At 36.2% G+C, this 72,089-nt stretch overlaps 1 pseudogene; it reads left to right on the top strand.

The window, feature by feature from the left end:
• Window positions 1-31,982: 31,982 nt before the first annotated feature.
• On the top strand, window positions 31,983-65,825 carry LOC143410763 (A disintegrin and metalloproteinase with thrombospondin motifs 5-like; annotated as a pseudogene).
• Window positions 65,826-72,089: the final 6,264 nt, after the last annotated feature.

Genomic DNA, 72,089 nt, shown 5'->3' with positions numbered 1-72,089 from the left:
TAGTATTCATCTCAACATGCCATGCTTCATGACTGTATTTCCAAGGAGGCATGTAACGCTATCAACTAAAAGTCCAGGCACACTATGCATCCTCAAAAATTCCACAGGATGCCTGAAATGGTCCCTCATTTATGCATATTTGCTTCTCAGATTTTCTGCCAAGTGAGCCATGAGAGAACAAGGAACAAAATGGTAACTTTGTGTGATAATTAAAGAATTTCTACCGGTAATTTTTACTAATGAGGCAGGAATTTTTAAAAGGTGCCATAATATTTGATGAGTAGAAGAATGTATTAAAGGCATGGTTTGGTCTCAAAAAGTAGGTGGTGCTAAGGGTGACTTAAGGGGCTAAAATTTTTTGTGTATTTTTGTTCCTTAGATATTGCTTTAAGCTGTACTCTGTTAGGGCATAGAAAATGTTTTCAAGAAATACACACAACCATGTATGTGTGGTTCAGAATTAATAAATAATTGGTGCAGATGTGCCTCAGAAATTAAGATATTTTGTAGCCAGTAAAAAAAATGGTGGCTACACAACCAATTCCAACAGTAAGATTTCTTTAAAAAGTAACAGAAACGAGAGAACAGTTACTCATAGTTTTGTTTCTAGAAAATTTATTCCTAACTGAGTCAGAGAGCCAGAGAGCTACCAGATTCTTAGCTAAGGAAGAATGCCATAGTTTGAATGTGACCCCCAAATTCACATGCTGACAGCAGTTGAAGATAAGAGTATGGGTGAGGTAATTTCCATTAATATGAAGTCATGAAGGTGAATCCTGCATGATGGGATTAGAGACTTTACAATAGAGGAAGAAAGACCTGAGCTTGCCCACTTCCTCTCTCTCCACGTTATGCCCTCTGTCACACAACAAGAAGTCCCTTACCAGATGCAATCTATCATCCTTGGACTTTCTAGCCTCCAGAACAGTAAGAAATAATTATTTTACATCATTTACCCAGCCTGTGATATCATGTTAGAGCAACATTAGACAAACTAAGACAAAGGGTGAAAAGAACACACTGAACTACCATAAACATTGTTTAAGTTGCTGGGACTGGCCTGGAACTTGAGATACCATAAACATTGTTAAATGATGAGTTATTACTTTATGCTGAATATTCTCCTGAAAACAACAAATGGAATGCTCACAGGGGCTCAGCATAGATTGTATTGCATGAGGCTTTAGCTATGCTAAGGACTTATATTAAGAGGAAATGTCATGATTTTATGGGGTAAAAAATAGAATCATTATAACACTTCTTAAAATTTTATGTAACTTCCAGATTATTCCTTCATGAGCAACTTAATAGTCTAATTTCGCTTTTTCTTTTTTTTCCTTTTTCAAATACAAAATTTTTTTAAGGAAAGAAACACATTACTCAAACCAAACAACATCATTCATATCTTTGATTTAGATATCGAAACTTAAGAAAATTGGAATTTATTGAAGTTAAATGAGTATTACTCAGAAATCTTGCATTATATTTTCTGGTAATTTATATTTTGGAATCAATCCCATCTATATGCAATTGATTTTTTAAATTTTTCTTTCTTATGTCAAAACATTTTTGTTTAGACACATGTTACCTTTGTATCAAAGTCAGTGTGATGGCTAGATCATTGTAAGACAAGGACTATACTTTTAAAATAAATTTAAATGTTTCATTATCTAAACATAATTTTTCTAGAAAAAATATGTTTCACATTCTTGTAGGGATAGTAGACAAAAAGAGAAATAGGTCCTCACATGCTGGAATTTACAGCCCAGAAGAGGAAACAAATCAAATACATAAGACACTTTCTAGGATCAATGAAAATTTGGGCATCATGCAATAAAATCAATTGCTATTGTTGAATTCCTGTGGTACAATTCATTACAACAAGAAGGGTATATCAAAATAAAACTCAAGAATCTCACAGCAATCAAGGATTCATCCATGACACCTCAACTTCTGCCACATCATCTGTGATCTTGGAGCTTACCAGTGCAACATGCCCACCCTATTTAGCATGTTAGAGTTAGAGATGTTAGAGTCGGAGACACCAGTGCTTCATTATGACTGCATCTTCTGTGTCCCTGGAGCTGAAATCAACATGTCTATTTTTATGGTCAGAATCTCCTTGAGTTGAGAAATAGTAATATGCTCAATTCCAAGAGTGTTCCAAGTTTTGGTGGTTCACTGCTTATATAATTATTAGGAGATTTTCTTTAGGGAAAAGAGTACTCTCTTATGGATACAAACTTAAGGAGAAGAACTTGGAAGATGCTAATGCAAAGGAATCCCCAAAAGTCCACCTTCACAGTATGTTTCTGTTAACAACAATTGTAGTATATGAAAACCTAAAAAGCAAGTAAGAACAGTCATCTCCCACACAGAGGTACTCTATATATACAACCACACGTAAAAATCTCTCACCTTTGAATAAATTCATAATAATCCTATAACACATTAGCAGAATGTACATTAAAAACACATTATAACTATGTACTGTTGATTCCAAGAATATAAGAATTATTTGATTTTTTAAATGTATAACTTTGAGTTAGTATATTAAAATATTAAAGGAGAAATATGTACAATCAATTCAATAATTGTGAAAAATATTCCTATTTTAAAAATATCTTTTTTAGAAATATAGGACCTATTTGAAAGTTATGCCTTCAGCAAGACCTCATGATAGCAACTATAATTTAAAAATAAAATTTGGAAGCCCTTTCTTACAAGTCAGAAATTGAACATTTTACTAGAATCATTGGGTGTGACAATAAAACAGCTGAAGGAAATAAAAAGGTTTCTGTATCAGGCAATATTGGGAGATAATTTACCAGATAGAAAACCGATGACAGCAAGGCATGGTGGTTCATGCCTATAATCCAATGTCTCAGGAGGCTGAGGCAGGGAGAGTTCAAAGCCAGACTTATCAAAAGTGAAGTGCGAAGCAACTCAACAAGACCCTGTCTTTAAATAAAATCAAAATAGGGCTGGAGATGAGTCTCAGTGGTCAAATGTTCCTGAGTTCAATTCCTTGTAATGTCTCACACACACACAGACAGAAAAATCCATGACAAGTATTTTGAAAAACAATCTATCATAACTTATATGGATACTCAGAAAGATACTTACATGAAACCTAAATATATAAAAGCAGTAATAGCATTTTATATGGTGGTAAAAAAAAATTTTAAATACAACAGAGAAAGAAATCATAAGAGTAATTGAAACTATAAAAAATAATTTTAGATGACTTAAATACATGAGAAAACATAGTGGCAAGCAGGAAGTATAAAAACAGAAAAGATAAAAACAGGAATGATAAAAAGTGTACTTTTTGGCTCAAATGAATATTGAATTCTGTGAAACAAAATAAAAGTCTTTTTTTTAAGAATAAATCTTTTTTTTCACACTGTTTCCCAAAGGAATAAGCCCAGGTCACATAAAATAGACTCATAGAGGTTAAGAATATCATTAGAAAGATAAAGACACAATGTGTGTTGAATGATCCTCAATGGAGGTGCTGGCCTGGCAAGTCTTAGGAACCTTCCTTGCCTTATCTTTTTAAAAATTGTTTTATTTGTTTTAATTAGTTATACATGACAAATGCATTTATGTACTTTGATATATCTTGCATAGATGAGATATAATTTCTCATTTTTCGAAGTGTACATGTTGTAGAATCACATTGGTCATGCAATCACATATATACATAAAGTAATAATGTCTGTTTGATTCTACTATCCTTCTTATCCTCACATCTCCTCCCCTACCCTCTCCTCCTTTCATTTCTTCTACCTAATCTAAGGTAACTCTATTCTTTAGTGCCCCTGCCACATGGTGAATTAGCATCCATATATTAGAGAAAACATTCGGCCTTTGGTTTAATAGAAAATGAGCAGACCATTGTAATGTTAGCAGTTCTTTGTGGCTCTTTAACTATTTATTGTAATTTCTTTCATTGAATGTTCATTTGGAAAGAATTGCAAAAGTTTCTAAGAAGCATGATAAATCAATTATAGTGCTTAAAACATATGGACAAATAGCCTCATGGAGAGATTCTGCAGCCCCAGATGTAACTCATAATGTAATGACAATGGCAGCTTTTCAGATTCATGGAGGAAACATTGGATAATTCAATACCTTATGTTCAGAGAACTTTCTATTAACTTAGGGGAAAAAATTCTGTATATCTACTTAATAATGCATATATAAATGGACAGATCAAAATATTAAATTTAAGAAAATATAAAAAGAAAATAGTAAATGTTTATGTTAACATGTGTAAAGCTTTTTTCTGACATTACTAAAAGATGCTAAAGTAAAGTTATAAAATTCATAAAACATTTGTATTTTCTTATGTTCAAAAACGATGTAAACAAACACACATGGCAAAGGACATTCAAACATAAAATTTTAAATGTCATAGTAAATCGATAAAACAGTAAAACAGAAATATAGCAACAATAAAAAAGAAATATAGCCTGTGAGAAAAATTCTATTCACATGCACAATATTAAAATGTATGCTGCATTGTATGTGACTTCTTACTCATATATAAAACCACTGTTTTCAATTCCAATTATTAATATTAAAAATAAAACTCATAAGCTCATGGGTAATTGAGAAACTTCAAATCATTTTTTTTATTATCAGTTGTTCAAAACAATACATAGTTCTTGACATATCATATTTCATACATTGTATTCAAGTGGGTTATGAACTCTTATTTTTACCCCATATACAGATTGCAGAATCACATCGGTTACACAACCACGTTTTTACATATTACCATACTGTTGTATTCTGTTGCCTTTCCTATGCTCTACTTCAACTCATTACAAGATAATTATTTTTAACCATTTGATAAACATAAACCAGAAATATACTAGTAGGCTATACAGGATATTAAGATACAGAAAATTTCATGCTCAATTGAGAGAATGTACATTTTCTACATGTTTGAAGAAATCCTTGAGGGTCTCTTTCCAAATATAAAACACGTATATCCCAAAGATTACATTTCTAAGTAGCCATCCTAGCTAAAACACACACACAAAATGATTTATGGTATTCATTGCAACTTTCTTGTTCATAACAAAAGAAATAAATGAAGGCTACAAATTTTCTACCAATGGCGTAAAATAGAGGATACTACTTCATCTTGTGAAATACTTTGCAGCAGTTTGAAAATATACTGAGTATACATGAATTGTGATGGACAAACCTTTAAGATATGTTAGAACAAAACCTATGATATAATCCAGTGTAAATAAAGTGTGTTAGTGTTTGTGTGTGAGCCTCCAAAGGTCCAGAAGAAGTCAGGGTAAATTATTGGCAGCAGTAACTTCTGAGTTGACAAGTGGACACTTGCAACTGTAGGATTGTGAAGTGGGACTGTGTGTGTCCCCCATGATTCTCACTTCCCTTGTTGACAGTGCCAGTCCTCCGGTGAATATGAGCTGGACTTTTAACTTGTTTTTAACAAATGAAACGTGTCAAAGGTGATGGGGTGTCACTCCTGTGTGTATGCTGCATTGTATGTGACTTCTTAGTAGTTGGATCACTCTAGAGACTATCTCCCTGCAGCCCTACCCAGCTCCCACCTTTCTCCCACTATTCCTCCCTCACTCTCACCCCTCCCCTCATTCTGGTTTTGAAGAAGCAAGATGCCATTAATCCTGCAACCTAGCAGAATTCATGAGGAAACTCAGACACATGTCCTTCTCCAGTAGTCCAGGCTCCCGTGAGACCACTGCCCCAGCCAAAGCCAGGGTTGCAGCCTGAAGACACTGAGAGAACCAGCAGAGCAGGGGAGACTCCTGACCCACAGAAACCATGATATAGTAAATAAGTGTCATTTTAAATGTGTGGAGATTTGTTGCGTAGCTCATAGGCAACCAATACCTTTCACCTTGCACTCATATTTATTGTGTCTTCCACAGAAAAATGTAAACCTATGTTGAAATGGAACTAACAACAAAACTGCTATTGTCATAGAATCAGACTACCTCCATTCTTGAGAGGCCCTGTGAGTCCCACTTATGTAAGAGAAGAGCACTGAAAGCCACACAGCCTCAGAGAATTCTGTTACAACTAAAAAATAGGTTCTTCTCTTCATAAGGAAACCTACCACATTTAGGAAATCACAAATGTATACACAAAGAAGAAAGAATGAACAAAAGGCAGGAAGGACGGAAGGGAGGGAAGGAGGGAGGGAGGGAGGGAAGGAGGGAGGGAGGGAGGGAGGGAAGGACTATGCTCTACTTCAAATCATAACAAGATAATTATTTTTAACCATTTGATAAACAAGTTTTATCAAGGAAGGACATTCTTCAACTCAAAAGGAAAACTTACTCTGGAAGGGAAAAAAACACCACTTTTTTCTCTTAGCAGAATTACAACTAATCAATTTAGAAGAAAATGCAGAATTTATAAGTTATCCCTTGACAATCAAAGGAATAATAAATGATTCATCCAGGAAGACTGAACAGATCCTAAAATGTGTGTGAAATCTTGACGAGTAATGACATAGTTACATCGTCCTAAAGTACCTCCAACTTTCTAATTATAAAAGAGAAAAAGTGTAAAAGTGCAACTTCATAGTGAAGAAAGTTGTTCATCATCACCTTAAACAGAAAATCAAAAACAACATCACCAGTTATGTGTCAAACTGAAACAGAGCTCCTTCTGATAAAATGGAATAAAAATAACAAAGAATCCTTTCTGTGAAATCTCTACCAGAAATGCACAATATGGGTTTAATCATTAAAAAAAAATTAGACCAACCTAAATTGGGGGGATGGGAGAAAGTAGTCATCAAAAAATAACAACAAAAATACACCCTGAAATCTTTACACGTGCCAAATTCATGCAAGACAGGAAAATACTGAGAAATTCTTCCAAACCAAAGAAGACAAAACAACTAAATGTAATGTAAGACATTGGAATGATTCCTTTTGGTATTAAGGACAGTCTTGGGAATAACGGGAAATCTAAATGAGATGTGAGGATTAGATGGTAGTCATGTATTAGTGTTAACTTCCTGATTTGGATGATTATATTGTGGGTACACAGGGCAATGTCTCTGTTGAAATTCATCAGTGATGAGACGTCAAACAATGACTTATTGAAAAACTGTCAAGGCTTAAAAGAAAAAAAAAAAAAACAACTTATTCTATCCTTACAATACTTTGGTGATTTGAAAGTATTTTAAATTAAAAATAAAAAATGGTCATTATTATTTTTAACCAAAATAAGATATTTCCAAAGCAATCATTATTGTGAATATTTTCATCAAGATTTACCAGTTATGAATTCTTTCAATCTAAGTCAAAAGATCACTATTATTGAAGTGCTTTAGTTCTAAAATCTGACTTCTGCCCAATATTTTTTGCCTCTAGTAGAAGATTGTCACCATCCAATATGGAGACTAATTGTTTTTTCATTCAAAAAAACAATTCTCATATGTGGTGAATGTCTATACATGATAGAATTTGAGACTAAGGCAATGGCCTCTTTCCCATGATATAACAGTATGTTTGAGGTAAAAATATCTAGTTTACTTGAGTCTTCCAAATAGGTAATTAATGTTTTCATTTCCCTTCTGTTTCATCAGGGCAATCAAAAAACTCATATATAAAACCACTGTTTTCAATTCCAAACACACACTGAAGTACACACACAAAGACCCACGTCATATGTGTCCATGACCCCAGTGATTGGACAAGACTACTCATTTCTAAATAACAGTAGCCTTTACTGGAACCCATTAGACCATTAATGTGCTTGTGCCTGAGCTAGAGCTAGACACAGAGCAGACTCCCAGATCTGTGTGGTTTTTACCAGCCGGTGCCATCTGTTTGCCATTGAAAGAATGCTGAGACCTACTTCCCACCACTTTTAAGAGCTCCATCAGAGGGACATCCAAGTGCTCTCCTAAGATGCAAATGTTACAAATCATTCTTCTTTAACAAGATATCTTATTCTTTAAGTTTTCAGTTTTAAACACTGCAAATCAAGGGTAGAAACAGACCCCAAAGAGGAAATATTTTGAAGAAGCAGAAGTAGGAAGTTTTCATTACTGTTCTCATTCACCCATTTGATGCATTTATTTCTCCTACTTCACCAAGTTCTATCTAGGCATTCATCAATAATTATTAAGATCTTACCTAATAATCCTCATCTTAACCTCAAGTACATGTGCATTTTAGTGACAGATTCTAAATGAACTAAAATCCCTTAAGACTTACAGACATAAATAACCTTTGGAGAAATGTCAAGCATCATTATCATTGGTGAAAGAATATTTGGAGCAAAACTCTTTCCAAAAACCACATTTTGCAAACAATTTCCCTGCTGGACTCCACCTCGCCTCTCTGAGAGGTCCAGGGTAGTGGAGGAGGAGACTTATTCCCGCAGCAAAGAATAACAGCAGTTCTGTTACTTACTACAAGTATGATCAAGGATAGATGATGAAACTTTCTGATCATCAGCTTAGTGAAATATATCAGGAAAACACAAATATTTATTTTTCTAAGATTATTGTTGTAATTGAATATTATGTTGCATATAAAGTGTCTGGCACATAGTAGGTGTGTAATAAATGGCAATTATTAGTCATAGAGCTTGCCCCATCCTCATAGGAAAATATGGTCTGTATTTTTACAATTTTGTTCTTTAAATAAATTTGTGACTACAGTTTAATAGTCCACATTTTCTGAAAATGAAGTATTTGTGTGAAGTAGATTTAACCAGAAATTTGTTGCTGTAGCTTTTATTAGTGTAGAAATGTTCTCAGTAATAAACACATTATCATAGCTAAGTGTTTTCAATTTCTGCTCTGTTGTAGCATTGTGGATAGAATTGAAAAAAAAATATTTGCTACTTGTGCTCTAGTGTAAGTGATACAGGAATTCTACATGGTTCTGAAATCCAGTGTTTTACATAAGCTGAGAAGGAAGGTATGCAGTCATTAAATTCAATATCATAAAACTATTCCTCTCTTGAAAAAAATAAACAAGTTTAATACTTTATGCCTCATGTTATAACTAGAAAATTAAAATCAACAAAATAATAGAGTAAATAATTTTTCTATGTCCTAAAAATTGCCCTTGAAGTAGCATCATCATATAACAATCAATGATTTACTGATTTGTGAAGGGATAAATTCATAATAATGTTTCATAAACTGTACTTCCATAAAGTATGAATGTCTGACTATAAATGTTAGAATATCTTCTGATGTAGCTATTTATTGTTATTCTTTGAAACTGTGAAGAGGGTAACATTTGTTATGTTATATCAAGATTTTGTTTTGTTTTCCTAATGAGTCCTATTCTAAAGATCCCAAACTTGTTGAAATCAGTGTCATTTCTGTGAAGAGATTTTTCATGGTTTGTCAGTAAAAATAGAAATAATCATTTGAAATTCTGTCCATGAGTGAGATACTGTCCTAAGGACTACATTTAATCCTCAAAACAACCTTTAAGGTATGTATGTATTATTCTCATTTCTGAAAAGAGAAAATTGATCCTTTGAAAGGCAGAAGAACTCCACTTTTTCCACACCACCTAGTTGGCAAAGGTAGAATCAGTACTGAAACCCAGTTACTGGGACTCCAAAGCCTTTGTTCTCCATCTCTCAGAAAATCCATGAACTCATGTCCTGTGGATCCCATTCATATTCCAGATATATAGCTTTCAACATTGCTGTCACCTGCTCCGAAGAGCCAACAGAGGAGTTGCCAGCCTCAGTTATGGTACAAAGTGCCAAAACTACTTGAACTGCAAAATAGCTCACTCCAAAATCCTATCATGGCCCAGGATTAGAAAACCACCAGAAAGTAAGGAGGCAAAGTAAAAACTAATAAATAACTGAAAACACAGTTTGAGTGTTCCTGGAGCACACTCCTGTATCAGGCTCACCAGTCAGCATTACAAAAAGAAAAGCACTGATCAGGACATTATTTGACATGTGCTATGTGCCCCTCCTGCCTGTGGCATATAACTGTCACTTCTTTACGACTGCTTTCCTGGGATTTGAGTTAGTGGAGTTGTCATGCACCAAAGAAGAAATCCTTACAGAACAGCTATCAACAGACCTGAACAGATAACTTGGAAAGTTTGCCAAACAGGTCTTATTCTGGATCCCACCCCTCCCAAAGAAAGAACAGAGTGAAAAACATGTGGTTCAGATGGGGTTTCTCTCTGACCTGAGGTTTGAGATATTATAATTTGTTGAAACAGTGAATTCCAAGACTACATTCTTAGAAAGAAGTCCATTATCATCCAGTATTAGGATTCTGGGATCTGGGATTTCTACAGTGAAAGAGTGAATAGTTTCCTTGACCACAAAGTTGGCAAGGAGAAATCAGTCAGAAGCCTCCCCCTGCCTTGGGGAGCAGATTGCCACTGTGAGCCCAAATCTAGACCTGACCTGGAGGCACAGTCTGGCAGGCTTTTGCTCCCTGTGCCCGGAAGCAGTTTGAGTCTGGGACTCTCCCCAGGGCCATCTGGGGCTGCCCGGGATGCTACAGCTGGCAGAAGATGCTACTGGCATCCCTGAAGTTTGATCATTTCCAAGGCCAGTAACTACAATGGGTCTCCCACACCTGGAGGCTGATGAGTAATGAGTACTATTAAGGCTTATTTCAAATGTAAAAAAAAACCTTGAAATAATGTACTAAATTGTTCAGAAGGTTGTTTTCTTAGTAAAATGCTACAGGATTTTCTTTAGCCATCCGGAGTTCCTGCCTTCATCCCAGTGCCGGTAAAAACAAAGGTGAAAGAATTTACAATGTTGCTGAGAACCTGAGGAAACTTCAGCTGAGAACCCGACGAGAGACTTCGGAGCTGTTGCTGTTTCTGCTACTACAACTTAAGCTAGCTGCCTGCAAAACTTTCCTGGACTGTGAGTTAAGCTAGCTGCCTGCAGAACTTACCTGGACTGTGATTTACCTGAACTGTGAGTTAATCTATTGAGACACTGCTTTATCTGGACTGAGACAACAAACTGTAATCTACGAGAAATTGTAACTTGATATCTTTGCTAACGGTATCATTGCTGGTATAATTTTTCCAAGGGCTTCTTGCATGAAGCCATCAATTAGCTTGGAATTGTAACATTTTGTATCCTCCCTTTCTGTTTCTAGCAGGTTATTTATGGTGTTTCTGTAAAAAACACTATGGTCGTTATTTAAATTAAACAAAAGGGGGAAATGTTAAGGTCTATAAACAAGTCAGATTGGCACCTGTTATTTTGCCAGAGAAATGTTAGAGTCTGTAAACAAGTCTAGATGGCGCCTGGCCAAATGCCAGAGGGAGTGGTTTGTAAAGTAACAAAAGCAAGCCATGAAGTGTGGAGATTCCTTATTGGTTGACTGCTGTATCTATTTTATGCTAATTAGATAAGCCATGTAAAATCTATAAATACCACTCCTGTCCTACAATAAATGGCTCTCACTCCTGCTGCATCAACGTACACAAGTTATTCGTCACCCCCGGTTATTTTGCTGCAGCCGGACTGCGGCAAATGGGGATGCTATTTTTTCACCTAAGCCTTTTAGCATTTTTTCAGATCTAGAAAACAAACAAACAAACAAAAAAAGAATAAAATTGTCAAATTAAATGCTGTAAGAGAATACATGCAAATTATAATTGCTTTATTATTAAGGTGTTATTCTGGATAGGTACAATGTTTTTCTCAACTTTTTTCAATGTTATGCAATCCATACGATTTACCAAGAACTCTTCATAAGGAGTACTTTCTTTTATATTTTATTCAACTTTAAAAACAGTTTAAGTGCCCTTTAAAAAAGTAACACATTGGTGAGGAAAGGGGAAAGTACTGGAATTTTTTGTTTGTGTATATTAAACCTTAGTGCTATAGCCAGGGTAAGGGATTACTCTTAGCTGGTCCCATTATTGGACTCAACACAAGATGAGGGGCGACAGAAGTATTTATCAGCAATGAAGGAGCTGCCATTTTTATCAGGAAATTGACAACACCAAAGAAAGAAAGTACCCAGGAGTGTTGTCAGCACTGGAAAGTGGGTAAACGGGGGTGATGATAGGTCCAGTTTCTTATCTGTAGAATCAATGACTAGACCTTAGTCCATGACAATTCACCAAAGTGATTAGAATCTCTGAGCTGTTTAGGTCAACAGCAGGAGGACTTCAGAAGGTGGTGCACTGATAACTCTGAATGATAACCCATCAGAATGTATCAACAAGATATGTCCTTAACAAGGACAGCTTTGGAATTCATGAAAATGGCTAGGTTTCTGAATCTCTAATTTAAATTTCACATTATCTGTACCCCAGAAACAAAGATGAAGATGATTTTTCTTTCAAAGCCTTTGCCTTTGCCTTCTGTAATTTTCCTAAATCATTCTAATACTAATAATGTTGAATTCTAATAATGTTGAATTTCAAGCTAATCACTCAGGCCATAGATTAAATGATTAAAGTGGATTTCAGTTTTCAAATAAAATGTAATAAAGAATAGTTTCCTATTGACAGTCTGATGCTCATATTTTGCCTTTGATCAGAACATCTATAAAAATTAAATATTTGTCATTCTTATAAACAAATGCTACATAGCATAAAGACTTTAAGTATATATTATTAACATATTTGAACAATAAAATAATTAGACACGATGAGCTTCCAGAGAAAAAAGAATATTGATTAATAAAAATAAAATAGGAGGGGTTGGGGCTGTGGCTCATTGTTCGCGCGCTTGCCTAGCATGCATGGTGAGGAACTGGGTTCGATTCTCAGCACCACATATAAATAAAATAAATGTCCATCAACAACTAAAAAATTTAAAGAAAAAAATTTTTAAAAATTAAAAAAAGATAAAATAGGATTTTGAATGGGAAAATGTTTATATTAGTTCCCACTCTGATATACATGAACTTTTTGGTTTTATTCAAGTCACATGTCACTTTATAACCTAAATGTACTTATAAGCAAAATACAGTTTGTTCTGTCTCTCTCAAAATCTCTTAAGGAATAAAATATACACAACTTCCCAAAAAGGTTGCTATAGTGATTGCTCAAAATGTTTGGTTAGGCTGGGGTTTAGAGCACTTGCCTGGCACATGTGAGCACTGTGTTCGATCCTCAGAACCAAAGAAAGAAAGAAAGAAAGAAAGAAAGAAAGAAAGAAAGAAAGAAAGAAAGAAAGAAAGAAAGAAAGGAGGGAGGGAGGGAGGGAGGGAGGGAGGGAGGGAAGGAAGAAAGGAAGGAGGGAGGGAGGGAAGAAGGAAGAAAGGTAGGTATTGTGTCCATCTACAACTAAAAAAAATTCTCTAAAAAATGCTTAATTATTAGTACAAAATGAATCACGTGAGCACAAAGGTATAAAGCAGAGCTTTATATAATGTAGCTGACATTGGTATTATTCCCCCACCCCCCCATCCTGATTATTGACAGGGAATGGTTGAGACAAAGAACCAAGGACAACCCAAGCAGGGATAACTGACTGGGCTATCAAGAGGTCCTTGAAGTCAGGGACCCAGGACATAGGGTCTTCAATATTAGTGCAGGTCAGAGAACAGACAGTGCCAATGGTGCAGTTCTGCGTGGCCTTCTGCCAGGGCTCTGAGTAAGTGGAAGAGCGCTGAGCTGGTGACTCATTAGTAGTCAAGTTGCTGTAAGTGGGGAACCACCTGTAGTTAAGACAAGTGCCCCACTGAATTTAGGAGAACATGAGAAAACTCAGGAAAGACTGATCTCTTTGACGTGAGGTGCAAAGTCTTCAGTTCAGGCTCACATAGCTTTCTAGGAATTCCTTCTGGCCATGCCTGTGTCTGGCGAAAGCTTCTCTTCCAAGCCTACATTTTTGGAGGAAACAGGGATGGAGGAACTGGAGGTCCCTATAGCTACCTGTACTTAGGTGCTGCCTTCTTAATAACACTGAGGAATATGGATTACCCTTTAATGAAAAGTAAGAGAAAAGAAAAGAAGGGAGGAAAGAAGGGATGGAAGGAGGGGAAGGGAAGAAGAAAGAAAAATTATTTCCCTTTAGTTCTGTGTATAACCCATTGACAGGAAATGCCCTGGTACTTAGAGTTCTGTCTCAGATATACTTAAGTTTTACTTAAATTCAGTTTTCTAAACCCAAACACTATCACCATTCACAGTATCCATGTTTCTTTCCCCCCATCTTCTCCAGAGCACTTTCCTTATCATGGAAATTAAATCCTGAGTAGACATTGTCATTACTACTTGATAGTTTTCTGTCTCTTCTGACTTCACTGTTTTATCTTTATTAGCTCACTAGTTCCCTCTGATCCTCCAACTGGACCTGAATCAGGCTTCATTTTCTCCTATTTTGTTTTTCTAAACTTAAAATATTCACACACAAACACAAAGATTCTGGCTCCTGCCACTCCCTTTTCTTTCTTCTCATTTCTAAATGTCCAACAACCTTAGTCCTCCTATTTTCTCTGTGTTGTCTCATGGTTTACTGAGGTTGTAGGGCTTCAAAAAAGAATAAGAGATACTACAAGATTTTTGTCACATCCTAACACAGTTACATCCATTTTCTTTCAGAGCTAGGTATATGTTAGTTCAGGACCTCCTAGCTCTGAGGGGCTAGGTTGAGAAATAAACTGAGATCTGCTTTAGTTCCTCCTACATGTGATCTGATGTTTATCTTTAGCAGCCTTTTAAAATTCTATCCTTATTCTGTATGCTAGGCATTTTCATGATAATGTGCCTTGATATGGTTCTGTTGTAATTTTGCACCTTTAGGGTTCAATAAGCCTCTTGTATTTGGTGTTCCATTTCAGTCTTTAGATCTGGGAAATTTTCTGATATTATTTCATTGAAAAGATTGTGCCTTCCTTTGGTTTGTATCTCCATGCTTTCATCTATCCTGATAAATCTTAAATTTGGTCTTTTCATGTTATCCCATATTTCTTAGAAGTTCTGTTCATGGTTTCTTAAAATCTTTTTTTTCTTTTTTTTAAATTTTTATTATTAGTAGTTCAAATCATTACATAGCTCTTGACATATCATATTTCATACATTTGATTCAAGTGGGTTATGAACTCCCATTTTTACCCAGTATACAGATTGCAGAATCACATCGGTCACACATCCACATTTTAACATACTGCCATACTAGTGTCTGTTGTACTCTGTTGCATTTAAAATCTTTTTTCCATGGTCAACTCTATTTTCAAGATTATATATTTTGTCTTCATGGCCTGAGGTTGTCTTCCAAGTGATCTAGTCTATTGCTGGTACTTTCTACTGAATTTTTAATTTGATTTATTGTTTCCTTCATTTCAAGAATTTCTGTTTTTTCAAAGTTTCTTTATTGAAGTGATATTTTGCTACTGGTATTTGCTCTCTTATATCATCGTTTACTTTGCAGATCAGTTTAACTATGTACATTCTAAACTCCTTCTCTGATATCTCTTACACTATGGTGTCAATGGATTCTGTTATTGGAATGTGTTGGTTTGCTTGGGGCAATTTGTTTCCTTGTTTTTTCATGTTGACTTTTGTGTCTACCCATCTAAGAGTATGGATCTGAGGTGGTAGAATTTCTACTCTGTAAACTTATACTGCCCCTGAAGGTTTCCCGTACCTTACTGTTTAGGGAGAGACAAATAAGAACAATGACCATTGCAAACAATTTACAGCATTAAACCAAATAGTTCCTACTATTATATCTTCAATGTTAATTATCACAATAAATAGAAATGATATGATCAATTATTCTCTATAATAAAAACAGCAAGTTTGCAAATGGGTTTGCATTTTAAAATGATGGACAGGAGAGAATAGAAGTGATATAGGATGTGATGGTTATTAGGGAGGAGGAGAGAAGAAGAGAAGTACAAGTTTAAAGGAAGAGTGAAACAGAGAACAAGAGAAACAGGTAGGAGAAAACAGGTAGAGATTGGCTATTAGCAGAAGAAAAGAGAGAATCAAGGGAAACAGGTAGGAGAAAAAATATATATAAAGCAAAAAAAATACACAAAAATAAAAATACAAAACAAAACTAAAATATATTAATCAAACACAAAAATAACTAGTTGACAAAAAACTAATCCATGTATAATAACTGGCTTCAAAAATATTAGAGATGAGAAGGAAAAAAAACAGAAAACTGTATAAATGTCCATGGACCATTAAGGTCACAATTAAATAGTGAAAAAGAATTAAAAGAAGGAGAGAGACAAAGAGAGACAGAGAGAGAGAAAGAAAGAAAAGAAAAAAAGAATCTTGGTGAAAACTTAAAGAATTTTTTCTGTTGGATTTCAAAATATTATCTGCTTCTCTTCTCACTGGTTTTAGGTGGGTTCTTCTGGAGTGTGATGCTCCACACTCTGGATTGCTGGAGTGAGAGAGATAATCCCACAGGCGGAGTTTCTGGAAGCAGGGCTTATGCTTAGGTGGGCGTCAGGCTCTTTGCTGAATGCTAATTGATCTGGAGATTTTAGATCAGCACATCTTCAGTAATCAGTATTTGCTGGTCCATGCTGGAAGACTTTACCCCAGGGCTCTCCCTTGGGTTCCACTGGAGTGGTGGGGGACCCAATTCTTTGTCCCCTATGTCACCTGCAGACCCCACGTTTCCTGGTCTTGGGTTAAGTCTTCAATTTATTCCACCCCCATGCTTCCAAGTTCCCATTTCTCTAGCCAGTCCTGAAAGCAGTCAGGTTGGAGGGGGAGGGGTAGACCTGGGCGAATTTCTGAGACCGCTTGTCCCCTGTGTAAACCTCTTGCCAGGTTTGAATTTCTTCTGGGCACTTAAGCACACTCTATGTCATTCTGTCATGCAGTGTGTGTTTACCTGGCCTGTACTTTGGGCCAAACCCAGGTTTGCCAGGGATGGGTTTTCTCAGTTGCCAGTCCCCACACCACAACTGCAAAATTGTTCCTTCCTTTGTCCTCCACATGCCTCAGGAGAGATGGTGGTTTCTTTCCCCATGGACGGATATCGAGGAGCAAGTCTTTCAGGTTTGTTGGGCAATGTCCTTGGTCTCTAAATGCTCTGTACCCAGACATGCCTCAGGCCTCCCCAAAATTCAGTTTCCTTTAATTTGCTTATCCCTCTGCTATGCTCACGGAGGGACCCCTCTGGCTGGAGCTTCTGGCCTGACTGTGGTAGAGGCTGTGCTGCAAGAATTTTTTTCTTATTTTATTATGTCCAACCTCCTTTGTCCCTGGTCTGTTTTGAATGTCTAGTTTTATGTCTCAGTGAAGTCTTTCCTTTTTTTTGTTCACCCATCTTTCAGAGCCACTGTCTGCTTTTTTTGATTTCACTCCATGGAGCACCCAGGAATGTAACCTGCCGCAGTCCTGCTGCAGCAAAATAACCTGGGGGTGACGAGCAATTTGTGAAGACTGATACAGCGGGAGTGAGAGCCATTTATTGTAGGACAGGAGGGGTATATATACATTCCACACAGCTTACCTTAATTAACATAAACTAGATTCTGCTGCAGCCCGGCTGCAGCAAAATAACCGGGGGATGACGAATGACTTGTGTACGTTGATACAGCAGGAATGGAAGCTGTTTATTGTAGGATCTGAGCGGTATTTATACATTTTACACAGCTTATCTAATTAGCATAAAATAGATACAGCAGTCAACCAATAAGGAATCTCCACACTTAATGACTCACTTTTGTTACTTTACAAACCACTCCCTCTGGCATTTTGCCAGGTGCCGTGCAGACTTGTTTACAGACTCTAACATTTCTCTGGCAAAATAACAGGTGCCAATCTCACTTGTTTACAGACCTTAACAAGATACAGCAGTCAACCAATAAGGAATCTCCACACTTAATGGCTCCCTGGTGTTACTTCACAAACCACTCCCTCTGGCAAAATGCCAGGCGCCATTTTGACTTGTTTACAGACCTTAACAGAAATCTCTATTCTGCTATCTTGGATCTCTCCTCATTTTATTTTTTTAGTTAAAAGAAGGAAAAACATATGTGATGCACCCTTTTTGTCATGTGACAAAATTAAATATACTTATCTTTTTTTTTTTTTTGCATTTATAAGGTCTTGATTTAACATCTGAGCAGCCATCTTAAATCTCAACTGTCATTCTTATGAAGTAAGTTTCACTTTCCAGTACTTCCTATTACCGGAACTCCCGCACCCCCATTAGTGACCTACCCCATTGTACCATAACCCTGCGCCAATTCCAGAGGGACAGGACCCCTTTGGTCTGGAAAGCCCATGGAGCCATCAACCTAAGCCAATCCCATGCTAATCCCACCCACCCAGCTCTGACACAAGCACCCCGGAGCCTCTCCCACAGCACCACAGCTATGACTCCAAACCCCTATCTCATAAAAGCTGAACCCCCAAACATCTCTCCTCTATATAGAGAGATGGGCTTTATTTGTCAGCTTTGACAAATAAATTTTCATGTGGATCTCTGCCTGGTTTCAGTCCTTCATTTCATGCTCGCCTGTCTCTTGCTTTCTCGCTTTCCTTTCAGCATTCATTCTGTTTTTCCTGTGTGCTTATCTTCCTTCTTCATAATTAATATTTTAAACAGTTCCTACATAAGGTCCTCTTGACTGACGATAAAATTCTTAATCTTGGAAACAAATATTTTAACCTTTATTTTGCACTTACTTGTGGAAGATAATAAGGTTGGGTATAAAATTTTATACTTAAACAATTATTTTCCCTTAATCATTTAAGAACTAAAATTCGCTATTTTTGTTATGCATTTTTGTTGATTCAGGTTCACTAAAGATTTATCAGTCTGGGTTTCCCCCCATTCTGGTGGCTATTAACAGTGACAGTAGTCTCTCTTGTTAGGAAGAGTAAGTGCAATGAGCCTAAATAAAAATTATTTGTATTAATTCTCTTTTGTACTCAGAGCAAACTTATCTAATGAATTTTGAAAAATAGGCAGATATTTTCTCTTCATATACCACTTCCCTATCATTCTCTACATTCCCTTATGCTCTTGAGTTCTTCCTAATTAACATGTGCATCTCTTACTGTTCTTTTACTTTTTCTTTCACTTATGTACTGCACATGAATTCTTTTGAAACTTCTTTAAAATCATTAGCTGTCTTCTACTATATGTAGTTTATTAAATCCATTACAATAGGTTTACATAAGAATATTTTTGATTTTCAAAATTTATAATCAATTCCTTTCCATAGTTCTCTTTTTTCATCTTACCTTAATGCAACTTTATAATATTCTATGCTTTAGTAGAACTTATTTCTACATTTATCTCTTCAATTTTCTTAGAAACTTTGTTTAAAGTTTGTGTCAACCTCCCCTGAAGTGAAATTCATATTTTTGTTAGATGTATAGATGCTCCTCAGCTTACAGTGGAGTAACATCCTGATAAACTAATCATAGGTTGAAAATATCACAAATCAAAGATGCTTTTGACACCCTTACGCTACACAGCATCCTAGGTTAGCAACACAGTGTGCCATGTTCGGTTGCTTTCCTTCCTGATCATATCACTGACACTGCCCTACATCAGAGTGTCAGTTGTACCACATTATCACTAGCCTGGGAAATGATCAAAATCAAGTTCTAGTTTCTGGTCTTGTTTTTATTGAATGTGTATTGAGTTTATACCATCATTCAGAAAATTGAAAGTTAGACCATTGTGAATCAGGGAAATTTATGTATTTTAGCATCTGATTTCTTTCTTTCTTTCTTTCTTTCCTCCCTCCCTTCCTCCCTCCCTCCCTTTCTTCCTTCTGAACTTAGAGTCTCTTCATCACTGAACCACATTCCCAACCTTTTTTTTTTGAACTGTCATATTTTATTTTATTTTGAGACAGGGTCTCAAGAAGTTTCTTAGCCTTGCAAAGTTCCTGATGCTGGCATCAAACTTGCAATCCTCCTGCCTCAGCCCACTGAATCACTGGGATTAAAGGCGTGTTCAATCATGCCTAGCATCTGATTTCCATGTAACATCTTTCCCGTATCTCAGTGAGGTTGTTTTTGTTTGATTGCCTTTCCGTTCATTTTCCTCTGTGCTAATCAATCTCTGCTTAACCATCATTAATTGTCAAGATTGCATCATCTGAGGGCTCCTGCTGAAAGAAACACTGGGGACCACAGACATGTTTACCAATCCATTATGTTCCTGGGTTCATCTTTTGGCTTCTGAGATTGGTCTTATCACAAACCTAGTTCAGAGCTTACTACAGTCCATTGGTACAGACAGCAGTTACTTGTCACTTTCTTAAACTCACTGACAAGACCTAGGGATGGTGTCTTGAAGTTTAGGGTCTTGAGTAATAAGGCTAACTGCAAGGCGCTATTTATTTATATCACTTTATTTTTGCCCTATTATCCTTTAGGGACAAAAACTTTAGTTGTCACTTGTCTGCTTATTATAGAATTCAAAATGACTGACTTTATGACTTAGAGTTTCTGATTCAAAGAGGTATTCTTTAAAGAATGCTTATTTCTCTTCATTTTCTATTTTAGCTTACCCATCATTATTCCATGTGTAATTATTAATTTACAAATGTATGTGCTTATCAATGCAACTTTAAATACAAGAGTAAACTTCTCGTGCCTTCCTGACCATAAGTGTTCATGCCTTGTTTTCTTGTAAAATATGAATTTTTCAAAACAAAAGAATAATTAAAAGAATGTCAAGTTATACATCACCACTCTGTCTCTAATAGCTTTCACAACAACAACAACACATATAAGAGCCATAAACACTGAACCCAGCATTATGCAGAAGACTCTTGGTATGAGCTGGTAATGCTGACGCATTTTGGAGTAATAGTCACAACTCTTTCTGAACCAACTGAGAAATAAGCGTCAGAGGCAGATAAGGATCAAAACATACATAGGGAAACCTAATTGGAACCTGGTTGGAACTTGATTCACTTTTTTCTAATTTGTTTAGTCCAAGAGAGCTTATAGGATAAACAAGACATCTAGCAAGCCTGTGGAATGAACTTCTAAGCACAGAGAATTATACTACACCCTCTGCAAAAGGTCACATATTCTCAAAATTGTGCTTGTCAGCTTTCTGTTTGCCATAGCAGATCCCTGGTACAACCAATTTGTAAAGAGAAAAAAAATATTTTTATTCAGTTCATGGTCACTTGGCCCTGTTGCTTTTCAGTCTGTAACAAGGAGCAACCTTCATGGCAGGGAGCATGTGGCAGAGCAAGGCTGCTCAATTCACAACTAGGACAGAAAGAAAGAGGAAAGGATTGGGATCCTACTATTCCCTTCAAAGACACACCTCCAAAGGCTTCCCATTAGATCTTACCCCTTTTATGGTTTAGATATGAGGTGTCCCTCAAAAACTCATGTGTGAGACAATGTAAGAATGTTCAGAAGCAAAATGAATAGATTATTATGAGAATTGTAACCTCATCAGTGGATTAATTTACTAATATGGATTAACTGAATGGTGACTGTAGGCATATAGGATACGACTGTAGGAAGTAAATTATTGGGGACTTGCCTTTGTGGGTTATATTTTTTCCCTGGTGAGTGGAGCTCTATGTTTCCTGGCTGTCATGAACTGAGTAGCTTTTCTCCTCCACATCCTTCAGCCATGATGTTCTGCGTCACTTTGTGCTCAGAATTATAAAGTCAGTCATCTATAGACTGAATCTCTAAAATTGTGAGCCAAAATAATTTTTTTCTCCTTTAAATTGTTTTTGTGTCTTTGGGTCACAGCAATGTTGACTTAAAAGATCCCTTAAAGGTTTTGGTACCTCCCAATGGTGCCAACCTAATGATGAAATCTTTACCACATGACCTTTCGGGGATACTTATGCAAACCTTAGCAAAAGCCACCACATTATTTATACCCAACTGGTAAATGCAAACCAATGTTTGTCTCTCTTTTTCTCAGGAGAAAAGTCAATGAGAGAGGGAAACCAACCTGCAGTATACTCTTATTTATGAATATATCTGTGAATTATCTGAAGAGTTTGTGAAAATGCAGATCCAGCCCAACCAGGTGTGGCCTGAGGTTTCGAATTTGTCACATGCTCCCAAGTCAGGCAGATGCTGGTTTTGAGTAGCAGCTTCCTAGAGTGGGGCTTTCAATGTCCATTCAGGGGATGCCCTAGGTCACAAATATTTTTTCATAATACAAAGCCATTCAGTGGAGTGTTTTGGTGGGTACATGGCATGTGTTGGTTAATCCACTAAAGATAAAAGATGTGAGAATCCTAGTATCTTTTATAAAGAAATTCACACACACACACACACACACACACACACATACACACACACACACACACACACACACACACACATATATATATATATATATATATATATATATATATATATTTTTATTTTTTATTTTTTTACAAAAATAAGCCTGACATGGTGGTGTATACCTGTAGTTCCAGTAACTTGGGAGACTGAGGCAGGAGGATCACAAGTTCAAAGCCAGCCTCAGCAACTTATAGAGGGCCTAAGCAACTTAGCAAGACCCTGTCTTGAAAAAAAAAAAAAAGGCTGGGGGTATGGCTCAGTATTTGAACTCTTCTGGGTGTAATCCCTGGTACATTTTTTGAAAAAAAAAAAAAAAAGAAATAAAAACAAAAAAGAAAGAAAGGAATTCACAAGAATCTAAAACTATCACCCTCATTTCACTAGTTTCTTATTTTGAAGAACATAATTATGTTTATAAAAATGTTATCCATATTAGCATGTAATGGATTTATTTTCATTACAAAATAAGATAAATATATTTTTTCCAGTTCTTATTTGTATTATGGTAAATATCAGTAGATATAATTCATATGGCCAAAGTTTTGGGGATGCCCAATCATTTTTAAAAAGCTTTCCAAGTATTTGAGATTCACTGCTTTCTGATGTATGGAAGTTTATTTTTCCTTGGTCAAGACAAACATGAAGAAAGAGAAAGTATGTTCTCCTACTTTAAAGCTATGTTAAGAAAACATTGAGAGCCCACATATTTTAATAAAACACCTTAGCACAAAGTACCTGTGGACATTTTTGTAGGAAAAAATAGAAGAGTTGGCTATGGCATCTGCTCTTTTTAATGGAATGTCAATAAACATCCAGGGAGTTCTTCTTCAAGTGCCTTAATGTTGGGAAATGACAGAACAAGAAAACAAGTGAGTCTTAATCCCAAAATATGCTACCCTGCCACAAAAGTAGATGAGTCAGTTTATCCTTGGCTTCCTTAAAGCCTCATGTTTTCTCACCCATCTCATGGAGAATATTTGGGACTGTATTTTCATCCAGGATAGGCTAGTATTTTCTTTGTTGAACATGCTATTTCTGTTCTATGAGTTTCTTCTACTTGGGAAAATACATGTGAGGCAATGCATCAAAGAATTCATTTGTTAACTTTACATGTGGTAAAAATATCAAATGCTTCTGGAAGCTTCCAGCCAACATTATACCACATGTGCTTAGTTCAACTGCTTCCACCATGCCTTCACCACCTGAACTTGATAAAATTATACTGTTGACTATCACATTAAGCTTATTCTAATGGAAACACTCAGACATGGGTTTTGTTTTTTGGTTTGTTTTCTATGCCTAGCAATGCATTTCACCATTTTCAACTTTTTCCAAATGTTTACTAGTGTGTAAAGTTTGCATTGGATGGGCCAGTTGAGGTGCTGTTTTCCTCCTTTTCTTATGCCTCTGGTATGGTGAGTCATTACTAAATTCCCTGTTTAAATGGATCTATTTTGTTTTCTATCTTAAAGCAGATTATATAATATTGACCAACTTAAAGCCAAGGAAGCAGGTGCTTGTCAAAGGTCTATATAGACCAGTTCTAGTGCTGGAGGCATGTGCAATGAGGGACATAGTCCTTATTATCTGTGTAATGACAAGTGCAAGAGGAACACAAAGGTAAGCACACAAATGGCTTTAATACTCTCAGGGACCATAGACACAGGAAGACATGAATAAGAAAGATGTTTTTTTGGTTTTTTGTTTTTTTAATAGTTCACCCAGAGAACAGAGGTAATGTCTATTAGAATAGACAGTCTTCTAAACTGTTTTGAACTATACACTTTTTAACATCAGGCTTTTCTCTAAACTTGGCACCTGAAATGTCTCAAATGTATTTATTCTTCACAGCCTTAATGATTCTCCTTCAAAATCTTCTATCACAACAAAGTCAGAGATAAACTCCTTGAAGCAAAATTTAAACAGACATGAAAGAGTTAAAACAAAATCCTCAACTACTGTAATGGGTATTTAAGAATAATAATGAATTTATTGTTCATTTTCTTTGTACACAATATTTCACACAGATACACACACACACACACACACACACACATACACACATCTTCATAAGAATCAGTGAAGTCTGTACAACTGTTGTCACTCTTTTGCACATGAGTAAATAAGTAGACAAAGTGTCTAATAGTTTCCCTGGTATCATAGACAGTGATAGGCTGGGATTTTGGCATTGCTGTTTTTGAGGATGTGCTAAAGTGCACAGAAAGTTAGTCCACAGTAAATGTTCTCATAGTTTGATAGAATAATTTTTTTAATCATGCTCAGTCTAGTAGCTTGCTCTAACTACTAAGAGCCACAGTGATCAGTACTCTTCCATACTGTAGGGTCAGGCACAGATGAAGCAGGTGAGCCAAGTATCTCTTAAGAGTTCTCGTTGGAGGAGGATTTGCTTAAGTTCCAGGATTTCACAGGCATTGCAATATTTCATAAGATAAATCAGACAGAATAATGGAAATATGGAAATACAATTAAATATCAGTTTTGATTAATCATAAAAGTGACAATTCTGCAATTAGTATATCAGCCTAAATAAGAGATGTTGACAATTCTGATACAGACCAACATGGATCTGCATAGGTGAGTGACAGAAGAGAATAGAAACTTCAATAATAGAGTAAGTTAATTACTTGGCATTGTAATTTTTAGGAATAATGTCAGATAAATTTGCTAACATCAGACCAATAAACATAGACTATCTTAGCTCAATATATTTTATTGAGTATTCTTTGGTGAATTCTTTGAATCAAAAGTATTTAAATTGTCTACCATATGCAAGGTACTAGACTAAGGGAAACATAACATGGCAAGCAAAAATGGGGTGTTAATCCAGATTATTTCTGGTTTAGGTGACAGCACCCCTAATTATAGTGGCATAAACAAAAGGAAATATTTTGTTGATATGGCTGGATTCAATGATTCTAATGACTTACTGTTCAATATTTTATCCTACTTTTTCTCTGTCTTCACCCACTCTCACTTTTGGTTGGCTTCTTTCTGAGTCTCTTTCTCTTTGGTGACATCTCTAGGATAAAAGCGTAATCAGCAGAGACTAAAGTAGATGCTTTTTGCTCTTCCTTCTTGACTCCCAGCTGCTCTATATTCCCCAGCTTCCTGCCCACAGTCTTATATCTGGGTGGGGCCATATGGCTTTTTCTGCCATATGGACTATATTTCATATGCTGCTTCCAAGTATGCTGCTTCCAAGAAAAAGCAAATAAGGAAGGATGTGCCTTTACTTCCTTTCTCTTTTCTTTCTTATGTTAGTATTATTAGGGGCAACAGGTTAAGAATGGAACAGGATTGCAGGATAGAATAAGGTTGGTTCCCAAATAACTGCACAGAGCAGCACTGTACCAGCCATCAACCCATAATGGACTATGCCACGAGCAAAGAATGCACTCTGTGTGAAGCCATTGAGAATTTAAGAGTGTTTGTTACAGCATTCAGCTTTCCTTTTAAATGTGTAGTCCTTAGATTCCCTGATGACAAGGTGGGAGGGTGCATTTAGCTAATGGTTTGAGCAAGTGTTCCAAGTAAGACTGCAATGGGCAGAGTTCTTTGCAGAACCAGCTGCTCTGGCCAGGTGTAAGGAGCACTCTTGGTTGCCAAGTTTGATGTCCAGTGTCCAGATCTATGGGGAAAAAAATAGCTTTGTTCAAACACACGGACTGAATTTCCCTGAACAAATATATTTTTATATTAGAAAAACAATGGTAAAGAAAGGTGATAAGTAAATATCAGTAAACACCCACATACATAATTTTTAAAAAATAATTTATCTGTGTTTTGCTTACTTAACATGTCAATTCATGCCTCTCATTTACCAGATACTGAGCTGAGAACTGGAGATAGAGTGGAAAGAAGACCTTCAGGGTTCCTGTTTTGATAGAGCATGCATTCTGATGAAGAAGACAGACACAGAGAGGGAGAGGGGGATCCAGGGAGAAATGGAAAGAATATGGAAAGAAGGATGGGGAGGCCAAAACCGATTCTGAGATATTGAGTTATTTTTATGCAAAAAAGTTTGTTGTCCGGTAGGACAATTCTATCAACAATCTAAAGCTAAAACTAGATTTAGGGGAAAAATATCATAGTCTCCAGATATAATTTTGCATTTTTCAGAGGGTGAACTGACTGGGCTGGAAGCTTTTAACAGAGACTCTAATGAGTTAGCTTGTCCTTTAATCATATTTTTTAGGTTATTTATGGATTCCCTGAATATTTTACACATTTAGTAGTGAAGTACAAATGAGAGGCTTTCTTTATATCATACTGGAAGTTTTCTTCTGTCAATACCTCCATCACACTTAGGTTCAACATACAACATTTTTCTTATTTAATTTTCTAAAAGAAAGTCATTGAGTAAACTAATGGATAAAATAATTACCTATTTAACTAATGCTTGCTGTCAGACAAGTGTGAGTCTGAGCTGCAGAAAAAAAAACAGGTTAGAAATTGTATAGTTAATTGTAAATATGTCTTTAGCAATTTACAGTTAATTCCATAAAGTCACAAGTCAGAAGAATTCTTTAAGTTTCAACAGTCACTGAAATGATTGAACTCAAACTGACATGGGCCATTAAGGGTCTGGTGACCTTCGTGGTCAAATCTGGTAGGGACTGTCTTTAGAGGATAGTTTTGAACATGGGCCACAGTCTCACACAACACAGCACCACAGTCATATCCTTTCCTACTCACCTCCATCTAGAAAGAATGTGATGACCCCGTTTGGCACCAACAGAGACAGGAAAGGATTTTTTGATGAACTGATGCAGGGTTCTATGATGAGAAGGAAAGGAACAAAAGCTGGCTCTGGGAAGAGCTACACAGGATTCCATGAGCAAAGATGAGTTTTCTGAACTGTAAATCAATAAAGCCTGTTTCTGCTTCTCATTTGATGCCTCAAGCTCATATGTTCCAATTTTCAAAGGGCAGCAATGACAGTTTGGGGTCTCTGTGGGGCTTCAGCTGGAGTGAAAGGGATGCTACCAACAGGTACAGGTCCTGCCAACTGGGTGGTGGTTGGGGGCAGGATGGGTGGTGGACCCCTATAAGGGAGTCCCTTCCTAGGACTCAGATCAAACTTTCCTTCAGTCAGTAAATCAGGGCATCACTTTCTGTTACCAAAATGATAAACAGTTGGGAAGCCAGGATGTGGAAGAAATGGCATCTCTTAGGTAAAAAGAACGTGAATCAAAACTGCAATGTCTTTGCCTGAATTGTAACCTAGATAACTGCTTTTCCACCTGCCAGTACCCTACTAGGAAAGGTGTGTTAGAGAGGTATGTGATATCCATTGACAGTTATGAGTAAATGAGGCTCTACCTGCCATCTAAGCACCTTGCAGAACCCTCCACATTGTGGGGAGGGGGGAAACACATTGATCAGGTAGCTGGTATCTCCATTTCCTTATATTCAGCTTTGTTTCACACATTAGCTCCATATCAGAATAAAGCAAGTGCATTAAAATAGAAATATTGAGTAATTTCAACGAAGACTGTGATATTTCCGAAGCTTGAACAAAGTGATATTAAGACACAAACTTAGCCTAAAAAAGGTGTGATTGTAGGACTCAGGAACAACAAATATTACTACAATTATAATCACAACTACAACTACTACTCATTAAGTTATTTGAAATCTGTGCTTGAAATTTGCCATCATGAAGGAAAAATAAAAAAACCTCAAATGTTTCAAATTACTCTTGTGTGGGAATTCCCGATTTTCCATGTGTTTCCAGTAAGATTTGATTTCAAGATAATTTCTGGAAAATATAGAAAAAAAAGAATTTGGGTAACTCATAAAAGCAAGTTATATGTGCATAATTGTGTGAGAAAAGCTAAAACAACATTTCACAGCTGGTCAGCATAAAAAATGACTTGTCGGTTTTACTTTACAGATAACACCTGTATGTTTTAAATAATACATATGCACCTTATTCATTTGAAGACTTTTTATAGTATAAAGTTTCTGTGTATAGGAAATATAATGATCTAGCTTTTATAAGAATTTATTTTTATGATATTAAATAAAACTGATGCCAAAGCATATATTATCCATCACGATAGATAGATAGTCAAAATTTGTCCTATTCAGATAGCAGAGAAAATGATTTTGAATTTTATCAGGCATGCAGGAAACTTCTTTGTGTTGGGGGGAACCTTGACACTGCAGATCTCCAGAAAGTTTTTTTTGCAAGGGAGAGGGAAAAATTGGTCTAATCCCTTTTTCTGGTGTCTAAGCTTTGATCAAAACTTCATATTCATACATCAATGCAGCCTAGAGGGAACCCTAAGTTAGGGTGGGTGCTTGGGCATGACTATACATGCTAATATGTGTTGTGTGTGCTAATGTGTGTGAGATTTTGTGTGTGCACTGGTGCATTAAGATGAATGTTCTGCCACTGTGGAGTAAAGGAAGGTTTGGGAAAAGGAGGGAAGGATTGTAGAGGAGCAGTTTCACCCTCTAAAATCTTGGGACTACGTGGTAAATATACTCCTTCCCCTGCACCAAAATGTAACCTTTGGTTTTGAAGCAAAGTCTTCTGAGAACTAGAATTTGCAAAGCAAAGAGACACAATGGGGAAAGTTTCACCTAGAGTCTTCAAAGCATGCATAAATGGCCAGGAGCAATAGTGAAGTCTTTCCACTTCATGCTAACCATGCATCCTGCTACCAAGGGAGAGGACCCCAAGAGGACTCTCAGTGCAGTAAGGCATGGGTAGGAGTCTTGATGTAAGAAAGGAAAACAGAGTTGAGAATTGTGATTCTTCTGCAGGGGAGGTAAGGTGCAGGTGTTTGGCTGGCAGGGAATATTTTACTGTCAGATATTTCCTCACTCTTACCATTAAAACCATAGTTTGAGGTAGGGATGAGGAAATGACACTTTAGCAAATTGAAATTTGAGAAAATACCACATTCAAGAACATAGAAATCCTATGAAGCGATACTGGAAATACAGAGCTCAGAGCTCCTGCAGGTGGTTGTTGTTGTTGTTGCATCTTATCCCCTCTATATTTGTGTTTTCCTGTTTGGATACCAAGAATCTGTTGATCCATTTGGCTCCATCTCTAAACTGTGATTGCCTTACAACAATCATTTTGGCTTATTCATCTTCACAAGACCCTGGAAAGCCTCACAAAGCCCCTTGCCCCTTGTTAGACTGGATAGTTTTTAAAAGGTGGGATAGATTAAGCAACAAACTAGAGTTAGAGGATTTAATCTTCCTAAAATTTGGCTACAGATTAGTCGCTTTGACCTCTAGGTCTCAGTTTCTTCATGGCAAATGAAAGTTGCCTTAGAGGATCTCTATGATGATTTCCAACTTAATATCATGATGGAATAGAAAGCCTTTTTTCCTTTTAGTAAATGTAAAAGTTATGTATCAGTTGAATTTGTGATTATATCTATATATGCAGTGAAGATTTTTCCTTAAATATGCACAAATAAAGCTGTTATTTAGGATAAGATAATGAAGTAGAAATAAGCCCACCTAAACATGATCGCCAGTATATTGTCTTTCTATGATTAAACACTTCAACTACTTTCATCCAGTGCAGATTACGTCCTTAAACTAACATTATTTTTCTAGAACATAGCTGCTCATTCTAATCCACTAAAGTAATTTTTTCACATATCACCAAATGAACTTTCTAAAGTGTTAAAGTAACTTATACAGGGGGGAAAAAACTTACTTCCAAGAAGAATTGTTCTGTATGAGTAGGAATTTATTCATTCTATTCAAAAGCTCTGTTAGTTTTTTTTCCTTGTGATATGTGGTTCTAATAAATATTCAGCACTTGATATTGATATTTGGAATTTTGTTTCTAAGTGTTCTTCAATGTACTCATAAATGACTGGATAATCTATCTGAATATAAATGTCATTTTTAAAAAAATTAAGACATAAAATTTGTGTGAGAAGCTCAGCACCTTCAAAAGAGACAAGCTTTAATAAGAAGAAAATTCAGTTGGAATTTCCTTAAATTCTAAATAATAAATATTTTGTGGATGAAAAGAATTATAATTAATACATTTGAACCACTGTCATCTTGAAATACCTATCAAAATGATCCACTGAGATTAACAATGATGAAATGAATTGAGGTTGCTTTATAAATGGTGTTTAATGCCAAATGCTGGATTATTTCACTAAAACTGGATAAGAAAATTAAATTTGCTATTTGTAGGCACAATGTACTGATCACTGGAGTAAAAGTCCTGAGCTTAGTGCTGAAGGCAATTGGTGGAAAATTGGAGATTGCTGGAACCTAGATTCTCTTCCTTTATATTCTGACTTATCAGCCTGGTAGTATCGGCCTTGGACAACTGACCACTGAGAGACTGAGGGGGTTGGAAATCCACAGGCCTTCAATAAGAGCAACTTCCTTGCAGGTTCTGATGAATTTCAGAATCCATCAGCAGCTACTGAATATTCCTGGGACTTGGAAGTTCACTTAATTTATGAGTGAGGATCAGATGTCAGGACACATTTTATTTGCCTCCCAGATGATTACAGATGGTGTTCCAGTCGGAGGGAACATCATTACTGGACATTTCCAGAAGTCCTCCAGAGGTTTATTGGTACTTTGAGGATAAACCTCCAGCTAGTCCTGGACTTTCATGGTTCCCTCCCTAAGAAGCGATCATCATCTTGGGGACCACTGAGGTATCTCAGCTACCCTTGTCACCATCAGAGTTTAAAAAAATGCAAATGTGCTAATTATACCAGATTCATTTTTTACTGATGTGGTCATGGATTAGTCTGAAGAACATTGGTAGGGTAGGTGCTCCTGCTGCTACAGTAGGTCTTCTAGTCATTATGTCAGAAAGCCCTAGGACTTTCCTTCTACCTTTTTAGAATTGATAATTAGAGGAAACAAAGAGGACAGAGAAAAAGACCAACGTGTGTAAATGCCACCCGCATACTAATAAGCACCAATCCCCCTTCTCTACAAAGTATTCTTTTTTCTCCTAAAAGGAATTTCTGAAAAGACTAGTAGTCTAAGGCCTATGACAATGAGTGTTTATTTTCTGTGATTGAACATATGGACATTTATCATTTTAATTATCTTTTAAGCAGGAATAAAAAGAGAAAGTGAGAATACAAAATTTACAAATCTTGGTGGTGGTGGGGGGAGGGGATTGAGGAGAATTCATTTCAGTAGCTACCTATTTCCCTCCTTGCCTTTCTAAAGCAATGGCGTTCCAGTGGCTGGGATTAAGTGACAGATTGTGGGCACTGACGAGAGGCACGCTGGAGAAAGCGGGGAGCCCATCCTTCGCACACAAAGCCGTGGAGTTCCCATGCTGCAGGCAGCCCTGCCCTAGGGCACCGTCGCGCTCCAAGCTCAGGGACCGGCCAGGAAGCGCCGGCGACTGCTCTCGGCAACCCTGACGCGCTGCTGGTGGCTGGGAGAAGTTAGTCATCCCGCGGCCGAACCGAGCTAGCGTCGGAGCTCGAATAGGCTAGGGAATGAGGAGGCAGGAAACCCAGTACCCCCGGACCGCTGGAAGGAAGCAAAGGAGCGCCGGGGCGGGGGGTCGCTTGGGAAGTTGAGAGCCCTGGCTGGTGGATGGTGAGGTACCGTCTGCAAAGCCTGAGCGCACCGGCCTGCAAAGGGAAAAATTGCGGCAGAAACTTCCTACCCAAAGCAAGAAAGGCAAGCGAGAAAGGCAGGGAGAGACTTGAAGTGTCTCAATAACTTTAAAAACACCCCAAAACATCCCTCCAGAAGATGAGGTAAGCCGAGGCTAACCCACCCCTCTTTGTTGTGAAATACCAGAACGACCCGGAGTCGCTGTGACTTTAAATGAGACCAAGTAAATTTTATGTTTTTCTCCCCAAATACCCCCACCCCCCCACCCCGCCCGCCCTTGCTCCCTCCTTTGTCCCTCCTTCCTCTCCTTCAGGCCCTGGTCCCTTCCTCCTTCTCCTCTCCCTGTCCTTGATCACCCTCCCCCGCCCTTGCTCTCTCCCTCCCCCATCTGATTAGGCGCAGATGGGGAAGGGTGGGAGTGGTGGGGGAAGCTCTCCCTTTAAGAGGCAGCGTGCAGTGACGAATTGTTGAAATTGCCATTGCAGGATGGAATGCCGCTATAAATTCATTGTTCCACCTCCTCGCATCTTCACAGCGCTCGCGCTGCTCTCCACGCTCTCTACAGCCAACTGGGGATGACGGCGGGCAGGAAGACACCGCATCCAAAGGGACTCGGACGCGCTGCTTCACCTGCTCTCCTCAGTCTGCCCCCCGCATTTTTGTTTTGATTTTTATGGCTTTTTTTCCGTCTCTTTCTTCCCTTCCTCCCGGTTTCAGCAGAGCCGAGGAAACCCACAAAATAAGAAAGGAAGTGGCCCCGAAGCTTGGAAACTCCATAGCCAGCCGGTCCGGAGCAGCCAGGGGACGGGAGGGGGTGCGCACCAGTTGCCCGCCTGGTGCGGGATACCTTTTTTACTTTTCTTGGTGCAACGACCTTGTCTACATTTGGGTTTTCCTCCCTTCCCCGTATTGGCTGAATCTTCACTACCTATCTTTTTTATTTTATTTTATTTTTTTTCCCCTTTCTTAAGCCTACTGCCAACTATATGCAGACCTTATTTTGTACAAGAAAAAGGAAGCAAAATCCTCAGTCATGAAAAAAAAAGAAAAAAAAAATCCCTGAGGAAATATTCCAAGGAATGCTATAGATAATCTATTTTAATGGGAATCCTGGTGTGAGAAATCAAACAGAAATTTATGTAAAATATTGTAATTTTTTGATTTAAGGACTCATGGTTGAACTTACACTAATGTATCAGATGTCTAATATTGTGAATTTAAAGAATGTTTTAAACAAATTATTAAAAAAATACTTAAAATATGTTTGTTTAAAAGTCTCTGGTACTTTACTACCCTCTTATTGTTCATTCGACTAAACTTGGGATTGGTATAAAAGTAATAAGATGATTATTTATAGATGAAAACATAATCCAATGGACAGAAACAAGGTGGAAAGTATTTTAAAGAAAACAAAGGATTTTATGAACTTTATATTAACCAGCTTTACTAATACATATTCAAATTTTCAATGAAAATATAATACATAAGAATATGTTATTTAAAAATCAAAGGACCAATTAATGCTATGTATCTTTAATTGCATTCAAATAACTTAAAACCGTCATCTACTTACAATGTAAAAATAAAGCATATGCATCTTCTCACAATATTTTTAGAGTTATAGTGTCATGTGGTTGGAAAGAATTTTAGTAACCATGCCAACAACCTTCCCACTCCACTTAAGAATCTATTTTATGTCCTCTCCAATATAAGATCATTCAAGTTTCTCTCAATATTCCAGCCAAGAAGAGTTTTGTTATAATTGTAGGTTTATAAAATCTAATTTTAAACAATTCTACTTGTAGAATAGATTTCTTAATAAAATATGCTTCTTTCTTAATTTCCACATGGTTTACCTTGATCTATTGCCCATTCATTTACAAAATAAGTTTAATCCATCACAGAAATACTATATGCTTTTGTCACTAGCATAGTGCCTTCAATGTCTACTTGGTGTTATGTTCCCTACAGGGAAAAAACACTGCTTCTTCACCATTTTGTTGTCATTATCAAACCTTAAATCTTATTCACTTATTATTTATTTATTAAGATTATTTTATGTAATGAATGGGCAATATGTTAATTGTGGCTCTAAAGTTATTATCATACCCACATAATTATGTGCTGTTATAACTTATAAAAGACATCCATTGTCATTAACTATTTTCCAAACTTTTTTTTTTTTTACTCAGATGATCCCTGTTTTTCACTCCTTTGAATACTACCCTGTTGATCTTGTTTGCTCTATTTTGGTTTTCCTATTGCTGAAGTATTTAAAATATTTGAAAAGTTTTCCATTTTATCTATTCATAATTCGAATTAAATTACCTCTAGGAAACCTAGAGATGTATTCGATGTCTATTGCCATGGACAATGGAGTAACCTTTAGGCACATTTGGCTAATAAGCACTTTAAATGCAGTTATTTTAAAATGGCATGTGTTATAAATAGGAAATACACATCAGGTTGTGAAAACTTTGAAGAACAATGAAAAGTGCACCGCATTTTCATTCACAATTTTATGCTTATTGACTATACGTTGATTTTTTGGGTCACATTAGGTAAATGAACATATCCTATTAAAAACAAGCTTACTTATGTCCTTTGGCTTGTTTAATGTGGCATTTAGAAAAGTTAAAACTAAATATGATATTTTCAAAGAATAACTCTACTGTCATGGAATTATTTACAACATTTTAGATGGAATACTAATCATAATTTACACCAGAGATTCTTGTTGGTTCATAGTGAGGCATTAAGTAATATCAGTGTATTCTAATATGTTTCATTAGTTCATTTAATGAAATTTTAATAAAATGTCCAAGGCTGAGTAACCTATAAAGAAAAGTGGTTTATTTAGCTCATAGCTTATGAAATCCGAGAGCAGAGTGCCAGCATCTGCTTGACTCTGGTAAGGGCCTTCTGGCTCCATTACAGCATGATGGAAAGCATCATTGTGAGTCAGAGAAATCCAGTGCAAGAAGGAGAGATCACATGGAAAAACAGGAAGCAAGAGAGATTTGGGAGGCTAGGAGTCAGGCCTGCTCTTTTTATAATTACCCATTCTCATGGTAGCTAGCTATTCCGCAAGATCCAACCTATTTTTGAAGACCAACACTAATCCCTTCATAAGGGTGGAGTCCCATAATTACCTTTCACTAGGGATGTGTCTTCATGGTTCCTCTGCTGCCAACCTGGGGACCAGTGTGGCAGCATATGAAACTTTGAGGGACACATTCCAATCAGATTTAAACCATAGCACCTGTTAACTGAAAGGATTATATTTCTACCATGAGGTCAATATAAAGAACAAGTAGAGCCAATGCCCATTTTCATATTTTTTGTTGTTGAAAAATTAGACCTTTCCCTTTTCTCCCTAATTTTTAGCCTTTGTCACACAACTGGACAGGGATGCATCTGTTAGTCTGTTTTTTTTCCCTGTGTGCCTTCCTTTGGCTTCCTTATGCTGCCTTCTGCATGTGGATTAACCATTAGTTAATCCTCTCAACTTTTTTTTTCTTTTTTACATGAAAATATCTTGGAAAACCTGAAATATATTGTCTCTACTGTCTGATTGAACATCGTCATGTGAGTATAATAATTGTGATTTATTAGGACACGATTATTAAGAAGGAAAGCATTCTCACTCTGAAAGAAAATGCATATTCTTCCTATTTAAACAGCTGTCATTTCAAATACAGTGTTTAAGGTTCAGGTTAAATCAGTTCTTAACGTGAGAGGAGTATTAAGGCAGAACAGTACTTATTTCCCAATATTCCATCAGAATTCTATTAAATTGGATGTTAAATGACCTCACTTTGTCAACCACTTCAGAAACCAGCAAAAGTCCTTAAGTGCATTTAATATTTAACTTCCAGCTAAGCTTTTAAAATAACTGCATCTTCAGTTCTAAGTTTCCTGGCTCCCAAGTGAAGCAATAGTCATAAAGTATTTCTACAAAACAGAATTCTTTTAGAACTCCAGAAATGGAACAGGATTTTTCTTTTAGAGAATTATGATCCACAAGAAAAAGCACAGCCTTAAGACTTTGGTCCATTAAGCAGTTACTACCTGTGACAGAATTGCACTTTAATTCATGGAATTATCTTCAACTCCTTGAACTATTGGATAAATACCTTCAGAATAAAATCTAAGCAAAATACAAGTTAGAAATGTAGAAAGGCTGTATTTATCATTGCTGATAGACAGAAAAGTTGACAGTGTGCCCTGCTTTGATAGAGGCACTCAGTAAATTCAGATATAGGAAAATCTTCTTGTAATGACATTGCAGGACATATAATTAGTCTTCAACAAGAAAGACAGTTGAGATGTCCCAGAAGCTTGAAGCAACCACTGTTTATACTTGGATCTAGCAATAGCAGTGGCCAACCCATGACATAAGATTTTTTTTTTTCTCTCCTTCTACTTTTTATTTATTTATTTATTTATCACTTTTTTCTTTCAGTATTCTTGCAGTTACAAAATATCATTTATCCATTTATTATTATCCATCTGTTCATATGTGATTTCCAATATTCTTTCTTCACTTGAGCTTTTTAAGGATTTAACTTTCAATAAGCATAAGCAACCCTATAATGCTCTCCATACATACTGTACTTACTGGTTCTCACCACAACTTTATTGAAACACAGAATGTTTAATTCTTAGAAATCATTATTGAACTTCTCCTGATTGCTCAACTGTGCAGAGAGAAATAGTAATATAAGTTCCCTTTCTACTCATCCTCACCCTCACCATTACCACCCCATATATTTTTTATCCTCACTCAAAAACACCTGCAAGTTTCACCATTATAAGTCTCAAATAAGTGTGCGCTATTGAGAAAAGCTAAGAAGCTACCAGGCACATAATTGTTGTCAAATTGCTTTGTCTATTAATGTGAACATTTTCCAACTGCTTCTGCATGTAAGTTTTACTTAAGCCCCTGTGTCTTTATAGCACGAATTAATAAGAACATCGAGAAACAGTGTCGGTTAGAGCTAAGGAATGGGGCGGACATTTTCTCTGTTGACATAAAGACCTTAAAAGCCCAATTATCTGTCTACCTAAATGATATGACTCTGAGTGTTTGAAATGTTTTCTTTTGAGGAGTGAACTTTCATGACAAATACAGAGATTGAGCTGGATCCACATGGTGTGCTCAGAAACACTCCTAAAACCACATTCACCCGAACATAATGTAATACATGTTTTATAAACTACTTTTTACAGACACATTTAGTTTTTGTTACACCCTTTGGGGAGTTAACTGAGAAAGACTTCTTGTAACACTCAAATGGTCGGGATGCATTTTTTAGAAATTAATATCCTATTGGCATTTGCATTGTATTACCTCATATGCTTCTCTGCCTAAAACTTGATGACATTTTCGGAGGAAAAAAAAAAAAGAAAAGAGTAGCCTATCAGCTATGTTATATCAAACTGCTTAGTGTTATGAATCTAGGCATGCAGAACCCTCACAATATGTCTTAATAGCAAGTTTCATGCCAAGGAAATAAAACACTTGCAGAATTCAAGCAAAGTTGGTGGTTGTGAAGGACTGCTGAATTAAAAATCAATGTCTTGGTCATATTGCAAGCATTGAATTAAAGTCTGAAATATAAAGAGAAAAAGCAAAGCGTTTCCAGGGCTCTCTGTATTAGGGAAAAATCTATGCATTCCATTTTTTTTTGTCTCTCTGACAGAAAATATTTTCAAACTATACCTGATGGAGCCAGAGTAGAAGATAACTAACCCTTTATATCTGCAAATTCCTAAAGCATGGACCAAGTCCAACCCTTCTTGGTGTGACTTTTGTTATCATGAAAGGATTTCAACTTGTTTATGTTCTTCTTGCAACAAAAGTCATTACTGCAGATCCTCTTTTCTCTCCTCTTGAGAAATGTGCACATTTGGGACATTCTGCAAAATCACATGTATGTATTGATAGATATATTTCCCTTTAGATATAACTATGTTGATCTCTTGTTCTCTTGGCATCAAATACAAATAAAGCAGATTTTAACCTCATTTTTAGTATAGTTAGCTAGAAAGTTGGAAAACAACTGAATTTAATTAAGCACAAAGACAGTGATTTTAGCATGGAGCTTAAATAAGTCCAACTATTTTATAATTCTCAGCTCATGTGAACAATAGCTATTATAATTCCCATTTAAAAGCTGTTAACTAGGGACATGAATGATTCAAGATACTTTCTCCAAATATGCAATCTGTGGAAGTAAATGAAACTGAAATGCACCAGTTGGGATTTCAACAACCTCTGATGAGTGCTTGATGTTAGCAAAGAAAAGAATAAAATAAGGACAAGAACACAGGGGGAATCAGAGAGACAATCGTGATTAGAGGGGGAAAAAGCAATAAAAATTGATGGTGCTCCTCTACTTTGTAGTTTGCAAAGTATTTTACAATCCAGGTCTCTCTTTGGGAATGGAAATAAACTTTTCTATTGCTCACTAATCCAGAGACTAAATAGGGTAGTTGTTTAGTGCCCCTAGAGTAACATCAAATTCTTTCCCAGATTCTAAACTTCATCCAGTCTTGGTTACAGGATTTGTTAATAAATCCAAAGGCAGAATGTAGTAGGAGGTCTCCAAATTTTGGTAGCTTTATACTTTTGATTCTACCATGTTTCAGGAAGAAAGTGGGTCTATCAGTTAGAATCTATACATACTTCCACCCAAAGAAAATCTTATACAGCTCTTTTTCCCCAAATATAATCATAAAATATAGACAAAGAGGAGGTAGTCAAGATTTAGATGGTAGATAACCTCTAAGGACTTCCCAAGGTGGGATCAGAAAAAGCTTGCATTGCAACAGCATCCTGGTTCCTCTCTTAAGATCCCTGCTCAGGGAAGTGGTATGCTATTAACCTTCCCATTTGGTTTTATAAGTGTTGATTCATAAATATCAATAATTTTACAAGTTAGTTGATAGTTTGAGACTGGCCACTGTATGTACATTTACAATACGGAATTTACCTATTAATGCTGTAAGTCATGGCATCTTGTTTCATATATTCAATTTATTGGCACATCACTGCCTGAGCCTGGATCTTTCTGTCTGCTGCTGAGCTATTGCAATCTACGTTTGGGGTTGAAGGTGAAGCTTTATTGGAGTGGCAAGTTGAGAGTTTATACTTGTACTGTCACTCTCTAAGAACTCTACATAATCAATCAGAATCAAGAAAGGCTGAAAAAAGCATATTTCATACAGACTGTAGGGGCTGTTTTGAATTGTATGTATGTCCTGTTTTGAATTGTGACAACATTGCAAAATATAACAGCATGTCGTATCCGTCTGTTGCCAATTACACATACATGCCAGTCCTAAGACTAGACAATTTCCCTCTGCATGAGTTCATCTTTCTTTGCTGCTCTTATGAAGAGTATTCTTGGCCATGAATGTAAGACAAACACAAGTATTTTATGTAATTTTAAAGATGAAATATTAATCTAGGTTTTATAGCTTGAACTTAAGAAAATTAGGAAAAACAATTACTATGCATGATTTCAGAATTAACCATTGATGGTGAACTATGAACACCAAAAAGATAATAAACAGATAATAAAAATGTAATAACAGCATAGACAATGTGCCATAGTTGATAAAAATTAATCAGTTTATTACTTAAGTGACATTTAAATATAGAGTTTGAGAGATTTTTAAAATAATTTTCATTTCAAATTATCTTTCATTTCTTCACAGTGTGCAATCCTTTCTACTGGGAATAAAGACAACATATATCATATTTTATCCACCTAGTTAGAGCATCTTAGGGCTGAGCAAAACATGGTTTAATCATTAGATAAGCATGCACAAGCAAAGGATTTGCAAACCAATCTTCTTTCCAGAAGTTGAGAATTATTTGGTGATTACTATGGAAGACCTGCAGTGAGGGAAATTTTTTTTACAAATTAAATAAATGTGTTCATGGAAGAATGGGATAAAAATGAAGAAGTTTGTTGTACTAGTGCTGAATCAAAAAAAAATCCCAGTGTTTTCAATAGTATCAGTAAAATTACCCAATATTTCAATCAACTCATAATAGTTATACATATTAATGGGATACAGGAGGACATTGTCAAATGTGATTATTATGTATAATCATCAGATCAGAGTAACTGGCATATCCATGATGTCAAGCATTTATAATTTCTCTGTGTTGGGGACATACAAAATCTTTTCTATTCCCTGTTTGGAAATATAGTTAGTTTTTGTCAACCTGTGCTATAGAACTGTAGAAGTTATTCTTCCTACCCACCCAACCTCACCCCGAACCCATTAATAATTATTTATTTCCTAATATTCCATGCTTCCAAAAATCTGTCATAGTTACGGAAATAAGTATTTTTTTCCCTATAATACTATGCACTGGTGACGTGGATCATGGTGTAATAATCAAAAGGATATAGGCTGTAAGAAGAGTCAATTTACATATTACAATAGGCAATCTATTGCTGAACAGAAGCCTCCTGTACTGTTTGTATCTGTCTGGTTTGTCTATTGAGCTGACTTCATTCGGAATCACGGTTTTAGAAACCTTCTACAAAATGACAACAACATCAGAATAAGAGAGACATTTATTTCTCCCTCTGCCACCAATTTGAGAATGCAGGAATCATCCCTGTTTACCTCCCAGAACCAGCTTTCATGTGGCCTGAATAGATCTACTGCTTGCAACTTCCTGCTAAACAATTCTTGAATAAGGCCAATATGATCCCATATCCTGCTTCCATTTGGCAGGATTTCTGCCTAGGCAGTCAGTGGACAGAATCTGACCATTTCAAATAGTATCTATATAAATATGGTTATGGTGACATAATTTGATTTCCCATTTCAATATGTTGCCCACTTCAGAGTTTGAACTTAGGTTTTCCCCTACGATGTTATGCTGTTAGCAAATTGATACTTCATAAATATTATTAAGACTTTAGTGCATATTTTTTATCATTTAATCATTTCCCATATTAATTAAGACAAATCAGTCTATGCAACAAACTCATAGCCTCAGTGGCTGAACACAATTTATTTCTGAAGGCTGTAAAGTCAGCCTCAGGTGTGGTTGACTCTGTCCTCCAGGTATTGGCTTAGTATAGTAGGTGGCCTCTCCTTTTGACACTGCTTCCTTCACTAGGGTCTCCACTTTCAGTACCTTGTACAACGAGAAACAGGAGAAGCGCACCTTGAATTTCCATTGCTGCATCGCAGAAGTGAATTGCCATTTTCTTTCACTTTTCATTGTTCATGGCTAATCATATGGGCCTAGTGACAGGTGTAGTTTCCCATATTCCCATGAACAAAAGCACAATCAGATATTGTGAAGGACCATTGTTTTCTATCACTTACCTCAATAAGGCTTTCTGTCTTTCCTGTGTCCATATCTGCTTATTGTGCTTTATAGAATCCATTTCTCCTTATTTAGTATTTGTCTTATTCAGTTCAGGCTTTGGAAACAAAATATCATAGACTGGGCATTTAAAAACAAAGAGCAATTTATTTCTCACAGTTCTGGAGACTGGATGTCCAAGGCAAAGTGCTAGAAGATTTAGTACCTGGTTAAGGTCTTCTTCCTCATAGGCGACTACCTTCTCACTATTTTTTATTGTCTTTAAGGTCTTTTTATTTACATATAAACTGTATTGGATCCTTTATTCTTCTGATTTGACTAAAAACCGAACTGCCGTTTCCCAAGTTGTGTGATCCAAAAATGAATGACATAATATAAAATTCAGAAAAATCACAGTAGACTCCAAAACTATTTATAATTTGCTCCAGCTATTCACTTCGATGTCTCAACTCCCCTTTATGCAATGTAACCTGAAGTGAACAATTATGCTTCAATATTACCTCAAAGCAAGAGAGTTTTTAATACCTTAATTGTGCAACAAAATGGAAAAAATAAACTTTTTCTATATCAATTTACCGGAATTGTTACCCAAAATTTAAAAGATCTAAAATATGGGATGCAAATATTTCACCAGATAGGTAAGATTTCTTCCATAGTTTTATTAAATAAATAAATGAATCCATGCTCTTGGGAACTTAGCTCCAGGCAATTTTTTTAACCATGGCTTCTATTTTCCTCATAGTTATTTTAATCTCTCTAGTAGGATCCACCCTCTCAAGAGTTGTGAATGTCTATTGGCAGTCACTTATGCATCAGAAGTCATCCTTCAGGATTGTGCAGCTGAAGGTAGGAATGTGTTTACAGCCATTTTACAATCCAAATGTGAACTGCAGAAAGTTTTCAAGTTGATATAAGTTTACAATTTGAGTTTATATTTTTAACTTGTCAAACTTTTATTATAGACTTGTAATAATAAAGATTTCACATGCTGCACACACATGGTTGTTAAAAACAATAGTTTTATTGATGTCAAGCCAGCTTCTAATACACTAGGGAGAACAATCTGATTTTATTTAGATTAATGAAATCCATAATTTGCAAACATGCCACAGGTTTGCTTTATAGTATTAATTATAAAATGTGTTAAGTGAATCTCTGCACCATGAAAGACTCCAATGTGCTTCCTAAGATAAAGCCAGGCAATTTTAAAAAGTCAAGAGCAAATATTCAGTGAAGACTTGGGAAGTAGCCGAGACACAACAGCATGGTTGCCTGTGTTTTGTTGTGGTTAGAGGGTGTTCTCTGGTTGTGCTGATCAGCCTGTGACTACTCCCATCGATGATTAGATTAAACAAGGCCATGTTTTGAAAAGCTGTGGAAGCCCTTGACACACCATAGACCAAAGCTAAGTGCACAGCATCAGATGTCCAAACTGGCTGTGAGATGTGAGGTGAGAAGGAAGCTGGGATTTAACTTGCTATTTATCCCCAAACCCATCGCTTTAATCAATGTGAACGGAACATTTTTTTTCTATCTAGCTTGGAGCAGTGCCACACTGTCTTTTTTGGCCTCAGATGAAAGGTAGGAATAGGTCTTTGCTATATGTCTAACAGTATTGAGTGATTTAGTGCTTGTTAAGTTTTTAAAACATCAAATCCCGATTCGTGTTTCTCTAGGGGAGGCCTCTTGATTTTCTGCTGCATGTGTGGAAATCAAGTTGAAGTTGGCAGAAAATGGAAAATTGCACTTACTGTGTAATTGGTTTCTCCTCTAGTAACTAGGAATATTTCTCTTCCCCTCCCAAATCAAGGTGTTTAGCAATATTAAAATCACCAAAGACTAGCATATACCCATAGTGAGAGCACAATGATCAATGAGGACAGTAAAGTCAGCTGGTCCCTTGGTATATATCAAGCACCTGTTCTAAACAGTTTACATCTTTTATGCTACTTAATCTTTACAAAATGCTCGGGGAAGTAGTTACATTTCACTCAAGTGAGGAAGAAACTGACACACAGAGAATTTTCTAAAGCTAAGCCTAAGAACTATTACTGCTAGGGTAAGATTCAAACTCAACTCCCCTGGCTCCAGAGCCCCAAATTTTTATACTATCCTAAAATGAATGTTTTCTTAAATAGTATTTAGTTTAAAGGAAATAATCTCAAATTTAATTCAAAAGGACATTGACACAGTTAGGTATATAGTGGAGGGGATTATTTTCTTCCAACCAAATTGTGTAACTGATATCATGTTTACCTTTTATATTTAATTTTTCAAATGGTCATTTGAGAATTTCATCACTTCTATATAAGGATCTGTGTTTAAACAGGGATCATCCAATTGTTAGAGCTCATGGATGCTTTCTTCAGTTCTAGATTCTGATCCTGTTTGAACTGTTGACTCACATTTTAATCCCTGGCTAAACCTTCTTGTACCTCCATAATCCCAGCTGGAAAATTAGGTAAAATAAAAACATGACCTCCTTAAGAAACAGATTCTTCATCTGAGCACTTCTTTCCCAAGTAAACACATTACAGAGCTTCTGGTAACTTTTTATAGGATGTGGTGCTGTGTCCCCTTGACCATTGGTCAGTTTAGGATCAGGAGACAGGAGTTTGAAATTTAGTTTAATTCGCAGACCAAAGTTCAGAAAAACAAGCAGTTTCCTTCCTGAGGTTAATAGTGTAAGTCAGCCATAACTGTACAGCAATACCTGAGTTGACTAGGAAGCCTGCCTACCAGTTTCCCTTAATGTGTCCTGACTCCTCCACTTGTTATCGCTGATTTTCCAACAGTGAATTCATTGATTAAAGAGACTCGATGTTCTTTAAATCTCTCTTGGGAATTCAAAGATGAAATTTATTTAACAAAACATAACCTATGTACCAATTTAAAAAGAAGATTGTCACACTGGAAGAATATTCAAATGACCAATTGTTTGCTATTTCTGCAAGAACAATATAACTGAGAATTGTTACTAGGGGCTTTGCTTTGACATAATGCATCATTAAACTAATTTCATTAGTATAATTCAGGAGGAAAAAAAACTCTTTCTTGATCTTATTTTGTGGGATGGGTACTTATTAGCATGGCTTTTGTATGTATTAAGAAGAGATGGATATTTCCTAACAAATTATACCTTGACTTTTGCTGGTGACTTCAAACATCAAAATTTATTTTGAACTGTGGGAACACCTCACATTTTCCCCCAACACATCTCTTGAGTCTCTCAGAAAATACTCATGGATTAGATAGTTGCATGATTCTGGAAATTTCACTCTGGCTTCGATCTGTCACCCGCTCCACAATTTATTTTGAGACTATTATCAAGTGAATACACTATATTAGACTGTTTAGCCTTTCATTACCTCAGAATTTCAGGTGAGAAGTTTACAATTACATCAAAAATAAGGATTCTCTATAAAAGATAGCATTGTAAACAGAATTACCCAAGCAAATTTCTTTTCGGTGTTTTGCATGTCTGCTAGTTACAAATGGCTGTAAATACAAATACTGTTTCTTCCCCCAAACAAGACTTTGTGATATTTAGCTGAAGCCCCAACAGTGAATGGCTGCCCCTAAGTCTGTCTCCACCTTTTCTCTCACTAGTTTTCACTCCCTGTTTTACTGAAGGAGCTTTCTCAAAGATCTTTTTTAGCTCCCAATTTTCCCCACTCTTCTGTTCCTACTTTGTGACTCTGGAGAAGGAAATAACTTCATCTCTTCAAGGGCATGAATTGCCTTTCTTTGTGTTTCTTGATTCCATTCCTATGTCCCTTCCACCAACCTTGCTGCTGTGTATTTCTCTAAAAGCTCATTGTGAAATACAACGTAATGAAAACAACAAACTCCTTTAGTGTTGTAAACGCTTTCTCCAACACTTCTTCAGATGCTCCAGGAGCTGTTTCAGCTTCTGGGCATGAATGTCTAAGTCTGATCTGTGGGTGATGCTGCTGAGGCCTGCCTGTTTCAGAAATCCTTCATCTCTAGTCCACACCATTCATTCTGAACATTCCCGTAAATGATTTATGAGCAAATTTCTCCCTGAAAAGGTAGATGTCTGAGAAGCTTAAGTCCATCCTGGATGATAAGTCTAAATTTTGATTCACCTTTGCAACTGTTTGAAATACACAGTTGCCAGCTGTGATGTTATATTTTAATTTCCTAGAGTCCAGATTTCCTGTGTTAGTAAGCATCAGGGTCATAGTGTGAGCTCTCATGTAAGCTTCCTTTTAAAGTATCTTCATGCTGGTATATGACCTTGTCATTTCAGGGTTCAAGGATATTGGAAAATTTAAGACTGACATTAGACATCTTAGCAAAACTGATTGAGCACTCATATTTTTAAAATTCTACTCCTTTTGCTGTTCACATCCTTTAGTATGTGTGTCACATCTTTCCTGAAGAGCATCCAAGCATTCCTCACATTGATCTTCCTTTTCAATTTCCATCCAGCTCCTGAGGGGAAGTCACATGGTCTCTCACTGTGACCTTTTTCCAGCCACTCTGGAACTCACTGCCTGTTTCAGGGGTGCTCACATGTTCTTCCCATTGCCTGTAACTCTCCCTGCTCTAGAGAGAGTCTGCTTCTCCCAGCCAGCTCATGGGCTTACCCCATGGAGAGCAGAAGGCTCATTTGCTCTTTCAATTAACCCCCAGGCTGTCCAATCCATTTCTGCCTGACTCTGGGGATCTTAGAAAATTCACATCTCTTTTCAGCTTTAGAGGAGGTGGAGCTAAGATTTGTTCATGATCAGCATGGCAATCTTCTGTGGTACAATTTCTTAGATGTAACTTCAGTGGCAATTGAGTTACTGGGAATTGAAATGGAGAAAACTATGTTATATGCATTCATGAATATGACAGAATGAACTCCATTCTTATGTATAACTATGATGCATTAAAAATTAATAAATAAAAAGATTCCATGGATTAACTAGTAAATTTGGGTAGCAAAAAGAAAATATCACAATATGATGCCACATAGCATGTCAAATGATCCATTAAATTATGCCATCTTAAAAGTAAGATGCCTTGCTGAAATAGTTAAAATGTTTTACATTTATATGCCTTGCCCCTCTATATGAAAGAAAAAAACAAGGTACTTTCCCAGCCCCTCAAAGTGAATTTGATGTTGGCCATACAGCCTGTATTTTAAATCAGAAATCTAAAATCTAGCCTCCAAATGAAGTGAAAATCCCTTGATACAGTAATAAAACTGCATATGGAAAGTGCTATTTATATCAATTTGAAGGAAAAGGCTGTTACTGCATTTAATGCATATGAATATCTTATGAAATAGAATGCAATAATCACATTTTTCAAAATAGAAAATCTGGATTCAAATATATATCGTATTACAGAGGTTACTTTGGGCCACTTTTCCTTTTTTCTCTTATGTACCAGATCAAAAACTTAAATATAAAATTTTTCCACACAACTCCCACAGTGCAAGCTGATAAGGCTTCTACCTTGAAAAAGTTCAGGATCTGTGCAATGGATTCTCAGTGACTGTTTGTTTGACAAAATGACTTCCAGTAATTTTAAGGAAGATTCTGTTTTTCCGTGGTCTGTGATCCTAAAAATCTTAACACACTACTCAAAAATTAGAAGGTCCCTCCTAATCTGCCTTTGCACGTTATGAATGCACATTCATGCTTCTGTCCAAACAAACTGAGCATAACAGTGGGAGGGTTTTCCAGAGAGAACTTGCTAGCCTCATAAATACTGTTGAAGTCAATTACCAAATAAATAGCATAAATATGTGGTGACTTGGAAGGTCACCGAGCCCTAGTCACTTAATTTCAGCCACAACAGCAGTCAGCTGCTCAGTGAACAATTTTATTATGAGGTGTCAGTGATTTAACAAGTTGGCCAAAAGTAGTCGGAATGCAACATGAAAGATTTCCTCTCTGTTGAGTTTGACTGTGTATGCTGGACTCCTGATAGAATGGCCCAAGTTTCTGTACTTGGCACTCAGGAACCAAAGGAAAATGAAGGAATCAATTTGCTCTATTATATTCTGCATGCTTTTCAGTGGATTTTATATGATTCTACAAAGCTTTGCTAAAAACACTGATAGGGTAATTTGTTGTCTACTTTTTAGAGTTTCTGCAAACTGCTCGAACTGCTTACCTGAGTTTTTTTAAAGTAGCCTTTTAGATATATTGGGGAATGTCAATTTATCCTTAAACTGCTTGAAAATTGGTATTATGTAATAAAAAGCAATTTACTCAGATTATAGGAATGTGGTGATGTACTGTGTGTAATGGTATCTGACTAACAGAATGGCAATAGTGTGGACTGGGATACAGAGAGCCTGGTTGGGAGATTTAAGAACAAGTACCACCTGGCTGATCAATCACATCCCAGTATCTATTTGCTTTGCAGTCTCGAACACTCCATCAAGGGCATCTTGATATTTCCAACATTTCTTTATGGAGATGAATATACTTTCAAAATAAGCTATTTATTTGTGAGACTAGTAATCAGTCACAGCTCCCTAAATAACAAAAAGAAATGAAGACATGAAGTAAGCTTACATTTGCATGGAACCTAAAAGCTACTCATTTTCCCTCTCTGTCTTTGCCTCTCTAGTACATCTCACATAAATACTTAAGTACTTGACCAAGAAAATAAATCTCTGACATTCAAGAACCCTCTCTCAAGTGTTTGCAACTTGCATGGCATTAAGTTAAATGCAAAGGTTTCAACAGAGAATTGGGGACAGATGCACTTTGATCTCATGGGGCTTAGGGTTGATCAGAGAAGGCAGAAAATTAGACAATCAAAATAATATGTGGTGAGGGTTATGACATAATCCCACAGTTGCCTCGCAAATTCTAGATTCTAAATAAGGCTTTGTTTCTATGTGTCTTTGAGCATATGTGAGCCAGATGAATTATGGGACTATCCATTCTCAAATTTTTCAGTGTTCTTCCAAATGTTCACCCCAACTAATGGTTCCACTAACTATACGCAGCTTTTATTTCTCTAGAATGCAGTCTTTGGGTGAGAAAGAAATTAAAATGAACTCATTTACAATTGGGGAACAAAAAAATCAAGTCTCAGCATAATTGTTAGGAAAAAATAGAAATGCAAAACCACTCGTCATTGGCACTTCCTTTATTCGCTCCCACATTTGTGCCTTCTCTGTTCTCTCCCTTAGGACATCTACTTGGCCTCTCCCATGATGATTCCAAATTCTGTGAAGAGAACTTTGGTTCCACAGAAGATAAACGCTTAATGTCTTCCATCCTAACCAGCATTGATGCATCCAAGCCCTGGTCCAAATGTACCTCAGCCACCATCACAGAATTCCTGGATGACGGCCATGGTATGTATCCTTCAGGACAACAGAGGCTCAATGGAAGAAAGCTGGGATTCTTAGGCACTTTACTTTATTGCTTTCCCATAATGTTCATTTTGGTGTTTAGACAGTGTCAAAATAGGAGCAAGGAAATTGATTGTCTGTTGGTGTGTAATGCCAGCATCCCTGGTGGCTTTATAGCTATGGTATTTTTGCTTTTGAATTGTAAAGTTCAAAAGAGAAACCGTGTGGGAGACCACACAGAATGCCTAGTGGGTGCCCTGAAAGCCTGGCTTTTATTCCCTCTCTCACCACTGGCTTCCTGTGAGAACTTTGGCAGACATCTTGGTTTGCCTGCTATTAATACAACTCTCAGAATTATTTGTTACATGCCTATTACAGGGGTGTGGTTTAGGTGTAGGTGACAATTCTACTGGATTCTCTTCATGGCAACATAAAACCCACAAAGGAAGCTTTCGCTCTAGATTTTCATTGACTGGAAGAATTTGATTTCATTCTGACAGCAGATTCCCCTGAAAGCAGAATAAAAACTGCAAAACAGAAACAGAAAAGAAATCTAAACGATGGAAAAGCACTTTAAGAACTTCAAAGAAAGTCTTTGACTTTATCCTTTAGAGACAGTTCAAGAACATAGTACACTTTATTAAATCTTTAAGACTAGGATTAGAGCTGTAAATTTTATAGAAATAGAGGAAGTTATAATTTTTAGAAATAATAAATCCTAGCCCCGAAGTAATCTCTGAAACAAGCTGTTGCAAATTTTCTCACATCCTTTATTACTTAAAAATAATAGGAAATTAGGAGGGTGGACACATGAGCATTGAGGAGAGATCTTCAGATATCATATAATTCATTTCACATCATCTACTAAAAAGAACATATTCTTCATTTTTGCTCTTTTAAAATTCATCTTTTTCTAAATTGGTGCTTAAATCAAATACCATAATAATTTTTCATTAAGTTACCTTATGGCGTATGGTTCAGCATCTGTGATGATGGCCTTTCCCAAATCCACAAAGTTTATAACTTATTATATTTGTAATTTCGTAAGAGTGTTAGGCATCTTGAACTTTGGCCACACAGTGTCAAAATGAGGATAATAAAATTCATTTCAGACAGAAAGAACTTCAGCCACACAGTTCTTTGATATTATGTAGCCAGAATTTGCTCATTTATTCCTTCTTGTTACATCATTGATGAACTCTAAAGCCTTTTGCTACTTGCTGCTGTTTACATTATCTATCCCTAAAACTAACCTGAGTCCAGCTTGGTGTAATATTCCTCTCAATACAAAATAAATGTTGTTTGTTAGTGAAAGGTCAGCCTGATAACTTAAAAACTTCAGAATAGACTAGAAAGCAATATATTAGGCTTTTCCTTTAGACTAATAATAAAATGAGCATTTATGTTTTATTCATTAACAATGCTGGTTAGATGATGATAAAGTCCTAAAATAAATATTTACCTAATTCTTTTATCTACATATATCAAGTCAATATCTGATAAAGTCTGTCTTCAGTGGAACCTTAACACTTCACCCCTAATATTACTTTTGCTGTTTTATTTTTTTCCTGAGAATGAAATAACATTAATATCTAATTTCAAAATCACACTTTGTACATTCCAAAAGATTGAGCTAAACCTTGACTCATTAAATGAATGGATTTAGTTGCTAAGGCAGCAAATACTTATGGCTAAAATGGGACCAATTTTTTTTTCCTGAACAAGTATTAGGTCAACTAATTACAATGCTGTGCAGAATTTTGTTCCTTAATGCCATAATTTTGGAATGATTTGTGTATTTCATTTTCTGAAAATCATGATCTTATTTTTTGTGCAGTAAATAGGCTTTCAGCACTGTCTTCAACTTTTAACATTATTTCTGTATTTAAAGAAGTTTATACTCTGAATTTTAACAGTTGTAAAACAAATTTACATTTTTTTAATCTCTGTTTCTGTTAAAAAAGAATCATGATAGAAAACAAGAACATAATTTTAGTAGACATAGATCTTTTTCAATTGTACTGATTAATATTTCTGAATTTTCCAGATGTATATTAAATAAACATATTTAGTTATTAGAACAGAAAATTCTCAGTTTATGTATTGACTTTTTTCATCAAATTTAGATTCTCTTATTTTTGAATACATTGGTTTGGTTAGGCAGTGTTTTATTCTAGCCAAAACAAAGAATTCTATTTTATGAATCACATATAATGATTAAAGTAATTTCAGAACAATGAAATATAAAAGAGAGTAGTGTGGAAGAGTGGCAAAGCTAAATTATGTCTCATTTCTTCTAAAAATAGCATACACAGAATTGAAGCACATACACTATAGTACTGTTATTTAATTGTGAATTCAAATTAGCTTAATTAACTTTTTAATTGGGACCCTCCAAACTGACTTTAATCATTTGAAGTGCAAAACCAGCCACAGGAATTAGGAAACTCAATTTCTAGATGATTGAGGTACTGACATTTGAACTAAGGAACCTAGGAGCAAACCAAGGAGAATGTTGAAGCTCAAGAAAGGAAGAAAAATGAACATATATTTTGTCTAGGGATCAAAAGATTTTAGGATCCTTGTCACAAAACCTTTCACTTTACTCCTAGAGAGCTATGCAGGCTTCCAGTCAGATGCCTGTTATTAATATTTTACACTTTTACTATTTTTCTGCTCTAATTTTCTAGGACATTAACAATGTTAAGCAATAAAATAGTTGTAGGGGATGGGGAAGACTTCAGATAGGTAAACTGAGGGCAAGAAGTGGCATTGTTTAACAATAAAGATGAAACAAAAACAGTGAAATATAGCCCCAAACCATAAAATGTCCAGTGGTCTGATCCCATTTTACAAATGGTCAAAAGTGCTATCACATTAGTATTATCCCTAAAGTTACCTCTATATTTTGGCATGATGCAATAAATTCAGAAAAAGAATGATTTTTCAGTTATTGAGGAAGGCTAAATGGTAAAACTAGTATAAAGACTAAAAAGCAATTGTTATTTTTTTAAGTAAGTATTCTCAGTTATACAAAATGTGTGTAATTGTGTCTGTGTGTGTTTATATGTGTGTTGCTGAGGATTGAACCAAGGACCTCATATATGTGAGGTTAAAACTTTATCACTGAGCCACATCTCCAGACCCAAAATGTACATAATTTTTGATGGTATCTTAGTATCTAAAGATTACTTTATCTGGAACATCCATCCTATATAATATCTTATCCTTCCCTTCCCACCTCCAAAAGAGCTGGAGACATAAGAAACTAAATTCGAAGACTTGATTTATTTTAAAATTATTAGCTATAAGTGGCTGGACATTTGTAGCACTCAACCACTGCCAAACTTAAATTCATTAGCACTGAGTGTTTCCTGATTTAGATCCAACAAGAAATATGCAGCAATTAATTTATGGTTGAGAAGCCAATGTGCACACTCAAAAGTAGCTGTGTCTGAGATTTGTCATTCAGAAAGGAGTAGCCATGTCCCCTGGGACTCCTCTATGCCTGGCCAAGAGACTTGCAGAAGTCCTGAGTGTTTATACCCATTAGTTCTAGGCAAGCTGGCTGGGAGTGTGCTCTTCTAAAATAAAGGTAAGCACTGCCAGAGAAATTGTGCAGTGAAAGCAGGTTATTGAATTTCCTCTCTCCAATACTTAATAACCTTGAGGCCAAAAAAGATAGCTGTGTTTGCTGTATCCCTGAGTCCACAGTGCCGGATGATGCGAAAGGCCACCATCCAGGTAGGGACAGTTCAAGATCACCCACAACACAGGCTGCTAAGAAGAATCTGCAGACATACTTAAAATATTAACATGTAGCTTATTTCAAAAGCAAAGTTTACAGTCCCTCACTGAACATTGAACTTTAGTTACAAAAAATGGTTTTGGAAAACCAGATCTCTGAATCCTTTGCCAATTTTACAGCTTATCTGATTATATAATTTAGCATAAGAGCTCAACATTCAGTTTTTAAGGTGGTATTAGTAAAATTCAAAGTCACTATGGTTGTATCTTGATTTTCACAATAAATGTTCTTTTAAAGGAAATGCAAATAAGACATCTAAGGCAATGGTGACCTATATTTTTCAAAAGCTTTGCTTTCCCCTTTAGGATGGGGAGTTTTCAATCTTATTTCCTTGCCATTTCATCTGCTGGGTGTGCACCTTATGCCTCTAACAGTTTCTCAAACAGACTTTAGAGTTACTTTAGGTCAGTGCCCTTTGTTCTTTTCTCAATGCCCTTGTTCTATTATCTGCCTCTATCTCCCAAATGACTCATCGAATAGCAGGCAAATGCACCCATTTCTCTTTTAATGTCAGACATTTCAGTTAAGACCCAAAAGAAGAAGCACAAAGGCAGAGAGATGAAGTAGGAAGCAACGAGACAGCATATGAAGTCCTGTTGGGCCTCTTTGGATGCTTCAGTGGGGACAATGATTTCTTCTATGCCATGGCTATTTGGGGGTCAATTCTGAATTTTATGCCTGAGTATTGAAAGGATGGAAAGATGGAAATAACTGAAGTGCTAGAATTACAGAAGGAAAATGAAAATATAAAGAACAGCAACGTTCATCTGATAATTTCCATGCAACATTTATATGAAAGATGAATAGTGCTAGAAGTTAGGTATGTAAAACCAGAGATCACCTGGAGGAAAGGACTATCTTCCACCCCATTGGTGGACCTCAGTGGCCAGATGGAAACAACCACAATCTTTCTGTGTCTATCAAGGTACAACCATAGTGACTTTGAATTTTACTAATACCACCTTAAAAACTGAATGTTGAGCTCTTATGCTAAATTATATAAACAGATAAGCTGTAAAATTGGAAAAGGATTCAGAGATCTGGTTTTCCAAAAACATTTTTTGTTCCCTGGAGTGGGTCTGCCGTTTAGTAGAGATGTCCATACTATTTTATTGCAGAAGGACACACATCAACTTTTAAAAAGGACATCTATAGACTGTATGACTCAGAGTATACAGAAATAGTACAGAAACATATTCTAAGACTGAGAACATGATGGTAATAAGTTATGTCGATCACTTGATAAAAAGAAATCATTTTATTTTTAAAGGTTATCTCCACACAACCTCTAAGGAAAAAAAAAAGAACTGATATACCTATTTCTTAATAGCAAAGCAAATATGTTCTTGGTTTTCAAATTTTATAATTTCTGTCATGAAGAGAACCCACATCTTGAAGTCTCCTTGTTGTTGGCTGATTTCAAATAGTTTTCCCTCTATCCGTCTCTTCACTCATCGTAAGCTGATGAGATAGAGTCACTGTTAGTGACTTTGCAACCATAGTGAGTTTGCGACTCATTTTGCCTCCAGATAAGTAAAGTAGACCCATGCCATATGCATTCACACCTGGTAAAGACTTCCCAGATAATATTTAGTTACCCAGTCTGAAGATCTGTGATTTTGAGTAAAATTTTTTTAAAGTTTCTTAAGACAGCACTTTTCAGGAATTGGAAAGCATTCTTGCTGATTCAGATTTATTGACAGTCTTCTAACATCAGCAGTCTGGTAAGCCATTCTGGTTTCCACAGCATGCTTTTTCCATCTAGCAATGAAGATAACGCTCTCCACAGAGTTCTGAAGTGCCTCATCTTGGCCCTGTAAACAGAGCTTAGTGAGGTTTTCCTGTCATTCTTTCCTATTGACTTGATGTGGATGTTTTCCTTTCAGCTTGATGTTTTTCCCACACATTCTCTTTGGCAGGCCTCTTACTTTTAATGCTTTTTCTGGGTTCCCTTCAGAAGCTTTACCTCTTCAAACCCCCTGGCTCAGAAGTTAAATGGGAACTTCGCTCTTTATTCATTTTCATATAATGCCTCCATCACAGATGGACAAATTCTAAGGTATTCACTTTGAAGAAACCTGAGTGTCACTGTAAAAACATTTGCAGAACACTTAAGAGGGGTTATTCTCAATAAAAAATAAGAATTTGAATTTGTTGAATCAAAAGAATAATACATCTAAAAGGTTGGCAGATACGTTGAACAGAGAACTGTCTATCTTCGTTTCCTATTTTTCTGGTCTACCTTTGTATCTTCGTTTGTCAATTTTACCTTTAGACTGTTAAAGTGAGGAGAGACACATTTCTTTATAGTGAATTATGGAGAAGTTAACTGCCTTGGCCAACAGCACTCACCTTGTTAGTGTTTCACCAGCCTTAGAGGGTAGACCAGGTGTTTGTCCCATTAGCCTAGCTGCCCTTCAGCAGCAACATTAGACAGCCCTCCCCATGCTTGCAGAAGACGAAGTGGCATGCAATGAGGAGGGCAGATTCTAGGCATAAGACCCTAATTTAAGCTTTGTGGCATGTGGTAAATTATCTGCCTCTTATGATATGCCTCAGTTCTCTTGTCTATAAAGTGAGCAAAATAAATGAAACTGCCTCATACGGTTCTTGTGAGGATTAAATAAGTTATTACATGTAGATAATGTGTGGAACAAATGTTTGTTATTGTTTTTATTAGCTTTATCATCAGTGTATAAATCTAAAATTAAGTAAACAAAAAATATAGAAATAGATGGGCAATATGCATGCATATATGACAAAAGACGATAAATAGAGTAAAGCTCACTTGGCAGGGATTCTCAGGGAAGCATTTTCAGGGGAGAAATCCCTGTGTCACCTGTGGATCTGCTTCATCTGTGTCCCACCTTTTGTAGACCTCTCATCTCACCCCTGTTTGCCTGTGGCCAGTAAGACACTAATTTGGTTTTGACAGATATACTCCAAACACCCAACAGATACCTGTTCTCAAAAGAATAGATACCAAGGAAAGAAAAAGAAGAGTCAGAAGGCTGGCCTAGTCCTAAATTGTCAAAAGTTGTTTCTTTTCTTCTCTCATCACTCCTTTATTCTATGAATCTTGAAAGAATTTCACTCAAATTTCATCAGTGTGAAAGGAACACTACTTTTTTAGTCTATCTCTTTCATTTTATTGGGAGAACTTAAGGGGTAGATGTGGGTCATTTTTTTTTCATATTCTTGATACTAAGTATGCTTTCTAGAACATTCTAGATACTAAGCAAATGCTTGTTCAGTGAGTGCTATAATCAAAGAGGTATGAACTTGACTCTTATGGAACTAGTGGAAAGGAGACATGGAATAAACACATAGGGATAAGGTAAGTGAGAAGTAGATATGGGATGTAAATAGAATGCCAAGGGTGAATTCTGTTTCTCCAAGTTGAAGAGGATTTATTGTTGCTATTAAGTATGCTATCAGATTTCCTCAAGGTCCCTCCTAATTTTCTCTTGTTTTGGTGTTTCAGCATAATGGATATTTTCAAACTATTTCAAATAATTTTGTGTACTTATATGCTGCCAGCCACACCTACATTACAGGCATTCCGTTACAAGCATCACCCACGAAGGGTGATAGAGGGCACTGCTGAGTCCCACCCTTGCCGCTTGCAGAGTCCCTTTTCCATGGAGATTGTGGGTGCACAGTGCTTCGGCCTTATCTGGAGCCTTTAATTGTTAGATCTCCCCTTTTAGCGATGTGAAACCTAAACTTATTACGGAGGTCAATTTCCGTTGTTCTTTTAGGTAACTGTTTGCTAGACATACCACGCAAGCAAATCCAGGGCTCTGAGGAACTCCCAGGACAGACCTATGATGCCACCCAGCAGTGCAACCTGACATTCGGCCCCGAGTACTCAGTGTGTCCTGGCATGGACGTCTGTGCCCGCCTGTGGTGTGCCGTGGTGCGCCAGGGCCAGATGGTGTGTCTGACCAAGAAGCTGCCGGCTGTGGAAGGGACACCCTGTGGGAAGGGGAGAATCTGCCTGCAGGGCAAGTGTGTGGACAAAACCAAGAAAAAATACTACTCAGTAAATGGCCACCCAAATCCCTGAGACCTCGCATGGGATGTGTGTGGGTACTGTCATGGAGGGCTTCTTAGTTAAAAGATTCTTCCTTTCTGATCTATATAAGTTTCAATTTTTTGTGTCAGTAATCAAACACTGGAGAATATCTGACATTAGGTATTTCTTTAGGAATTATAGCCTTTCACATGTAAATAAATGACCAAGAATCTGTCTAATTGAGACCCCAAGTAGGGCCCCAGAACTCATCTTTTGGAAGCTCACTTTTAAACTCCTCTTGCTAAGATTCCAGATACATTTATTTAAATTTAGTAAGTAAATAGTAGCAGAGTCAATGCCATGGTCCTTATACGTATTTGGCAAGCTCCAAACGGTCATTTTGCTTCCGTTGATAGCAAGTTCATCTAACTTTAGGGATTGCAGTAACCTCTGGCTGCTCTGGGGAAATAGGTTTGCACTAAATGCACAGTCCCAGCTTCAGGTCACAAATTGCCTCCTTAATCTTCAAGGCCAGATCATGCTGAGTGTTCTCTCTCACTTGGAAGATTTTGCCACGTCCCAGAAGAATGCTGCTTTGTATTTATCACCTGTGTTTCTACAGGCTGTCACATAGAAAACATTTGTAGAATGGGTTCCTAGTCTTTAATGCTGTCAGATACCCCAACACAGGCAGCCAGAGGTAGTTCTGCACACATTCCCTGGACAAAATTGTGGGAAATATGTTTCCTTTCTGAATCTTTCAGCTTCATCCCACAATGTTTCCAGGGGACTAGACCTAGGTTGTCAGTACAGAGCTCTTCCTTCCCTATGGGGTACATGCATGTAGGGTGCAGGTGTCCTTCAGTTTCTGTCACAACTAATTAGGGATCATCCAAGCCATTGAAATACATTTATGTATGGATCAGAGTCTGTCACAGACAGAATACATGATATCATCAGAAGGACCCTAGAGCTTCAGGGCTAAAGACGGAGAAAGACAGGGACTTGCAATCACAATTGAACAATGCCGGGCCTCCTGCAAAGCTATCAACATTGTGCACTTTATCAAAGACCTGAGATCAGCGTGTACAGAAAGAGAACATGGTCCAGTGGTTACCAACAGAGTTGTACAATATCAGAAAGCATAATTTAAAATGTCTCATAGAAAACAGAAGACGTTCTTTGTGGTATCTTAGTATTTAGTAGGATGCATTAGATCCTCTGGCACTGGCTGTAAAGGCTGGGAAAGATGAATTGCTTGGAATTGGAAATGTGTTGCAATTCCAGAGCACGATCATGTTCAATCTGATGAAAATGTAACTGTCATGAGGTTTCCACTGTCTCATTATATGCAAGTGATTTCTAAAGGTACCTTTTGAATGTTTTCCTTCTGAGTTAAAAAAAAAAGAAAGAGAAGAAAAGAAAAGAAAGAAAAGCTTCTCTTTTTTATTTCAGACATCAAGCCATGGCAACTGGGGGTCCTGGGGACCCTGGGGCCAGTTGTCTCGCTCATGTGGGGGAGGAGTACAGTTTGCCTATCACCACTGCAATAATCCTGTGCCCAGAAACAGTGGCCACTACTGCACAGGGAAGAGAGACATCTACCGCTCCTGCAGTGTGATGCCCTGCCCACCCAATGGTATGTTACTCTGCGTCAGTAACTACCCTGTGCCACAAGTGTTTGAACTCTAACAGAAATAAATAGGAGAAGCTAGGGAAATAACATTTATATTAGGCTGCACAGTTCCACTAGTATGCAAATCAATAACAAATATGTGAGTGATTTTAAATTATTTTTATAAACAAATTGGTGTATTCAGGGAACTGGAAGATAATGATCCTGCAGACAGAAGTGGAAGACAATGATATAAAATCTTTCAGCGTGGATGCATAAAGAAGCTCTGTGATAAAGTTAGCATCATCTCCTTAAAATTAATTATTCAAATGCACAAGATTATATGTAAGGCTCAGAACAGGTCAAGTGTTAAAGTAACATGTTTTGTTTCCTAGGTAAATCTTTTCGTCATGAGCAATGTGAGGCCAAAAAAGGCTATCAGTCTGATGCAAAAAAAGTCAAAACATTCGTAGAATGGGTTCCCAAATATGCAGGCGTCCTTCCAGCAGACGTGTGCAAACTGACCTGCAGAGCCAAGGGCACTGGCTACTTCGTAGTCTTTTCTCCAAAGGTAACTAACTACACACTGGCTGTGTAGATGCAGGAGGTGTGCTTAGTGCAAATTATTTGGTAGAATGAAGGCTGCAGGTGCCAAATGTAAATAGTCATTATTTTGGGCGTGGTTTGAATTTTGGAGATTTTTATTTTCACCTCTATAACTTTTATATTTTCAAACTTTATACAATGAATAAAAATTATTTTTCAACAGAATAAGTAAATGTTTTAAAAGCTATTTTTGAAAATTATAAATCACTGTCAGGGCAAACAAAGTGTGACCTTAACTTCAAAATAGTCATGAAAACAACTAGTATTTCTTAGGCACATTTGCAAAGGATAATATAAAGCAAACAACTTTTCTATTTTTCTGTAATTTACTTAAGAATTTTTCTGCTGAGTCAGGAAGATAGACATCAACATCATTGTCTCTGACCCAGGGTTTTGACTAAGTCTTGGATCTTTAATGTGAATCAAGTGTCCTTCAAGTTATGTATAAGTTAAGTTTGTGGTCATCTCTTATTTTTCAAAGATGAACATATCTGCTTAGGAAATATACTTCAGGGTTTTCTTTCTTTTTCACTATTATGCAGCAACTATTAAATATTGTTTATCTATTTTGCAAACAGGTGCTACATTTAATACTTCATGGCCTTCAGAAATGTACATTATTGAAAACTAAGCTAATGTTCAATTTATGTGGCTTTTTTGAAAAATATATTTCATTTAGTATGAAATAATACATTTCATTTAAAAAATAATATAGAGTCAGGTGGGGTGGCACACACCTGTAATCCCAGTTAGTTGGCAGGCCGAGACAGGAGGATTCCAAGTTTGAGACCAGCCTCAGCAATTTAACAAGTCCGTAAGCAATTTAGCAAGACCCTGTCTCAAAATAAAAAATAAAAAGGGCTGGGAATGTTGCTCAGTAGTAAAGCACCCCTCCATTCAAACCCAAGTACCAATAAATAATTAGCACAGAGAAATAAAAACAAAAACATAACCTTGAAATAGCACTATATAGAGAACCATTGATCTATAGAAGTCTATTCTACTTCAATTTACATACATGCACACCTTCACTCATATTCAGATATATATATGAAAAGAGTTTTGTCTATACACAAACAATAAATGCAAGTTTATATATGAGCATGTATGTATGTTTCTGGTATTATATATACTCGCATACATAAGCCACAGTTTATATGCATATGGTTTTTTAACTAGCTTTTTAATGACAGTTTATACTAACTCATTTATTCAAAATATATTCATTCTCTTTCAGTAGTATTTTTGTGACTTCCTCATATTTTATTTTCCACATTAATGTATTTATCTTTACTTCAATGCACAATGGGGAATGCTTTTCAACCAGTCACATGGGTTTGAATAAGTTTAGATTTTCAAATGTGCTACCCTAAAAACAGTTATGCAATAAAGAAGAATCTCTGTGCCCTTAAGGCTGCTCATATTCAGTTCTCTACAGGCATGATAGTTCCACACAATAGATGAAAAAAAAAGTTTCAATCGATATAAAAACCAGATAATACTGTGGGAACCTGTTATTCATACCAAAATAGAGATAAGTACCTAGGATGGCCCAGCACATTAAGTTGAGAAAAGATGTCAGATCTTCTTACTGCTAATATAGCATGGATATTTCAGTCATAAATCCCTGAAAACTAAGTGGTTGGTTGATTTTTGATTGCTGGTTTATTTTTCAATATATGACTTATTCCAATCAAACGTAAATGAGATCTTGCTAGTTTACCAAAGGAATCAAATAGCAATGCACCCATGTTCCCACTCTTGCTGTGTCTGCCATTTCAGGTGACCGACGGGACTGAGTGCAGGCCTTACAGCAATTCCGTCTGCGTGTGCGGGAAGTGGGTGCGCACAGGCTGCATCATTGGCTCAAAACTGCAGTATGACAAGTGCGGCGTGTGCGGAGGAGACAACTCCAGTTGTACAAAGGATATTGGGACCTTCAATAAGAAAAGGTAATACGATAGACTGCTTTCCCTTACGTGAATAGAACAAAGCTTTAGACACTTGCAAAATTGATACAGGGGACTCACATTACCTCATAAGCTGTTTTTAGGGGAAGTCTGACATGGCTGTAGGAACACATTACGAATGTGAGAAGGGAAGGAGAGGAGATGAATAAAGCCCTGATAACTCAGGAGAAACTCACCGTGCCTCTGGGAAAAAGATGGATGGCCACAGCTGTAGGGGTCAAGAGGACAGCATCCAGCTACCATGATATTGTGCAGATCTGTTACCCTAAAACATAGTTGATGAAAGGATGCCTGGTTTCTATTTTAACTAATTTTTTTTCAACAAAGCAGTTTTTACTAGCCTGAGTTTTTGTTGAGAAAGCATTTCTTCTTGCAAACTAAGTTAATGGAAGTGGTGTGGGTACCAATCCTGGTTTATAATGAATATTCTGATTTATATCTATTCTAAAGAAAGTTCGTAAAACAATGCCTTCTGCATCTTTAATTGCACTTTAAATATGTAAGTGTATAAATTACCTATTTCCGGCATCAAATGTTATGCTAACAGATAGGATGGCTAACTCTAATGGAATGCAGGATTATTTTTCTTCTTTGCAAAACCACTTTTTGCTGAGTGGTATTAGCTGAGTGGACCTATATTCTTGATGTAGGTGCTGTGTTATCTTTAGAGAGTGAAGCACAAACCAAACTAACTATAAGAGTTTAATTAAAAGATTAAGCATCATGTCAATGTAAACACTGGAAATTATCTTTGAAAAGATGAAAAAAATGTGTGGCTAAAAATTTATTCTGGGTTAAAATATGTACCACCAATCTTACTTGATAATGAAATAATAATTAATTACCCAACTGTGTTGAGCCATCTGTGTTGATAAATCCTGCACCTCCAATTATATCCTGCATTTTTATACATCTCAAAGACATGTTATAGATGACGAATTTAGCCATTTGTTTAACAAATGAGGAGACTGGCACTATGAAAGACGTACAGACTTCTACGTGGCTAATGGGTGTTGAGCTGATCAGTGGCTATAACTTAAGTTCAGGCCATTTTGTAATTTAAAAAATAATAATAAAAGAAGGCAGGAATGCAATGAGGAAGGAAAGAAGGGAGGTAAGGGAAGGAGGAAAGAAAGATTTATAAACTGTATGGGGAATAAAGTTAATTTTAATAATATTTATCATAGATATATATTCTATGTATTCTTCTACATAAAGTTTAAACTCACTTTTAAAATGCTAAATATAGGGCTAGGGCTGTAGCTCAGTGGTAGAGTGCCTGCCTCGACTGTGTGAGGCACTGAGTTAGATCCTCAGCACTACATAAAAATAAATAAAGATAATATGTCCACATACAAATAAAAAAAAGAAAGAAAGAAATTAAAATTTTAAAAAGATTTAAAATGCTAAATATAACATTTTAACTTCTTTATATTGACAACTAATATCTTCACATTAGATGTCACATGAAAAGATGAAGAAATCCATGATAAAGACAGATGATGTGCAGTACAACCACTTGCAAACTGGTTTGACCAAGACTACATTATGTGATACAAATAATCTGTTTGAATGTCCCAAACAAATTGCTTAGGAGTAACATTAATCTTGGAGATAAAATATTTGCAATTAAGCTCTAGTTCAAAAAAACAATTCACTAGTCATGTAATCTTTGAAAGGTCATTTAAATTTTTTGTCATGATATTTCTCAAAAGTAGAATGGAAATAAGAGCAATTATCTTGCAATTAATGAAAGCATAGGTGAGGATTAAATGAGGCAATACAAATTAAAATACTTCAAGTTCACACCTGTTCACAAACATGACCACTCCTCCCTCAGGTCAGTAAATGGTAATTCAATTACTTAAGCCTACACTTTCAAATTGGCTTTCACTTCTCATTTTCTCTCACACCCCATATTGATCTACCAGTGAATCCTTTTGGCTTGCTTTCCACCATTTATCCAGATGTGTTGCCCTTTACCATGACTTCCTCCCCAGTCACCAAGTCTTTTTTTTTATTTTATTATTTTATTTTTTTATATTGGGGATTGAACCCAGGGCATATGCATGCCAGGAAAGCACTCTTCCAACTGAGCTATATCCCCATCCCTCCCAGTCACCAAGTCTTGCCTGGCTGACCAGCAGTCTTCTCACTGATCACTCTGGCCCTGGCCCCTCACAGCCTCTTCTTCCTCCCGTGAGAAGAGCAGCTGCTTTATTACCTAATCAGATCCTGGTGTTCCTTGGTCAACACTCTCTGATGGCCCCATGTCACTTAGTGTCCAAGACTGCTTTGTCCCCTGGCCTGCTGGGTGATGCCTTATTGACACTGGTCCTCTTGCTCTGCTTCTGATTCCTTTCAAGCAAACAACTTTCATGTATGGGCCATTTCCTCTGCCTGGCACACTTTCCCCAATTAATAAGCTGTGGTCTCTGTAGGCCTCTGTCAAATATCACCTTCCCAGATAATGGCTACGCTAATGAGCAGGAAGACCATCCCCCAATCCCGCCATTACTCTGTCTTCTGACCTTGCTGTGTTTCTTTGCAGAAAATATAAATTTTATTTAGGGGAAGAGTGGGGGGGGTATTACTGCCCCCTAAAATGTCACTTCCGTAACAGCATGCTAAGTATGTGAATGAATTTACTCCTTCATTACAGGCAGGCACTGCTCTTGGTACTGTGCAGATAGCCCTGCAAAAAACCAACTTCTCTTGCTCTGCCAGTCAGACTTTATAGTAGTTAAGTGAAAACAACCTCATTTATTTATGGTAGTCAGGGAACCTGGTTGCTCTCCAGAATTTAAATGATACCCAACAGGGTGTAGAGAAACTGAAATATTAATCACAAGATAATGGAACCCATCTTTTAATTAGTGCCTATGAAATCAGGGCACTAATCCTCAGCCTTACCAGTGCCTTGTAAAACTCAGCTTGAAAACCTGTTATGGTGCTGACCTCACTGATTCTCAGCAAAATGAGACAGGCTCTGAGGAGCAAGATAAAAACAAAAAGCTCTCCTGCCACTTTTCTTACCATTCAGCTTTTCTTTTTCTTATATCTGGTTTAGTATCATTATAACCAGAACTTAGTTTCAGTTAACTGTTATAAAATATGCATAAGGATTTTAGGCAAGGGACATGGTGAAAAGAACTCAAATTGGGATTCAAGAGACATGACTTCTAAGCTAAATACTTCCACTAGTGAATTAGAGTGAACTTGTTTAAATACTTGAAAATATCCCTTTTTCTTAGCTTTGAATGAAAGATGAGATTCCCCAACATTCTTCCTGCTGTTGTTTGAAGCCACCATGGGTTTGCATATCATTGATTGGTATTAGACACTATAAAAACAAAAAAGGTCTGGAAGAAAGGATTATACATAATATATTTGAAAATTGAAATGATGAATCAAGCTGGAATAAGCAATATCCTCAGCCTGCATCTTCTTTCTTCAACACTGTCAGAAACTCTGATACCTACTTGGCAATTACTGTGGAACAGATGCCCAATAAACAGGGCACTTTCTTAGGATGAGCTTCCCCTTCCATCCAGATGAAATTCTGGAGCAGGGGAAAGACTTGGATTTTTAATGTTTGGGTAGTGACCCCATAGCTTCCAACCTTGAGTAAGAAATAGACAACTCAATTTCATACAACTCAGTCAAACTGCACAAGGAATTTCTATTTAACTGCACCAGGAGTTTTTATTTAAATAACTGGAAAATTATTTAAAGTAAGTAGTGGGACTACTGGTGTAGTCCCTTGGTGCTTAATTAGCATTTTTTCCCAGCATTTGCCCAGGTTTATGAGTATTAGAGATATCTGTGACTTTTTCCCTTCTCCTAAGCAGATGGCCTAGGGACCTATCTTATTTGTCACCCACTGTAACATTTTATTTGGTTTGTCATAATATCTCCATGAATACTAATTTCAGGGAGTTTTGATAAGGTGTTATTTTTTTTTTCTTTTATTTTCATGCTGGTAGTGAGTTTTCTTTACTCACTAGAATTTTAACTTCTATTTAGTGTCCTATCTCTTAACACTAAATAACTTAATAGTTGTAGTAAAAATGGAAACAGAGCTTTTGTTCTGATCTTAGACCAGCAAAGAACTAAATCTGTGCCCTGAACCAGTCCACATTGAAGCAGTGTTGGGAACCCTGAGATCACTGCTCTAGGTACCCCACCCTACATGATGGCCATTCAATTGGCCTGGACTATGGCATAAGCTTTGGAACTTCTAAAAGATCTTCAGGATATTCCAATATGCAAATAAGTTTGAGAAATAGTAAAATTTGCTATGAGATTGAATGAGGGCAAATGTTTTTTGTTTTCTTGTGTTTACATATGTCACATTGTATCTAGAAAAGAATGTAAAGTGACATTGTAAAGATGATAGAGTAGGAAAAGGATGGCAATGGTTGAATGAATTTTTAAATGAAGTTGGTATAAATTTTTTAATCAAGGTAGGTTGTTGACTTCATCCTAATTTTGAACATCTCAATACAATTGCAGATGGTCACTTTTAATGTGTCATTAGAAAATGCCTTTCTAAGGTCAATCTAAATTAATCTTTTAAAAATATTGAAAGTTCGTGGGAAGATGTTTAGTGAGTTTCTTTTTGTTCATCCATTTGCTGAGAGTTTACCTATTTTTTTCTCTTTGCCTCCCTCCTCTGTGGAAATTCCTCTCTCCAGTAAGGGCTACACTGACGTTGTGCGGATCCCTGAAGGGGCAACCCACATAAAAGTCCGACAATTCAAAGCCAAAGACCAGACTAGATTCACTGCCTACTTAGCCCTGAAGAAGAAAAATGGCGAGTACCTAATCAATGGAAAGTACATGATCTCCACTTCCGAGACAATCATCGACATCAATGGAACAGTCATGAACTACAGTGGTTGGAGCCAGAGGGATAATTTCTTGCATGGTATGGGCTACTCAGCCACAAAGGAGATCCTAATAGTGCAGATTCTTGCAACAGACCCAACAAAAGCTTTAGACGTCTGCTATAGTTTTTTTGTTCCCAAGAAGTCTACTCAAAAAGTAAACTCTGTCACTAGCCACGGCAGCAATAAAGTGGCATCACACCTTCCACAGCTGCAGTGGGTGACAGGCCCCTGGCTTGCCTGCTCTAGGACCTCTGACATGGGCTGGCACACCAGGACGGTGCAGTGCCAGGATGGAAACTGGAAGTTAGCCAAGGGATGTCTTCTCTCTCAGAGGCCTTCTGCATTAAGCAATGTCTGCTGAAGAAATGTTAGCCTGTGGTATGCTCTTAGGCACTGTAGGATCCATCACTGTGGTGAACATGAGGTCTACCCAATGCACAGAAAGTCATGCTTCAATGTCATTGTCACCAGGAGTTGAATTATGGGCAGAATCTGCTCTCTGTGACCAAAAGAAGATATGCACTGCTTCATGTGACAATGGTAACCTTGGAATATAGGAAAATTTTTTAGTTATTGAACATCCCCTGGACCTACAAGAATGGAAAACATGAATGTAGAATCAGGGGACATTTGAAGATGGCAGAACAGTCTCCCCCTTGTCACCTACCTCTTACAGAATGTCTTCAAAGACATCGTAATCATTTTCACCCATGATGCACACTAGCTTATTTTTACTGTTTGTAAATACCTTCTTCCTTGGTATGTCACTTTATATCACTTGGTTCTATTAATATATATATATATATATATATATATATATGTATATATATATATATATATTTAATAATGTATATATATTTCTATAAAATAGTTTTTGACCAAAGTAGGTCTGCAGCTATTTCAACTCTTACCAGTTTCCAGAAAGAGCTGTGGATGTTTTACTGGAAATTAAGAACTTGCTGCTGTTTTAACAAGATTTAGTATGTTTTCTGAACATAGGAGATAAAACATATTCAAAAAACATTTTAACAGCAAGCATCTCTTGAGCAATTCTGAAAAGGAAAAGGATCTCATTGTATCTAGTCATTTAAATACACACATGGGTCCATTTACTTAAATCATTGAATGCCTGTATTTTTTTCAGGCAGCCAGCCAAATTTAATATATGATTAGGATGTAGAAGTAGTGTGTGTATGTGTATGTGGTCAGCATTCAGGAGTCTAAAAATAAGTTTTCCTCGTGTTGGAATTTAAAGGATAAAAACACATGTCATCCAGTTTTCAATTTAGATTTTCACAACTTCTTTCTCTTTCTACGGCTCTCATTTGATATCTCACAATGTGTAATGTACATGCAGAAACCACATCCCACACCCTCAACACTGGTATACCTCTTACCAGCAAGCCTTTAAAATGTGTTTGTTTTTGATTGTTTGTTTGTTTTATTGATGGGTTCCAAAACACCTGCAATGTTTTGTACTTCTTGTCAACCTGGTTTAATAGGAATATTAAAAATCACTTGGAAATTAGTCATATCTAGAAGAGATCATTATCATTAATGTGGTCAATGCAAAAAAAATAGTGTTTAACATGAATAAGGCTGTTTCCACACCATAGGCAATAATTTCTTAATATTTTAATATATTTCTACTTTACTAAAGGTTTTTCCCAACTGGAAACTATTTGGTTGAATCAGTAAGTGTTTGAGTGACAAAAAATATCATGATTTCCAGGAAGTTTGTTGTTTTTAGTTCCATAGGTAGGTTATAAGTTTGAACAGTTAGACATTGAAAATATTTTACAATCATGCATATAAAAGTCTTTTTAAAATAAATACTGTAAACTGCATTCTCCCATTTCATAACTCAGAAAATCAAAGGTATTTATTTCACTGGTATTTCTTCTTTGTGAGATATCACAAAGTTAATTAATTGTTTTATATAAAATTTTATAATAATCGTACCAAATGTGCCTATTGTTAAAAGATTTGGGGATTAGGGATTGTTGTTGGAGTTTCATTAAACCATTGAGAGTTTATTTTTATTATAATATTTTATAACATAAAAGAATTACCCAGTTGATCTGGCTTTATCACATCTGTTTCAGTGGATCAGGAATATGGATGTCTCATTCTTTGAAGTATTGTCTGGAAATTCCTTTTGTAAAACAGATAATATTTTACAAAACAAATGACTATCCAGATTTTCACAGACTGACTTTGCTTTAGAAATAGTAGTTTTATCTTAAGAAATTATCATTTCAAAAAAATGGAGTCTATATAAGACTGATACATACATTTGATGGTGAGCACCAAATACAAGGGCAGGGACAAAAGCCGGTCAAATGGGTCAGAAAAAAATTAAAATCTCATTAATTCAAAGATACTTTATAGTTTTAATATTTTTTCTAATTTAAAAAATAATTTTAATCAACCAACTCAAATATCACAAGATTCATTTTTATATTTTGTGATTCTACTTCCAACAACATTAAAAAAACAATTGAAGAGTACACAAGGCGCTCTCCTACTCTTCTTTACTGTATTCATAGATTTTTAATAGGTTTTATCCATGATTCATTCTTCCCCCAAATAATGAAGTTTTACACTTCTCTTTGAAAAAAAAAAATTAATAGGATTAAAACAAATAAACCACTATTCCATGTTTATAAGGAGCTTCTTTATCTTTTTTTTTGTTTTTAAAAAAATAAGTTTTAATAGATTGACTGAGGAATGCAAGTCTAAACTCCTGAGAAACATGATACAGACTGGAATCTGAAATTCAGAAGTGGAGTGTTCAGATTAATGAACAAAGGAAAAAGTACCTTACAACTCCATCTAATTCAGTCCAGTTTGGTATTGTACTGTCTTACCTTTCCATTGTTGCATCTTGAATTTTTTTTTAAAGTATAGGATTCAGGATGTTAAAAAAGAAGAAGAAAATGTATAGTTTGTTTGAAAAATGCTCAGGTTTATAAGAATCTAATCTCACTTGTATCACTAAATGCTTCAGCATAAGTTTCATTAGGTACAAAGGGAGCCAAGAAGAAAATAACATGTATTTGTTCTAGATCATAAAAGATCTAATTAACCCCTCACTTTTTGTTTGGAAGTATAATAATGTTGGTATAATTTATTTGACAAATTCAACTCCCTTTGCCTTCCTGTGGAAACAGTTTTATCCCATAAAATAAGAATTAAGGGATGAATCACAAATTAAAAAAAAATGTTGCAGCACTGAAAAATAAGTAATTTATTGTTTTTGCAACTGGTATGTGAATTTGTGTGATAAAATTATTTATTCTTATTTAACAAAAGTATGTGCAAATTCTTCTATTTTTAAAATGTTTTGCTGTTGTCCTGCTTTTAATTTAAGCTTCTTGTTTGTGTATAAAGTACACTTTGTGAGTTTACATGATATACAGCACTGGTTGCTTTTGTATTTTTTTTACAGAAAGCTTTCTGCATGAAATAGACTTATGTGTATGTGTATATATTCTTTATGCACCCTTACTCTGACACTATCACTTTTCATTGTAAGGAAAATTTTAATCTTTCATGACTAGAGGTGTTCTTTACCTGTAGCTCTGTTCATAAGTCTTTCATATCCCATAACTCTCTTTTTCCCAAGTCACAGACAAGAAAAATGCTTATTCAATCAAATAAGTTGCAAGTTCCAAACTCGAATACAATACATAGCTGGGAGCTTCCCATAGAAACTATGACAACAACAAGACAGACTCGTTCACATCACTGATGAACATGGATGAGGAGTTATTGGTGCATGATCTGAAAGTTACATATGCACACCTCTGAGAGACATGAATGATAATGAAACCTGAAATTATCTTTTGATGATTTAGATTTTTGATGTTAGAGATACTTCCCAAAAGCAATATGAGTTAATATCCAGTATCTGTAGGATTCCATACATGAGTACAAATTGGATTTGTGTGGTTTAGATGCTGGTAGTCCTGTTTCTTCAAATAGGGCTATCCATTGACTGAATGTGTGTGACATTTTGTGACTACCAATCACAGAGCATGGTGATTGTACCTGGGATAGGCAGACACCATTGCTGAGACCAGCTTGTCCCTGACTGTGACTTCAGTCTGATGCCAGAAATGAGGCAAAGCACCCTTACACTCACTGACCATTTCCAAGGTCATTCTCTGGTTCTGATGCTTCCCTGCAAACTTCTTCCTTGCAAACAAGGTCTCTGGAACAGTGTAGGTGAGGACATCAGCTAGATTCAGAAGTCTCTGACTTAGAGGTCACTATTATAAAATAAGATTGAATTTAATAATAACTGAATTTTACTAGGAGTCAGGTTGAATGTGAAATCTCATTGCATGATGGGTAACAGTACTGAATTCTTTATAACTAAATTTGAGGTCACACAAATACCCTACATTTTTAACATTTCAAAGCACAAAATAAAAGAAATAACCCCTAGGATAGAAGTGGACATGTAAAGCTATAAAAGAACCAAATTCAAGGTGCTTTATCACTTAGGTACACCAAAAAGGAACTTGTATGTTTTCTCTTTTATTTGTTTTTTTCATTTGTCAGAAACATATCATTTTAGATCAATTTATAAAACTAAAATTGTTCCTAATAGCCCTCTGTTAGCATGAATTATAGAAAGAACATATTGAATTATATCACCTTGAAACACATACTTTCTATTCAATTAAATATAGGAACATATTGAAACATGAAACCACGCACTAGTCAACCAAAAAATGGGAATACAGATGGTGTTTGGATCAGCAAAGCATTTAATCAAGCAAATGTCTGGTGCCATGGTATGATTTTAGTGCAGGTTTTGTGGGGAAAATAAAGGAATATGTTGTTAAATGTTGTTGGTTTTGTAATAGAGTTAGACTAGCATACACAGTAGCTGTCTCAGTTAATTGCACCTTACCAATATACTAGCACTTTAGCAATAATTTTGCTGTCTCTAATCCTTATTCTGTGGCTCCATTAACTACTTGTGAGCTGTGTAGGTCAAATGAAAAGATAAATAAAAATCCATGTTCTAAGGCACTGCCACATTAGCAACCCATGGTACAACACTGTGAGGAAAAACTCATTTATAAATAAAACAGGGAATTGATTTTTTAAATTTTTTCTTTGGCACATCTAATGAAGAATTTTAACTCTTTTTGAGGTGCTAACATTTTCCCTAATCAGCTATCAAATGTGCTATATCTTTTTGAAAAAAATTTTATTGGTGCATTATAATTATACATAGTGTAATTCATTGTTACATATACTTATATTCACACCACAGAATCTGGTCAGTTTCATTCCCTACAACCCTCCTTGTGCCTCTCTTCATCAATCCCCCTGTTCCCCTTCTTCTATTCTCCTGGTTTCTTTTCTATTTCTAAGTTATTATTTTTTCTAACATGAGTCTATAATTTTCGAGAAAGGCCTCCAAGCTTCTTTGTCAAGTTTGAGCATCATTTAATACTGAACATTCAATAAATAAGCACATTCAATGGTCATTTTTTGACCAACCATGGTCAATATCATAAACCCTCTGTACCTCTGAGGATGTTTAAATTCAAAGCTTGAAGAATGTCAGGCCAGATTCATGAGTAGATGAATCATGCTTTACACATTCCATACAAATTTCCATGTATATTTGGCCTAACATTTTTTAAACTTCTCAATATTTTATGACCATACTAAATATTTAGTGATCATATCTTTCTTAGCCTTTTAACAACTCAATCTACTAGAAGCATTGCTACCTAAACTGATGGTATGTTTAAAATAGAAGTTTATACTCTGTGTAACTTTGTAAGGCTAAACTTTTGATTAAGAAATATTGAAATAGTACACGCATTATGCACTCAGGCATGGCATTATTGGTGCGTCTCACTGCAATTAGCAGTTGACAAACTCTGCTTACCTTTTATCAATGATTTATCAGTCAGTGAAAATCCTGCACATGCTTTGTGAATAGAAACTGCAGATAACTAAGTAGATTGCATAAATATGTTACATTTGATGTAAGAAGTGGCACAGATTTTTGAATTCTGAATTACTGTCTGTGAGTAAATTCAAGTAGTAAATCTAAGTAGTTTTCATTTTGAAACATACCTTCATGGTAGACAATAATAATGAAGATTTACATAACTAAATATTAAATATAAAATGTAAGCTCTTATTATCCTCAGTATTCCAGAAGGGATGGTGTATAATGCAATCAAAAGACTAAAAATTGTGGAAAACTAAGACCATCTTGTTTTAAATGTCTCTTCAGCTTTGGTAAACTACAAATTGGAATAAATACTCTAAGCATTACTGTGTCTTGTAGCCTGCATTCCATAATTGCTCTGTTATTCAGGTAAACCGCTTGAACTGAGCCTCCAGGGACTTATTCTGTAATATTTTTCATTGAGGAACAATATCCTACTTTGTAAAATACTTCCCTGTGTATGACTTAACAACTGTAAAATTAAGCATTGATCTTGTGGTTTCAGTGGACATAATAAATACAAATTGTAAACTAGGTTAAAGTATGTACTGAATGTTTTGGAGGTGAAAACTATTGTCCATATATTTTTAATTTTCCCAAAACCTCAGTAGCACATAGATAGGTCTCCAGGAAGTCCTAGGTGATCT

Source organism: Callospermophilus lateralis, chromosome 11 (assembly GCF_048772815.1).
Source record: "Callospermophilus lateralis isolate mCalLat2 chromosome 11, mCalLat2.hap1, whole genome shotgun sequence".
Classification (NCBI taxonomy): Eukaryota; Metazoa; Chordata; class Mammalia; order Rodentia; family Sciuridae; genus Callospermophilus; species Callospermophilus lateralis.
Note: the sequence above shows the minus strand (reverse complement) of the source record. Positions and strands in the feature narration are given on the sequence as shown.